The sequence below is a fragment of the Gastrolobium bilobum genome, unplaced genomic scaffold (assembly GCF_033153095.1).
Source record: "Gastrolobium bilobum isolate Gb01-03AN ecotype WA unplaced genomic scaffold, APGP_CSIRO_Gbil_v1 utg6668, whole genome shotgun sequence".
Lineage (NCBI taxonomy): Eukaryota > Viridiplantae > Streptophyta > Magnoliopsida > Fabales > Fabaceae > Gastrolobium > Gastrolobium bilobum.
Window position 1 is genome coordinate 5,199 of NW_026898778.1, and position 70,562 is coordinate 75,760.

The 70,562-nt window shown below is 35.3% G+C and overlaps 4 protein-coding genes across 12 annotated transcripts; 2 read left to right on the plus strand and 2 right to left on the minus strand.

Annotated features, from left to right (window-relative positions):
- The first annotated feature begins 20,170 nt into the window (after positions 1-20,170).
- On the plus strand, positions 20,171-21,547 carry LOC133284086 (uncharacterized). The gene has a single exon (XM_061481064.1). The coding sequence runs from the start codon at positions 20,171-20,173 to the stop codon at positions 21,545-21,547; it is 1,377 nt and encodes a 458-aa protein (XP_061337048.1).
- A 1,789-nt stretch (positions 21,548-23,336) lies between these two features.
- On the minus strand, positions 23,337-26,302 carry LOC133284096 (protein NONRESPONDING TO OXYLIPINS 2, mitochondrial). Its single transcript, XM_061481076.1, has 3 exons — positions 26,102-26,302; positions 25,886-26,004; positions 23,337-23,616 (listed from the first exon to the last, which is right to left on the minus strand). The coding sequence occupies exons 1-3, from the start codon at positions 26,239-26,241 to the stop codon at positions 23,591-23,593; spliced, it is 285 nt and encodes a 94-aa protein (XP_061337060.1). The 5' UTR covers positions 26,242-26,302; the 3' UTR covers positions 23,337-23,590.
- Positions 26,303-33,092: 6,790 nt separating this feature from the next.
- On the plus strand, positions 33,093-40,267 carry LOC133284085 (O-fucosyltransferase 29-like). Its single transcript, XM_061481063.1, has 9 exons — positions 33,093-33,251; positions 33,389-33,479; positions 36,054-36,130; positions 36,482-36,570; positions 36,673-36,862; positions 37,040-37,221; positions 37,599-37,701; positions 37,880-38,208; positions 39,856-40,267. Exons 1-9 carry the CDS (start codon positions 33,102-33,104, stop codon positions 40,175-40,177), a joined length of 1,533 nt encoding a protein of 510 aa, XP_061337047.1. The 5' UTR covers positions 33,093-33,101; the 3' UTR covers positions 40,178-40,267.
- A 494-nt stretch (positions 40,268-40,761) lies between these two features.
- On the minus strand, positions 40,762-59,982 carry LOC133284060 (uncharacterized). Of its 9 annotated transcripts, XM_061481022.1 has the most exons (17): positions 59,863-59,982; positions 59,697-59,764; positions 55,632-57,475; positions 55,021-55,542; positions 52,562-52,965; positions 51,875-52,347; positions 46,370-46,422; positions 46,171-46,278; positions 45,611-46,078; positions 44,289-45,535; positions 43,973-44,081; positions 43,360-43,540; positions 42,549-42,616; positions 42,336-42,451; positions 41,413-42,267; positions 41,136-41,232; positions 40,762-41,062 (listed from the first exon to the last, which is right to left on the minus strand). In XM_061481022.1, exons 3-17 carry the CDS (start codon positions 57,463-57,465, stop codon positions 41,046-41,048), a joined length of 6,552 nt encoding a protein of 2,183 aa, XP_061337006.1. In that variant the 5' UTR covers positions 57,466-57,475; positions 59,697-59,764; positions 59,863-59,982; the 3' UTR covers positions 40,762-41,045. The 9 variants fall into 9 exon arrangements, with proteins under 9 accessions (XP_061337006.1, XP_061337004.1, XP_061337003.1 ...); XM_061481020.1 differs by having other exon boundaries at positions 44,289-46,075; positions 46,222-46,278; XM_061481019.1 differs by having other exon boundaries at positions 44,289-46,090; positions 46,222-46,278.
- Between the last annotated feature and the right edge of the window lie 10,580 nt (positions 59,983-70,562).

Below are 70,562 nucleotides of genomic sequence, written 5' to 3' on the forward strand. Positions count from 1 at the left end.
CTGCTTTGGGGAACAGGATTAAAAAGAATAGAGCTAGAATGTGATTCTAGTCAAGCCATCCAGATGTTAAAGGAGCAGCATGAAGATCCTAGGGACTCTCAAATCACTAGCAGATTGAGATTATGGTTAAAAGCAGATTGGACTATTCATCTTGTTCATACCAAGAGAGAAAACAACAAATGTGCTCATTGGTTAGCTAAAGCTGGGCAGACTAATAATCTCCATTTCAAGATTTTTAAAGATCCTCCTCCTCAGTTGATGGAACTTATAGTTGCTGATGCTAGAAATATGTCTAGCTTGTTAGTTTCTGATTTGTAATTTCTTTCTGTTTCTGGGGCTTAGCCCCTCTTTATTTACAAAAAAAAAAAATATATATATATATTTTTAAAGCAAAAATGGTTATTCTACGTTAGGTATAATGTTGACGGGTATTACAAGTGAAAATAAATTAGGTGAAAGTTTTCTCTAAACATGTTGGGAAAAGTGTGTATAATTTTGAAGGATGTAAAGTTGTGTCATTTTAAGAGAGAGAAAGAGATAGATAAAGGAGGAGAGAGAGTTGACAAAAAAAATAAAGTTGTGGGTCCCACCTCTTTGTGAGAGTGAAAGGATGTAAGTTGTGTAATTTAAATGTATAGACACTTTTCCCAAACATGTTTTTGTAAAACGTGAGCTTTGATTTGACTTATTGTTTATCATAGTTTTTAAAAGCATATTTTGGCCTGTTTTGTAAAATGCATGCTACCACCAAGCATGGTCTTGAATTCAAGTACCTAAATGCAATTGCATTAAAGTTAGATAGGAAGAGCTTTATTACCGGACTAGTCGAATATTCAATGAAGTGATGGATAATATCAAAAAAAGAAAAAGAATACATGTATCGACTGACTTAAAATTTTAACGGAATAAGTAAACATTTTGATTCATTATTGAATTGACGAGTGATATATACTTACCAATTTATTGATTGATGTCACTGAATTAATTTTATCAAATAAGCATTCTGGGCACTAAATATAGCATTAATTTTTTTTCTTAACAAAATTTTTATTTTTTTACATAATTTTTCATGAATGAGATTTTTGTTTTTTTATAAGAAGAGATTATGAATCCCATCTTCATATTTTATGGGTTTCTTGTCGCCTAAAGTTGTTCAATTTGGTTCCAATCTTCATGTTTTAGAAATCGAAAGCAAGAATGATTTGCTTATTCCTTGCTTGAAACTTTTATAAAGCATGATTGGTTTCTACACTTGAATATATACATTATGCAAAAGGTTATTCTATATGTTGAATAATCATGTATTGGTATATTCTATACTTGAAATATTTATAAAGCAAAAAGATTATTCCATTTGGAGTATGGTGTCGATGACATTGAATTCCAATGCAATCCAAAATAAGAATAAAATGATAATTTCTTTTTAAAGAAAGAGCTAACGATGGCTTTTATAATTAATAAATAAAATAAAATATTTATAATCATTTATCTTTTTTCTTTTTTTTTTGGAAAACTATAATCATTTATCTTTATTTATCTCTTATCAGATTTAAACTTTGGGGTTTGATTTTCTCATGTTAGATGAGAATTCAATTCTCATGTTGTAGAGATAAAAAGCATGTGGGACCCATGTGTTAGAAAAAATTATATGTAGGACCCATGTCAGCACGAAAATCGAAGGGTGTGTAGGAAAATTTGAATTCTCATGTTGAATGAGAATTATAAAACCCTTAAACTTTACTTCCACATTATTAAGTAAAGACATAAAATTATATTTTGATAGGAGATAAATAGATGTAAAAGAAACTAAATGCAGATAATGTGGGTTGTTTAAAGAAACAATTTTGTTTCAATGAATTTAAAAAGGAGTTTAAATTGAACGACGAATATAATGAACAATGAATTGAAATGCTTAAAGATGCTACCTACCTCTACGTCTATACCTCGCTCGCGAGAAATTAAAACTTCAATGGAGCGGGAGACAGAAAATGATTATTCAGCGATACGGAAATTGATACAGGCGATAGGTCTGTCAGCTGATACACTTGAAAATGATGCGGGACAAGTTTGTGTAGTTTCGCGGCCTAAGTCTAAGCCCAGTGTACTACAAAAGGTTCCAGCTTATGTGGGAGCAAGGGTAGAGTTAAAAGAATTCTACGTGCCTAAGCTCATTTCATTTGGTCCAATCCATATGCTTAAACCTTACGTCCAGCAAGGACTGCCATACAAGCTCAGATGGACAGCAATGTATCTTAAGGAAACTAATCAAACCTTCGATACTTTGATTCATAGACTTTCTGAAAACCGTCAATATATGGAGATATTTACAGGAGAGTACGGGAATTCCCTTGACAGACACGATCATGATGAATTCCCATTCGAAAAAATGTTGGTAGTGGATGCGTGTTCGGTACTCCTATTGTTGGACAAATCCGTCGGTTCTGAATCTGATCCAGAAGATGAACTCAAAGTTAGCATTGACCAGCTTGTTCGTGTGCATCAGGAAATGCTCCTCATGGAGAACCAAATTCCCTACCAACTGCTCAAGCTGATATGCGGAGACGACGATCAAGAAAGGCTAAAGAGATGCATGAAAAATTTCCTTCAAATTCATCGTATTGTTGAGGCACCAAGCATGATGGACGCAGATAGGGAAGGGTCGCCAGAGCACAGAGTAATAGTTGAAGAAGAAGAAGAGGACCCGATTCATCTTTTAGACTATTTGAGGATGGCACTCTTGCTAAGGGACCGAGATAATATCCCTAAAGAAACCATAATCAAACGGAAGAGATCCCTGCACCTCAGAAAATATAGGATTGGGACCATACGGGAGCTGAAGGCAGCGGGGATTCGAATTCTTAAAAGCAAAGAGACATCTTTCAGTCCCAAGTTCAATAATGGACAGCTAAAACTTCCTAAACTCACAGTGGATGGCTCAACAGCTTTTATTTTCTACAACCTGATTGCATATGAGATGTGTCCTGACTTTGATAACGACTACGAGATCACCTCACATATGGTCTTCCTTAGCTCTCTCATTGACCACCCAGAGGACGTGAAGGAGCTCAGGCATTCTGGCATCCTTCGCAACGACCTCGCTAATGACAAAGAGGTTGCGGATCTCTTTAATCAGATGGACTTTTTATTGGTACCTGAAACCCTCAGATTTGCTCTTATCAGAGACCAGATTGAAGACCATTTTGAGTCCAAACGTGGCAAGATCACAGTCTTGGGCTGGATAGCAGAGGCTTACAATAACTATTTGAGATCACCCTGGACCGTCATTGCCTTGTTGGCTGCCACGCTCGCTCTTGTTCTCACCTTCATCCAGGCTTGGTATTCCATCCACCCTAAAGGAGGTTAACATCACCAATTTATTTATTTACTATTATTCTATATGCTTTATCTGGTGTAAAACATATATGCGTCGATATGTGAGTGCTTATGTGAACTTTAACTTGCATCTGAATAATTTCTGGCTTGAATGTGATTCTCCTTTGTTTTCGCGCGTGAAGTTGAAATTGTTAGCTTTTTTATCTATATATTGAGTTTCTAAATAAATTATCATTCCTGATGTGGGTTTTGTTTCATCGAGCTTTGGAATTGATTGAGGAGATTGTGTGTTCAAGAAAGTGAAGGAAGGAAAGATAAGAGCAAAGAAGAGAAACGAAGATGAATCATTTGCATGTATTTTCAATAATATTGTGTGATACAGAATTGGTGCTTATATACATCACAGAAATGGTGTGACTCAGCACTTGGATGTTAAGACACCTGTAACAGAAATCTAACAAATGCTAACAACTTGACAGCTGTAATACAAAACTGAAAGCTAATTACAATTACAAATTAAGACTTCAAGAGTGTAGAGGCTTCAACAGTGTTAATACACCCTCGCAAACTCAGAGTCTGTGATTGAAGGATGCATAATCCACAACTCTGAGTTTGTCACGAAGAGAAACAAAACGAGGAGCTCCAAGAGGTTTGGTAAGAGTATCTGCAACCTGATCAATAGCTGGAACATGGAGAACATGCAACTCCTTGGCAATTACCTTTTCTCTAACAAAAAAGATGTCAAGTTCCATATGTTTTGTTCGAGCATGTAGTACTGGATTGCGAGATAGGGCCACTGTACTGAGATTATCACAGTAGATAAGAGGGGTGATGAACTTGACGTGCAACTCATTAAGCAAAGATTTCAACCAAAGGATCTCAGCAGTGACAAGAGCAAGACTTCTATATTCAGCCTCAGTACTAGATCGTGCGACAACTGCTTGCCTCTTTGACCACCATGACACAAGATTCGCCCCAAAGAAAACACAAGCACCTGAGGTGGATCTCCTATCATCTGGATCAGTGGCATAGTCGGCATCACAAAACGCAGTGATAGAGAAGTGGCTGCTAGGATGACTCGGTTGCAGCAGTAATCCATGATCAAGTGATCCCTTTAAATATCGAAGAATGCATTTGACAATAGTCCACTGCTCTTCCAGAGGTTGGGACATGAATTGACAAACTTTATTAACTGGATAACTAATTTCCGGTCTTATCAAAGTTGCATACTGTAATGCCCCAACAATGGAGCGAAAGTGGAAAGGATCAGAGTAGTAGTTGGATCCATTCTTGGACAGCTTGCATCCGGATGGCATGGGAGTTGAGATACCTTTGGCTTCTGCCATATGAGCCTTGATCAGTAAGTCTTTAATATACTTAGACTGGGAAAGAACCAAGGCACCAGAATCTGCTCTTTTGACTTCAATCCCCAAGAAGTAGTCGAGTACACCAAGATCTTTGAGCGCAAACTGAGAGTTAAGTTGAGTAATTAGATTTTGGACAAGGAGAGCATGACTTCCTGTGATAATAATATCGTCCACATAGACTAACATGAAAACACAGTGACCAGTGTTGCGATAGATGAACAAAGGAAGGGTCACATTTGCTGCCAAAAAATGCCAGCTGTAACAGTCCATTTTTCAATTTATCAAACCAAGCCCTTGGTGCTTGTTTGAGGCCATACAGAGCTTTCTTTTTCTTTTCTTTTTTGTAAATTACAGAGCTTTCTTTAACCTACAAACAAGAGACTTGTCATTAGATGTGAATCCAGGGGGTGGTTGCATGTAAACCTCCTCTTCAAGGATGCCATTAAGAAAGGCATTATTGACATCAAGTTGTCTTAGAGACCATCCATAGGACACAACAATAGTAAGGATAGTACGAATTGTTATGGTTTTTACTACTGGTGAGAATGTTTCATTGTAGTCAAATCCAACTTGTTGATGGAAACCTTTGGCAACAAGTCTTGCCTTATACTTGTTTATGCTCCCATCTGAATTTTCTTTAACACGAAACACCCACTTGCATCTTATGGCTCTTCTGTTTGATGGAAGAGGAACTAAAGTCCAAGTTCCATTTGCTTGGAGAGCATCATATTCGGTTTGCATTGTTGAACGCCAGGGAGGGGCTGCCAAGGCCTGTTTAATTGAGCTTGGTTCAAGAGATGTAACCAGGGCATGTGGCTTTGAGTTAACAGAGCTAGAAGGCAGCTTACAGTGGTAATCTTGGAGGTGGGTTGGAGGATTTGAGGGTCTTGTGGAGTGCCTTAGAGGAGCAAGTGTGGGCAGAGATTGAGCATCAGATGGGGTTGGAGAGGTAGGTTGATTTATAAGATCAATATGTGGTTCTGTAAGTGAGAGTTGAGGGGATGAGGAACTTGAATCTGAATTGGAAGGGATGACATCAGTTTGTGCTGGACAAGGGTTATGTGTGGCAGGTATGAGATCGATATGAGAATTGTGTATGGCAGACAAGGAGGGCTGTGAAGCAGTGACTAATGGACTGTGAGATACAAGAGGGATGATATTGTTTACAAAGGAACTAGAGACAGTAGAAGAAGATATATCAGACTTAAACCATGACATGTAAGGGAATTTGTGTTCATTGAATAAGACATCCTTAGAGATGAACAACCTTCCATCTGAGTTGAGACACTTGTATCCTTTGTGATTTGGGGAATACCCAAGAAAAACACATTCACTGGATCTGAAATCAATTTTATGTTGGTTATAGGGACGAAGAAAAGGAAAGCAGGCACATCCGAATACCTTAAGGAACTTATAGTCAGGCATGACTTTGAACAGTTTGGTGAATGGTACTTCAAAGTGTAATGATGCAGTAGGGAGACAATTTATAAGATACACAACTGATATGAAAGCATGATCCCAAAATTTTAATGGTAGGGAAGCATGGGCAATAAGAGATAGACCTGTTTCAACTATGTGCCTATGCTTTCGCTCAACTACACCATTTTGGTGATGTGTGTGAGGGCGGGCAATTCTGTGAATGATTCCCAGTTGGTTAAGGAGTTGAGTAAAAGGGCGAAATTCACCCCCCGCCCCCTAATCTATTTGAATGGCTTTAATGGTGGTTTGAAATTGATTGGAAATTAAGGTAGTGAACTGTTTGAAAGTTGGGAGAGCTTCTGATTTTAGTTTTAAAGGATAGATCCATGTGAATCTACTATGGGCATCAACAAAGGACATGTAGTAAGTGTATCCCATGGAGGATTTAATTGGAGCAAGACCCCATAGATCACTATATATGAGATCAAATGGTTTGTTGTACTTTGTTGTAGACAAAGTGGATGGTAACCTGTGAGCTTTTCCCAAGCAACAAGCAGAACAGAGAAATGATTCTTTTTTATTAGGAATGGAAATATTACAAGAGAGGAGGACATTTCTAAGTGCCTCACTATGAGGATGCCCCAGACGACAATGCCACAGATTGTACATGTAGTTTGATTCTACTGGTTGACTACTTACAACTTCAGTGTTGTTGTCACAGTGAGATGGTACAACAGTGGAATTCAAATTGGAAGACAAAGCTGAATTACAAGTAGGATTACAGACAGAAGTAATAGGAGACAACAATGAATTACTATGCTGCCTAGTCTGTCTTGAAGAATGAGTAAGTTGAACATCATTGAATCTATACAATCCATCAGTCCCTAGTGCTCCTTCGAGTAGTATCTCATGAGTGTCCTGTGATTTTACATAGCATGAGAATGGGTGAAACTCGAAATATACATTGTTATCTCTTGCAAATTTGCTAACACTGACTAAATTTTTGGTAATGGAAGGTACAAAAAGCAAATTGTGAAGAAAAAGATTTGTGTGTGGTTTGAAGGGAGATGAGAAATGAGAAGAACCAATAGCTCGAATTTTCAGACCTTGACCATTGCCAATGAAAATCTGATCAGAACCTGACAGTTGAGAGCTCTGAAGTAGATTGTGAGGTTCAGCAGTTACATGATGTGATGCACCTGAGTCTGGATACCAATCCAATGTAGAAGGTTGTGATGGAGTAGGCAAGAGGCCTCGTTGAAGAGCTGCAGTGTGCTGTGAAGAAGGATTCTGTGTTGGAAGTTGATGTGATGTGAGCATAATCTGCGGATGTTGAGGACTGGGAGAAGGTCTCACATATTGAAAGGACCTCTGATAGGAGTTGGTGTTGAAATACTGAGGTGCTTCTGGTGCAGGTTCTGTGGGAGTGAAACTTTCATCAAACCGATGCCAACAGCTTTGAACATTATGCCCAAACTTGTAGTATAGCTGACATTGGAGATTTCTATGACCTCCTCGACCTCTACCATGATAGTTCCTGCCAAGATCCCTTCCTCTACCTCTGCTTGCTGAATTGAAGCCATTGTTGTATTGGTGACCAAGCAAATTTGAGACCAGAGGAGCAATATGTCCTGAACTTTCATTCTGATCAGAGGTTGAACTCTTTTGAGCAAGATTTACTGTCGTAGATTCGGATAATAGAACTTCATTTTGTTTAGCTAACATCATTTCATATGTTATAAGCTCAATTTGCAAGTCATCTAGAGCATAAGTATTTTCTCGTGCACGAACCGAAGTCACGAAAGCATTGAATTCAGGTGGAAGTCCATCCAAGATTACCTCTGTGTGTTCATCTACTGAGACTGGATTCTTTATAGCCTTGAGTTCATCACACAAGGTCTTTACATGTCGAAGATATTCTACAACAGATCTGCTACCTTTCTTGATAGTTCTGATCTTATATTTGAGTTGACGCAGCTTTGAACGCATCATTCCATGGAAAAGCTTATGGATCTGTTCCCAAGCTTCATAAGCATGATGAACTCCTAGAATTTCATTGAGAATTTCTTCAGAGATTGTTGACAGCAACCATGAGAGAAGCATTTGATCTTGTTTTATCCAATCAGTGTAGGCTGGATTCACTATCTCTTGAGTTCGATCAAGATCTGATTCATATTGCATTGGAATCTTAGGATTAACAAGGAAATGATGCAGTTGATGTGACATGATAACTGGTTCCACAATTTGACTCCAAAGAAGAAAGTTCTTCTCTGTTAGTTTAACAGAGATCTGATGATTAAACACTAGTGGAGTCTTATTTTCAGCCATTGAATCTCGAGTTGATGTTGAAGACATGATGTGTGTTTGGATCAGGCCCTCAGAGAGGGCTCTAATACCATCAAGAAAGTGAAGGAAGGAAAGATAAGAGCATAGAAGAGAAACGAAGATGAATCATTTGCATGTATTTTCAATAATATTGTGTGATACAGAATTGGTGCTTATATACAGCACAGAAAGGGTGTGACTCAGCACTTGGGTGTTAAGACACCTGTAACAGAAATCTAACAAATGCTAACAACTTGATTGTTGTAATACAAAACTGAAACCTAATTACAATTACAAATTAAGACTTCAAGAGTGTAGAGGCTTCAACAGTGTTAATATGTGTCTCTTTAATATCTCAAAAGACTCCATGATTTTTTACCTATTCACTACTACCAAGGGGCTTTGGAGAACTAGTTTTGCAGGGAAGGCTGGGCACGTATATAGAATGGTTCACTGGTAGTAACCGATACACTGGTAGTAGCTTCTCCTACGGGGGTAATTTTTGGATTAATGTTTAAATTATCTCCTACACACTAAGGGTGTCAATTTTTTATCCAATACGATAATACGAGACGAAAATTCGTATTTAGGTTGACCCATATTTAAATTTGTGTCCTGTTTGTTAGCAAAATATGACACTCAAAAATTCGTGTAGTGTCATGTGTCAATACGCAAACACGCATTTGACCCATATTTTTTAACTATTTACTGTTTTTGACCAATTCATTTTGTGTAGTGTCGTGTCGTGTCACCTCTTACAAAAAGTGATTCGTATCGGTGTCAAGAACTCATAAATTTCAATTTGCATGTTATTTGTGTCATTTGTTGTCTATCCGTAGAATTTCTCGTGTTCGTATTGAAAGTTTTGACACAAATTAAAATTTCTGTCGTGTTCGTGTTCATGTTCGTGTTGATGTATTTCTGTCGTGTCAAATTCATATCGTGCCAAACTCAAGTGGTGTCAATCCAAATTGACACCCTTATTACACAAAATAAAGCGTAGAGGGCTCATATAAGATCATGTGAAGAGAAGGATATATATATATATATAATGTTTCTACAATGCATGTAGATAAGTTATTTAGATTCTCTCCCAAAACGACGTAGTTTTGGGTTGAAAAATTAAAAATTGTAAATAAAAAGACTATTAAAACCCTGAAATAAATTATAATTACAAAAATACCTTGTTTTCCGCCTCAAAACGACGTAGTTTTGGACTCAATGTAGATAAATTATCTACATTGACCATAAAAAAAGCAAACCCATATATAATTCCTGCACATTTTAACGCATATAGAAGATAAAATTATCTGTTACTTAAGAAATACTAATTTTTGTCAAAGGGTAAGTTCTTGGCTTTAGACTGGGTTATACCTTTAGAACAATTTAACAAAAAAATAAATAGAAATACTAATTTTACTTTTTAATTGGGTTAATTTGACAAGTTTGTAGAAATTAGGAAGATCAGTCTTGGCAGGTAGTTGGGTTACTGATTTTGGTCGGGGAAATGAAGTGTGTTCAATGGAAGTTTAATTTTGGTGGGGCAGCTAAAGGGGATGAGACTCGTACAAATAATTGCGAGAAAAGGCTGTGAATGTAAGCAGGAAAAAAAAACAACAACATCGGAAAAAACGAAAAAGGAGAATGGTAATGAAATAAAGATGTGCTTTGTTTGATTTTTGCGTAAGACGAGTTCCCTTGCAGTGTTTTTAAGATGAGAACGACGGTGCACAGGCCCCTTCAAAAAGTGTTTTTGTGAAGCTTCAGCTTCTGGTATAAGAGAATGGTCTGTCGTCTTGTTTATTCATTTTTTAGTTCAAATTTTGTGCATTTTTTTAAATAAAAACTATTTTAAGTTAAACTTAAAATAATGAAAGAAATCATTTGATGATTATATAAAATGATTTCTTAGAATTTTAAAGATAAAAATGAAAAACTTTTTTATTACAATAAATTGTACAGATAAAAGATAAAATTTATAAATATAATTTTAAAATAAAGATAAAATTGTAAAATAAATATATAAACCCTAATAAACTGGTATACATCTTAATAAAAGTTTCCTCGAAACTGTTAGCCTTTTTTTTTACTCATAATTAAAAAAACCATTTTTTTAATTCTAATGATAAAGTTTGTCAATTTTATCTTTAAAATTCTAAGAAATAATTTTATATAATCATCAATTAATTTTAATTTTTTAAACTCTAATTTAAAATTGTTTTAACTTTAAAAAAATGCACGGAATGTGAACTCTCTTTTTTGTATTAAAGAAATTATAATAATTTTTTTTTATAAAATTATATTTAATTAGATTTCTATTCGTAAGATAAAAATTAAAAATAAAATATGTCAAAGAGTCACTTGGACTCTGTAAAATGAGCTTCGTCTACTTGGTGCCTTGACCCTAGTTTGTATTGGCATGCAGCAAATTTCCAAGTGTTGTGAAAGTGAATGTGGGGAAGAAAAAAGAAAAGAAAAGCTAAGCAAGAAGGGTGCTATCCAGATGTTTCTTTTCCAAGCTGCGAGAGAGTCCTGGAGTTGAGAAATTGAGTGCAGAGAGAGTTGTGCAAAATGTGTCTGTTGCGCACAGTAGGTAAGAGAAGAGACTCAGTGTCCTCTGATTTTTCTTCTAGGGGTGATCTCACATTCTAGAAAGAGAGGAGGACAATTTTTAAACCCATTGTGAAAGAAGCTGAAGCCAGTTATGAACCAGAGACTGTCCTACTTTTCAACTATGGTTAAATTCTTTTTTTTTTCTGAAAATTATAAAGAAGGGTTTATTTTTGAATAAATTTTGTTTCTTTGTGGCTAACACTTGCAATGTTGAACTTTTCTTTGAAATTGGACATCTAGGTCACTATATCTCAATTGTTTGAGGACAACCAACAGTTAAATTTTTGGATATTTGATGGGACAAAAATTCGTTCCCATCTGAGCTCATTTTATTGATAAAAATCCATCTATTCCACTACTTGACAATCATTTTTTTGTTGTAAGAGACGTTCCTAGATCTTGGGAACGCAAATGCCAAAAGGGAACGGATGGAGATGATATCAGCTGATAAAGCAAGGAAAAAGGGGAACAGTTTGACTTATTTGCACACTGTAACAGCCCGTTGTACACCGGTATTGTTAACATTAATTATGATATTAAGCGCAGTTACAATCACAGCAGTTCATTTATAAAAAAGCGAGTAAACTTTTTTCGTTTATTACGCGAGCATTTAAAACAATAAAAAGCGTAATAATTAAAAGTTGTAACTGTAACTGTAAACTCTTTGCTGAATAATTATTTAAACTAATTTTAGCTAAGTGGGTTTATGGGAATCATAACATAATTCACATAAACCCACTTAGCTAAAATTTCACTTTTACGTTTTCTACCTATCCGAACATGATTCGGTCTGTGAATTAGTGCGGACAAACCGCATTCTACAAGTCTCCCATATTTTAGTATGTTATTCTAGACTAATTACCTTTCTAGAAAGCTATCACACGAGTCATAAAGTCCTCAATTGCTCCGGATATCGCCGTTTGAAGTTGGACAAGCAAATCTGCCAGCCAACCCCAAAACAGCACCAAACAGTCTTCACTCAATCAATTATTCTGGAAAATTCACTTACCCAATTGCTCTCAAATTTTTATACAAGAAATTAGACACCACAAGCTTCAATTTGACATATCATACACCTAATTTGACTAAGAAACTAGGCGGGAATAATTTTCCCAAACTCGGTCCAGATCAGCCCCGTGTGCAGGGGCCAACAGGGCAGTCAGTGTTCTCTGCCTCCTACAGGCCTACGCCCAACCCAGAAAAATCCCAAATTTTACCACAAGATAGAGGACATCTTAAGCTTTAAAACTGCATATGGAACGTCCCTAACGAACCTCTGTGGAGGGAGATATGTTCTCTCAAAGTTCGACTAAATTCTGCCAATTTCTCGAAAATTCGCCAGAGTTTCATTTGTTTTTCCAATAAATCCCCAATTTGCAAAAGTGTTCTCACATCCTCAAATTGTACCTAATAATCATTGGGTGGCACACAAGGACCAGCAATGCCTTGGTTCTCTTACAACCCTTCACAGTTTATACCAAATATTCAATTTCCATCACTTTACTTACATTTCCAAACTTATCATATTTCAATCACCATAATCCATAAACAAGCATTGTTTGAACATAAACATAGTCATAATCCTAAAATAGGTCTTTTGCCCTTTCATCATATTACATATTTCAATCTTACACAAGATCCAAATGTAATAATTACAATTCTCCAATTTACGTCATAAGACCATAAAGCCTCCAAATACAACATAAATAAATGGACCTCAAAATGAAACATAATAAATACTCCAAAATAAACATGATAAATCAAGACTAAACTTAGACAAAATACATCATGAACAAAACGATAATCATATCCTAATCATATGCATTGTTCATGACCTAAGTCTAGCCTAGGCCCAATGGCCACCAAAATGCAAAATAAATAATCCTACGTCTCAATCATCCTACGGGCTTCTTGCCCGCCGCTCCAACTCCACTGCTACCTCCTGAAATAAAGTCCCCAAAGCAGGGTGAGATATACGAATATATCTCAGTAACCCAGAGGTTCTGGAGAATACTCCGCCCAATGGCTCACTTCGATGCGTATAAATAACATAACATAACATCTGAAAACGGGATAAAGCAAGGGATTTAGTGAAATAGGGAAGCATAGGGATACAAAAATACGACGAAGCTGGAATGGTCAATGCCAAAACCACGGAACGTCCAGCCTATTGGCTCAGCATATAAGCCTACGGGTTTCAAACCAAGGCGTGTTCCCAGAACATCAAACCAAGGCACCCTCCATCCATATCCACCCGAGACTTCCTAGTGTGCTCCTATCCGGATCATACACCACTACCCAGGTCAACTAGAACTCCCTCACGGAGACCTATCCAGTGGAAGTCCGTAACGCCCGAAGGCAAATAGTCTACTGGCCAGAGACACGGTACATCCTATGTACCAACACACATACAATATGCATGACATTTTATCCTATGTTATTTACATACACTTCCTACCATCACCCTCAACGGGCATGGTGGAACACACAAGGGGATCAAACCCCAGTACCAAGAGGTTACCTGTATAATCCTCTCCCACATCTCCAATGCAGTATATTTCCCGAGCAAGGTACACAACAGAAATGGCTACACAGAGGACATTCCCAATTAATTACCATTCATACAAACACATGCAAGTTATTAACTCTTCAAGCATGGTTTCAACTACTCACCACAATCCCCTTTGGTCCGGGACCAAAGGCAACCCACCGAGCTCACAGTTCAGGGTTCAAATCTGCGTATGGCAACCTACATTGATCATATACAGATCATTAATATACGGTGAATCCACCAAAGTCACAAAATGACAATTTTTCCTCCCCCCACAAGTGAGGTTCGGCCAAAACAGTGTTAAATCACAAAATATTTTTCTTTATTTTCTTTCTATTTTTCTTAGGCACCCCAAGGTCATTTTAGGTGCCAATTTGCATCCTACATCACCACAACCTCATTTTGTCATTAATTTCACTCTAGGTTCAATTTCCAATCCAACACCATCCAATATTTTTCCATTGATTTTCAAAGCTTCCAACCATCACACAACCCTTCTAATTTTTATTAAACAACACAACATATCAATCAAAACATTTCACAACATCAATTTCCCTTTTTCCCCTCTTTGGCCGAAATCATCATATGCCAACACCAATGACCATTCAATTCAATTTAGTAATGCAATGCATCCTATCATCCCATTATTAACTCATATACACATTCAACAATTCAATTACACAATCCTAACAACAATCTCCAACACAAAGTCATGACATTTCATCCAAATTTTTCTAAGTTATGAGCACATTTTCTCAATAATTTTTATTGCATTTATAGCTCCAACACATCATTCTAAGACATATTTATCTAATACACATTTTCTATTTTAGCTCTCTAACAACACCAATCATACAAAATGCACTTAGGGTTCATGAATTACAATCAACAATCAAACCAATGTAAAGTGATAAAACTGACTCAATAGCTTGGCCTAAGACTCCTCCAAGGCATACTAAACCATTAGAGCTTCAAACAACTCCATGAACACCAATCTTACACAAAGGGCCGCGGGTTTGGGGGGTTTTCTCAAAATGTAGTGGGTTTCATGACTCAAGGCTACCACCAATGTGTTTAGGAGGTGATTTCCAACAAATTTCAAGAAAAAAATCACTTGATTTGATGATGTATAGTGTGAGTTAGAGGAGAAAGAAATTTGAAATGAAAATGGGGTTTGAGAGGGGGAGGGTCGCGGGTTTGATGAGTGAGGGAGGATAGAAGGTGATGATGAATAGTGACACGGACATGTGTCTTAAGTGGCATAACTGGGGTGGGTCCCACCGCCACCTCACGCGATTTCAAACTACTTTAAAACTCCTGCTTAATCCGCTAAACGTCCATAAATTCATAACCTATTTAGAAACTCTAATTTTTAACATTAACCATTGTCCTTTAATTACCCTTGATCAGATGAATCCTGAGTTTTCCGGTCGTTCGGAGGAACTGCAGTTTTAAGCTGTTACGCGAGTCGTGGGCACGCTTCTCCAAACTTACTAATTTCCATTAATTTTCATCACAAATCGTATTTCCTAGTCATAGGTACCATTTATAGCTTGTATTCAAAATCTTGAGCTCAAAACTCGATCAGCACGTTTTACGGTGCAACTGTACCGCGATATTTTTACCCAATAAAAACACTATTCATAGAATTTTCTGAAACTTGCCTATCCACTCAATTTTTCGTTCTGAATCCATTACCAGGGTTATTTTTATCATCTGAGACCTCCTACTCAATTTTACCTTCATAGGGTTGTGTGCTTGGCTAATTACCGTTTTACCCTTTCTTTGTATTTTGACCTGATTTTCAGGATTTTCATTAATCCTTCCCTTTAATCCATATTTAATATATTAATACATAATTTCGAAATGCGAGGTGTTATACTCACCTTCTCCACTAACCTCTCTTCTGACTCGTTTGCAAGAAACTCTGAAAAGAAACTTATAAAAGCTAAGAGAGAATACAACAATCAAGCAGGAAGAAACATGTACAGCAGAGAATGAAGAGTGCTCATTTGTTTAGAGAAAAAGAAAGCATGTGGATTTCAAAATAAAAAGGAAAAACTCAACCCTAAGCCATCTAATCAAGCAACATGTTTCACCTGTCAGAGCACCAGTTCACCGCCTTTCCATTCAATTAAGGAACAGCTAAAGAAGAATCACAAGATTGCCATCCACTACATCAGCCTATAAATACGAGAACCCCAAACAAAAAAAGTATCGAATTCTTTGAGGAGAGATCATATAGTTCATAGTTTAAGTTTTTGTTTATAACTTGTATAGTTTTAGCAATAGCTAAGTGACAACAAGTCTTTCTCTATTCTTCATCACCATTTGAAACTCCTCACGAGCAATCTCCATACTTCTCCATTTTATTTTTCAGTGTTGTAAAACTTGTTGTTAGTTAATATACGTCTGTTATTTCTCTTCTCTTCCACTCGTTATCTTCAACCTGAATCTCGGGTCTGTCAGATTTCAGATTAAAATAATTATGTTTGTGTTTTCAGCCATAGGCTAAGTTAGTTTGGAATGGAAAAACTATGAAGTTCTCAAAGAACTACGTTCAAAACTTTTGCACTGAACTTTTTGTATTTCTATGATTCAAGTAATCTTAACTCTTTGAGTATCAATGGAAAATGGACACAAACTGAGAAAAGATCTCCCTTAAGGGAGGGATTTCAGATAGCTTAATCATAGGAGGAAGGTAAGATTGTGGAAACAATCTTACTGGTTTCCTTAAGAATAAGAAACCACCTCGTTCCCTGAAGGTTCTAAAGGAGTGAAAAGGAATATGAAAACTTGTGAGTCATTTAGTCCATGAGCTGAGGAATCAGAGTTGGCAGTGAAAAGACCTGAACAAATTCAAAAGGATTATAAGTCTTGAGTTGAGAGCATAGTTATTTAAGAATAGAACAGTGGATTCGTTCCTCTTGTTAAAAAATTTTGTGTTAATCTTTTCACCTTGTTGTCTCTAAATTATTGTTATCTTTAATTTCTGCATTTAATATCCTTTAACTACAAAACCAAATCTCTCATGATTTTGTCGTTCCTTCTAAAATCAGGAAGGATTTAATATATAACGACGTGAGGAGTTGTTTAGAGCCAATCTGAACTTACTATTTTAAGGGAACGTCCTTAAGATATTAAGAAACGAAAGGCCAAACAGTTCAATAATATTCTTTCATTTATTTCAAATTCTTTGTAGATTAGTTCAAAATACAATTTAGAGTTACTATCCTCGTAAGAACGATAATTTGGACACTAATAATCCCACTTATTACTTGATGCGTGCACTTGCGCGATTCAGTCAATATCTTGAGAACGATTGCGCTTTCTCTTGATAAACTAAGTAAAGAAACATCCTTCAAAGCACCAGCACCCAACATATATTATACCCGTCAATGTAAACAAACCTAAATCTAGCAAGCAAACAAATCAATTTCATACTTTAAACATTTATAAAGCACGATTGGTTTGTTCTTTACTTGAATCATTTATAAAGCAAAAAAGTTATTCTAAGTTCGGTAATCATTTATTCTATACTTGAAACATTTATAAAGTACGATCGGTATGTTCTATAGTTAAGATATTTATAAAGTAATGGAAATGATCCGTTTACAAAAAAATTTGATAAATTTTTACAAATTACACTATCTTCTCCCGGGAGAACATAGTGAAATCTAGCATTCTCCCGGGAGAAGATAGTGTAATTTGTAAACAAAAAAGATTGTAAATATAGCATGCCCCATAAAGTAAAATGGTTATTCTACGTTAGGTATAATGTTGACGGAAATGTGATATTAGAAGTGAAAATAAATTAGGTGAAAGTTTTCTCTAAGCATGATTTTGTAAAACGTGAGCTTTGATTTGACCTATTGTTTATTATAGTTTTTAAAGCAAATTTTGGCCTATTTTGTTAAATGCATACACTACCACCAAGCATTTGTATTAAGAGGTTGTTATAGTTTAACTGGTGGTCTTGAGTTCAAATATTTGAAAGTATAGATGTGTAAAATTTGGTGGAAAAATTTTTAATGCCGGACTAATCGAGTAATCAATGATGAACTGATGGATAATATTAAAAATAAAAATACATGCTTCAATTGACTTAAATTTTTAACTGAATAAGTCAACATTACCAATTTAATGATTGATGTCACTGAATTAATTAATTTTAGCAAATAAGCATTCTCTGTAGGGGTGAAACTGGACCAGGCCGGCCTACAGGGGTCTACGGCTCAACCTACGTCAGACCAAACCTGACCTAGTATATTTCGTAAAATAGGCCGGACTTGGGCCTTGAAAAAGCTTGTTTAATAAATAATCTGTAGGCCCACTTTCACAAGACCTGACCTATAAGTCTACAGGCCTGCTTATATTGTACTATTTATTTTAAATAAAATAGAATACAATAAGTATGCCTTGAAGAAAAATAAAAGATATAAATTTAATCAATTGCAATTATTTTTAACTCAATTATATTCGATTATATTTTAATAGAAATATGACTTTATTTCTTATATAGGAGGAACCAACATCTCAGCATGTTAGATTGTGTATATGAATATATTAAAAGGTTTTTGGGAGATGTTATACATACTACAAGCATCATGATGTGTTTGTTGGATTCATGTAGTTATTTTAATTTACATAGTATGGATTTATTTGTTGGATCTGATGAAATGTATATTATTTAGTTTGAGCCTTTTGCTTTTGAAAGTGACTCAGATGCAGATTGTGATGAGTTTTGTTGTGATTTTTGGTTTAACAACAGAGTTTGAGTATTTTGTGAAGTTGATTCATGGTTCTGCTTGGAAGTTAAAAATTAACAGACTAACGAGATAGATCAGGCCATTTATTTTTTATAAACGGGTCAAACCAGGCTAATAGTTAGGCTCGTATAAGCTAGGGCCAGGCTAAATTGAAATTTTTTGACATAAACTTGGGCTTTTTGGAGTAAAGCTTGGTCCAGTCCAACCCACTTTCACTCCTAATTCTCGATACTAAATATAGCTTTAATTTTTTTTTACCAATATTTATTGTTTTCTTAACACATAATTTTTCATGAATGAGATTTTTGTTTTTCTATAAGAAGAGATTGTGAATCCCAGCTTCATATTTTATGGGTTTCTTATCGCTTAAAGTTCTTCAATTTGGTTCCGATCTTCACATATTAGATCTCGAAAGCAAGAATGATTTGTTTATTCCTTACTTGAAACTTTTATGAAGCATGATTGGTTTCTATTCTTGATATATACATTATGCAAAAGATTATTCTACATGTTGAATAATTGTGTATGATTGGTATATTCTTTACTTGAGATATTTATAAAATAAAAAAGATTATTCCATTTGGAGTATGGTGTCGATGACATTGAATTCCAATGCAATCCAAAATAAGAATAAAATGATAAATAAAAAATAACTAAAGAGCTAACGATGGCTTTTATAATTAATAAATAAACTAAAATATTTATAATTATTACTCTTTATTTATTTATTATTATATTTAAATTTTACTCTCGCATTATTAAATAAAGACATAAAATTATATTTTGATTGGAGATAAATAGATGTAAAAGAAACTAAATGCAGATAATGTGAGGATACAACTTAAAAATTGTTTAAAGAAACAATTTTGTTTCAATGAATTTAAAAAGGAGTTTAACTTAAACGACGAATATAATGAACAATAATTAAATGCTTAAAGATGCATGACAAGTAAAATTTGTAAAAGAATGGACTCACAACATCTCTTTTTTTCTTATTTCATTTTCCTATTTTTGCCTTTCTGATTTTTTTATGTGCAATATTTGAAGAAATACTTGCAAACGGATTAAATATATATTCACATAATTTTAAAAAACGAATTAGATCTTTTGAAAAGAACACGAATTGCAAACTAATTGGATATCTCAAATAAGACTCAAAACCTAAAAATTAAAATGCAAGGAGTCAAATTATTAAAAAATAAATGACAACAAATTTTGAATGATAAAGCCTTCTTCTGAGGCTCAAAATCAAAAGTGGCAATCGAGCTTTGATATAAAAAATAATAAGTGGCAAGAAATTCAAATGATAAGTTCTTCCAAATCTGAAAATTAAAAGTTCAATAAGCTTTTAATTCTGTAAATAAAAAACAAAAACAAAAAAAGTTAAATAAGAAACCCTTCTAAGACTGAAAATTAAAAGTGGAATAGACAAATTTAGATAAAAAGACATCTTGAGTTATTTACCAAAAAAAAAAAAAAAAGACATCTTGAGTTTGAAAATTAAAAGAGTAATGAATATTTGATTCCAATGATAAATGACAAATAGAAGTTTAATTGAATAAATGAAACAAATGTTGTACAAAAAGTGAAGTGAAATAATAACTCTGTGCCGACAGCTGGATATTGTGTGTTTCACGTACGCCATCACAATGTAAACGACATACCATGAGACCGAATATATTTTGGTCCATCACAATTTGTAAATTCTAATCTTGAAAAGCAAAGGAAGTCTCCGTTAGAAAGGCTAAACTACCAAACCTCAGTCTCTATACCTCGCTCGCGCATCCAAAAAAATGGAGGAAGAAATTCTTCGTGAGGCACCGAAATGGATAAGGGAGATAGACAGTAGACTTGGAAATGATCCGGAACCTGTAGTTGATGAAGTTTCGAAGCCCAGATTACAAAGGGTTCCAGCTTATGTGGGAGCAAGGGTAGAGTTAAAAGAATTCTACGTGCCTAAGCTCATTTCATTTGGTCCAATCCATATGCTTAAACCTTACGTCCAGCAAGGACGGCTATACAAGCTTAGATGGACAGAAATGTATCTTCAGCAAACTAATCAAACCTTCGATAATTTGATTCATAGACTTTCTGAAAACTACCAAGACATCAAGAAATTTACAGGAGAGCACTGGAATTCCCTTTACAGAAACGCTTGGGGTCGAGAATTCGCTTTCGAAAAAGCCTTGGTAGTGGATGGGTGTTCGGTACTCCAATTGTTGGACAAATCCGCCGGTTCTCGTCATCCAGAAGAACAACTCATGCTTAACAGTAACCAGCTTGTGCGTGTGCATCAGGATATGCTGCTCTTGGAGAACCAAATTCCCTACGCAGTGCTCAAGCTGATATGCGGAGACGATCAAGACAGGCTAAAAAGATGCATGCGCAATTTCCTTCTAATTCATGGTATTAATGTTGACGTAATCAGAAGGAATACTACAAGCATGGACGTAGTTGGGGGAAAGTCGCGAGAGCACAGTACTGTAATAGTTGAAGAAGAAGAAGAAGAGGACCCGATTCATCTTTTAGACTATTTGCGGAGGGCCCTCTTGGCGAGGGACCGACATCATATCCCTACAAAAACCATACTCATACGGCGGAGACCCCTGCACCTCAGAAAATATAGGATTGGAACCATAAGGGAGCTCAAAGCAGCGGGGATTCGAATTCGGAAAAGGAAAGATACCTCTTTCTATCCCATCTTCATGAATGGACGGTTAGAACTTCCTGAATTCACAGTGGATGGCTCAACAGCTCTCATTTTCTACAACCTCATTGCCTACGAGATGTGTCCTGACTTTCGCAACAACTACGAGATCAGCTCACACTTAGTTTTCCTTGGCTCTCTCGTTGACCACCCAGAGGACGTGAAGGAGCTCCGGCATGCTGGCATCCTTCGCAACGACCTCGCCAGTGACAAAGAGGTTGCGGATCTCTTTAATCAGATGGACTTTTTATTGGTACCCGGAACGCCCAAATTTGCTCATATAAGAGACCAGATTGAAGCCCATTTTGAGTCCAGGCGTGGCAGGATCAGAGTCTTGCGCTGGATAGAAGAGGCTTACAAAAACTATTTGAGATCACCCTGGACCGTTATTGCCTTGTTGGCTGCCACGCTCGCTCTTGTTCTCACCTTCATCCAGACTTGGTATACCATGCATCCACCCTAAAGGAGCTTAACATCACCTATTTATTTATTTACTATTATTATATGTATATGCATGCTTTATCTGGTGTAATTGTGTAAAACAATATATGCATCGATATGTGAGTGCTTCTGTGAACTTTAAGTTGCATCTGAATAATTTCTGGCTTGAATGTGATTCTCCTGTGTTTTCGCGCGTGAAATTGAAATTGTTAGCTTTTTTACGTATGTCTCTTTTTTTTTTTTTTTTTGGTAGATTACGTTTGTCTCTTTAATTATTCAAAAGACTCCATTCCTTTTTACCTATTCATTACTACCAAGGGGTTTTGGAGAACTAGTTTTGCGGGGAAGGCTGGGCACGTATGTAGAGTGGTTCACTGGTGGTAACTGATACACTGCTAGTAGCTTCTTCTCTTAAGGGGGTTATTTTTGGATTAATGTTTAAATTGTATGGTGTCAGTGTTGGCAAAATATGACACGTAAAATTTTTTATTGTGTTGAATGTCAACGGGCAAACATACATTTGACCTGTACTTTTTTAATTATTTACTGTTTTAATCAATTTGTGTTGTGTTGTGTCGTATCATCCCATACAAAAAATGGTTCATGTCAGTGTCAAAAACTCATACTTTTACCATCACTTGACTTGTAATTAGGGGAAATTTTTAAGGTACCAGAGTGGTACCATTTACTCAATAGGAAAGACCAATCACAAAAAGAGAGAAGATGAAAGTGGAATAAAAAAATAAAAATAAAAAAATAAATACAAGTGACATTTTGAAAGAAAATGATACGTGAAACGGTGGCACCAAAAGTTTGCTCGTAATCAGGGTTGGTGTGCGTCAGGTTGAGTTTAAGTAAATCACCCGCAACAAAAACAATTTAACCGTATCGACTTTAGATTGGTTCCCGTCGGGCTGGTTATATATATATATCAATATCTTTTATAATAAAACTAAAAAGTTAGAAGGAAAAAAAATTGAAAAGAAAAGGCCATTCGCATCAGTCAATCTGACATGATGTAGATGACAAAATAATTCTGACAGTGTACAACATAAGTCAAGATTTCGCCACGGAGGGAGCAATTTTATTTTATTGCTATGGTCACTCCCGTAATCCATGGATCTGATCTATTGTGGATGGAGATGAGTTCACTGCATTAGCTGTTGTGATAAAGGTTATATTTATAAAAAAATTTACAAACTCAATCATTACTCTGGGAGTAAACTCGATTAGAAATATACTTTCAAAAATACAATTTATAAATAAAAAATTTATAAATATAACCTACTGTAACCTTATTATTATCAAGCCTTATTAGTTATATTTTATATTCTACATAATCAATAGAATCCTAATTTTAGTGTTGCAATGCCACACTTTACACTTTTACCCCCCTTGTCCGACCTTATTTTTAGTGTTGAAAAGAATTAAAAAAAAAAAAAATCTATTTATATCCCAGAATGAGTAGAAGCTAAAAAAAATCATTTCGATTTTTTCCACCAATTTCTGGTTCTTGTACTGCAGGTGCATTGTGTAGAACAGAAAATTATATCAATCTTATAAAACACAATTTCTAACCACTTTTGTTCTCCAGATTAAAAATGGCGAAGAAAAATCATTTTTGGAAATATTATCTAGCACAAAAAAAAAATTGAAGATGTTACTAGCACAACAGAATTGCCTTTCTTACCCGTTTTACTCCCTTTGCCTAACCCACATTCTCACGATCCCACCTCAGCAGCCCTCCATCTTCCCTCGATTATAGTTGACCATGATTTATTGATGACTTCTTATAATATGAGAGCTGAAGGAATCAGTTTAACAGGCACTCAACATAATTGGAGGGAAGCAAGTACAATGGAGGTAGGGCAGACAGTCAGTAGGTTACAATTATCCATATGAATGAATATAAAAATCAGAGCGAGTAACTTTTATTCAGCAAAAAAACATTTTCTCAGCCTGAAAGAATTAGTGACTATAGCCGCTTTGAGGGTATTGATATAACAGAACCATAAATCCAACCTTACAAACGTAAAAGACTTTCTTCAATCTCTCTTCTGGCAGGTCACCTTGGAACTGATTGGCCAAGCTCTAAAACAAATAAAACAAAGGCTCAATTAGTAACATGCTTGAGCAGAAAATCCTAAACAAAGCAGACAGCCAAAGACCGTTGAACGAAAACTTTAATCAAGATAAATTCATACATAAGTGCAGTTGCAGTGATGTCATGGTACAAGGAAGAACCGCAATGGTTAATGTGTAATCTGAAAATTATAAGCTCCGTTCATATGCCATTCGTACAATTTGCTTCAGAATTAGCATATATTTAACTAAACACGTGTTTAAGTACAAAGTATGAGACGGTTATTAGCTATGGTTCTCCAAGCTGCTCAGAAAGCAAAGACAAAAGATCCCACCTTAAGAACAGCATGCATGTCTCACGTCCCATCAATTCCATCTGGTGAAAGTAGCAGTTATGTTATCATATTATACTTATTTACTATAAAAGTATCATTCAATATATTATAAATTTTAAGGCAAATATTTGCATATAAGAATCTGGTTGGGTGTCATAAGGTTCCTTAATTATCTATTCAACTATCAACACCCAGTGCCCTCCTAATTTCAATGTCCTACGTGCCACTGCAAGGCTCTTCCTTTGTATTTCCTAATATATGAAAATTTATACCAACAGATCACTGTTAGCACAGAAAGACGTGTTTAACTAGTACACTCACTCTGATCATCTTGTTGCACGCTTATTTTGTAAATTTGAAGTCTGTTAGGGAAATACTATTGTCAGCTCGAGCGAATACATGCTGGAGTCCTGACTGATGGTGATTTTCCTTTCCTTTCTAAATTTAACAACAAGGTTCATGTATCTCAAGTAACAAAATATTCATCTACAAAAAATACACCTGAGTGTTTATAAGCTCGATTGTTTCACATCATCACCCTATTTGTTAAGGGTAGATAGAATATAGTACATAAAGTGAGATTTCGAATTGAACTAGCTAGCAAAAGCTTTATATATGATGGCTATCTTAAGAGAGCTTACTGGACTCCAAGCTCACCCACCATGCCAGAATAATTATGCAGAACAAATAAATGTAAGAAATATACTGATTAATGCAAAGAGACATCAAACTGAAATAGACTGCTTTGAAAATGCTCATCCAATGTTTCAATAATACACCTCGATTGCTGCTTGTATAGAAGAAGAAAAAAGAAAAAAACAAGATTTGGGATTTTCTAAAAGAAATCACCAGACCACTAACAATGAACAATTAATTACAGTAACAAGTAGAATACTACTTAATCCCTAGGCATTATACATAGATTAAATCCACCAATTTCAATCTTCCGACTTTTTTTCCGCTCCTCTTTTCATTTCCCAAACAAAAGAAAAGAGAAGCAATTATTCCACAGGAAATCCAGACAGACTTCCAAAGAACCGCAGAAGCTGCCAACAAAACAAAGCTCTATTCTAATATTGCTGAAGAGATTATTAAATGTTGAAAGAACGATTATTTTTTCATACTTGATAATGAGGCAGTAGGCCATAATTGGCTGGTCCCGCAAATTCCCAATTAACTATGTGCCTGCAGGAACCAAATTTTACAGTTAGTTGGCATCAAAACTCCCTGTTAAAGCACTTTCACATTGTACTCACGGCCTCCAAATTTGTTTCATCCTCAAAACCTGCCTACCCAAACCGCAATGCCCCATTATATAAACTAAAGGATACTAGACAACGTGAGGCAGTCTGAAACACTCATGACTGCTTGAAATTTTCTCGGGTAGACATGACATGTCGAGATTATGCTATAGACCAATAAGAATATCCATCGGTTTGACAAAGTCTATATAGTGAGAACCAAATTTGATAATGCCAAAACAACGTAGCATTATATTGTCTAAGTGAAAAAAGTATCCAACTAAGAAATTTCCTAAATGCTATCTACACCCACTTTTTTATTTTTCCTTTTTGGTTAAATTCTCTATTCCTTGTTTTAGTGAATTCCCTATACTGCTTTTAAGTAACTACTGTTAACATTTCACACACCAATATCATTAAGCAGCCTAATGTTACACAAGTTTAACAAGAAGCAACAAATCAAGTAAGCAAAACACCAATGCATCGGCCCCTTAAAGTAACAAACAAATCAGTTAAAGCTTTTACTATTATCATTATTATTATTATTGCATTTTCATTTGAAAAACTTATTCAAATGTGGCAAAAGAAAGAAATCCATAGAAAAAACTCAATCCAAGAAGCAAGGAAGCTGCTACTCACACTTTTGTGAATAATTTTGAAAAAGAAAGTATTAGAGGCCGGGAGAGGTGCAGCAGAGAGTACCCTGAGAAAGCGCTCGGCAGCTCCTCGAAGTTATGCTGAGGCATGACGTCATTCTAGCCACCGCCACCGCACTGTGCAGCGGCAACATCGACTGCACGCCTCCCAGTTCCGCCGCAATCCTGCAACAAACAAACGAAACGACAACAACGTAATAATTAATTCTAGGGTTTACTGATGTCTAGGAACAGAAACGAACATCACAGGATAAAGGTAAACCTGGTTAAGAAGGACCGGCGGAGAGGAGAAGAGGAGGTGGCTGCTTTGGAGGAAGAAGAAACGCGAATGTTGGATTTGATAGCCGATTTAATGGACGAAATCGCTGTTCTTTGCGCGATTCTGCTGCACGCTGAAGCCATTGACGATGAGATTAGATCGGAGGAACAACAGTCAACAACAGCGCAAGCAAGGGTTTAGGGTTTTGCGACGTTGATTTGATTTTGTTTCTGTTTCAAAACGAAAAAGAGTCGGGTCTGGTAAAGTGGGTTATTGGGCCTGGCCCGTTTTCGCTTGATCTTACACTGGCTCTTTCCCTTTTTTTAGGATATTTTTAACTCTGATCCATGCGTGAATTTGGGGAAAAAAAATAGTCCCCTTCAGCTGATATTTTTCTAAAGAGAAAAAAAAAATAGTACTTTACGCTCTCCAAAATACATAATATAAAATCTTTCGTTATACCCAAATGATCAGTACCTCTGTCATGCTGAAAGTGCTCTCTGAATTTGATCTCATAATTTGAGAAATTCGAATGTAACCATTATATTGACAATTCAAACTTCATTAGAAAAAAAGCATCATGTAATGGAAATTTTTGAGCTCCATGGAGAATGTTATATAAAACACGATAAGCTTGATAGTAATCCTTGGAAACCCAAACTATAAGAATGTTAGTTCAAGAAAATCCCAATTCATAAGGTCATAAATTTTCTCCTAAGTCAAATTTTAACAAGTCACCATACCTTTATTTCATTTTACTCTTACGCATGAAATGGAGAACTTCCTCGCTACTATTGCGTCAATAGAAATACTTTATATGGGGATGGTCATGACAATAAGATAAGGGAGTGCTTTTTTAAGAAAAAAAGCATTTTAGGTGTAGATATTATATTACTTACTTATTGACAAGATTTTCATTGAATGTGCGTATAAAATATGAAAAAACAATTTTAATTTTGGTGATGTAACGAGTCACCTAAAACCTCAATATACTTGTCCGTAATTGATTAGTTTGAATTCGTAAAATTTTTTTTTTTTTTTGGTAGATGAATTCGTAAAATTTTGTTAAGAAAGGTTTCGTACTCAATAGCAATATTGCAAGTAAACGAATAGAACTATGACAGCCGCTGAGTATATTCAAGTGCAATTGCATTAATTGACAATATCCTCTCTCTTTTCTATATAGTGAGAAATTGACCACCTATTATATAATTACTCGCACTCTTATTATTATTAGATTAATTTTAGTGGATTAATTGACAATATCCTCTTATCTAGTGTATGAAAGCAAGAGCTGTCTTAATTTTTGTTTACAAACTCTTACAAATTATATTATATCTGACCGGTCATACTTCAATCAAAAGTGTATGACTGATCAGACTTAATGTAATTAGTAAAAAAAATTTATAAACGGATCAATCTACTTTTTTATAATATCACAACTTGCGACTAAGTGATTATTAGAAAAATAAAACTGCATATTATCACGCTTCAAGATCAATTGTCAATATTATTTGTCACTCCAACGTATCACCCCAACCCTGGAATCACAAAAAAAATTAAGGGGTAAATTATAATAATTTTTTTAAAAAAAATTACAATTATTTATGTGATAAAAAATAAAAATAATACTTATAATTAAGAATTTATATAAGTTTTAATGTGGGCCGAATTCTAAAGATATAATAAAAAAACCATAAATAATACTTAATTATAAAGGTGTGTATCTGTTAGCCCCTTCCCTCCACCATTGCACCCCCAACCCCTTTGTTCATGGCTTCAGAAATTCTTTCTGTAAATTTAGTTTATTAAATTCATATAGATTAAACCAATAAATAAATTAATATTAGTTATTAAATAAATATAAAGCGTTTCACATACTAAATATATACATCTCAAAAATAAACAATAATATACCTTTTTTTTGTTTTAGTTTGCATAAGTTGTGTAAGCAAGTTTATAGAAGAATATTTTCTATCACTCTCAATGATGATAAACTCATTCCAATCTCTCGTAGTATAAGGTAGAGATTAACCTTGGATATAGAAATCTAGCTATTGCAACTGATGAACCCAGTGTTATGATTGTGATGCTATACCCTGTGATGCACGGACACTGACACGGAACACAGAAAACGACACGATACGCCGACACGTTAATTCTAAAAAATGATATATTGCAACACGTTTTGATATTAAATAATATTTTTAATATATATAATATAATTTATATTTAATAGATATAACAGTCCATAATAAGTCATATAACCAATCAAATATTCAAATTTCATAACATAAATATAAACAAAAAAATTTTCGTGCCTTGTTAATTTTTCATATCAAATTTCATAACAGAAAAAATTGATTTATAAATATTTTTTTTATTTTTAGTTAATAAAATAAAATTAAGACAAAAAAAAAAAAAACGTATCCAAACGTTGATCACGTGTCCGAAAAAGTTGACTGCGTGTCGAAAAAATATGTCAGAACATGACGAAGAATTGACTACGGTTCGAATGCCTGTCCGTATCCGACACCCACAATTCTCAGCAAATGGCGAGTCCGTGTTTCAGTGGCTATACCCATAAATCTTAGAAGAGGTTTGTCTTTTGTATTAGACATGGTAGTTTGGATAAGAAAGAAAGATCGTCTGAGCATTGATAATAGATAAAAAGACCGTAACACCAATCCACAAGCCAAAACTACTGAAATGAAATGACTATAAAGATCTCTGTGAATCCTATAAATGGTAAAATTGGTTGCACCGATCAGCATGAATTTATGGGTTTCCATCATAAAAAGCACATCAAGATTGGGACTACCTGAACGCTCGAATAAATGATTTTCATTGAGGTTGGTCGAAAAACAACCAAATTACATTGGAAAATGAAAAACAAACCCAAACGAAAGGGACCTGACAAGCAGAAGAAATATATCGGTTCTACACTTCTACTTAATTTTTTTATTTTCTTGTTTATTTAAACCAGGGTAGGATTAATTTCAGCTACAAATATTTGATGGGTCCACTTTATTGGATTATTTAAGCTTACGTGAACATTTGCATATTTGTTAAAACTTGAATTGATACTCTCTAACATATTTTGCTTAAATCTTTGATATTGAGCTTTTATAAACAGCTTTTGTTATTGAGCATTTGTGTTGAGCATGTGTTGGCCTTGTTTATGGTTATTTCATAATGGATAAGTTAACCCAACGTTATAGACATAAGGAAATGTCCTTATTTTCATATTTGGTTGTTACCTCGATAACACAATTAAAAAAATGTAAAGAATTATAATAATTTATTTTTTGCCCAACAATATGATTAATGAAGATGCCTTAATTTATGGTAAGATTTACAAAAATCACTTTCTTTTTCTTTCTTTTAACTAGCACTTTAATTCAAAAAAAAAAATTAAAAAAATTAAATAATGCCTATCTCAAAAATATATGAATCGCCTTTTCATTATAATTTTAGATTTTTAATATTCTTTTGTACTTATTGCCGTTTTAAATCAATTTCAATTTTAAAAATGTTAATAACACATTCTTTGACTTTTTATTTTTAATATACTATATATTATTAGGTGAAACCCTATAATGATTTCAATAATAAATACATTGTTAAAAAGAAAATGTCAAAGTATATGTTATTAATATTCTTCTTTATTTTAATTGATTTTTAAACTATAAACATACCATTCATTTTGTACGCCGTCTTACAATAGCAGACTTCAATTTTTGCTTTGTAAATTTTTTATATCACTTTAAAATGTATAAGGCGTATAATATTATTTATAATCATCTCATATAAGTTGTAGAAAGCTATTATATTACTATATAATAAATTGAAATTAAAGTATATCTTTGGACATATATTATAAAAGTCTATTTTTTTATAAAAATTAGATCCCTAAACTCAGTACTCGTATTTTTTATTTTATTTTTTGATTAAAAACTTAGTACTCATGAATTTATCATGCCTTTTTGGTTATCCTCGTTAATAGTTATGATTATTATTTTTTTGGGGTACGTAGTTATGAAATTTTTCATTATTATTCAAGTATGTTATTTGAAATATATTCCTGGAGACTTTTTTTTGGTAATCTTATTCCTGGAGACTTTTTCATATAATTCAAATGACATACTTTTTTGATTACTCAATTTTTTAATTCACTTATTGATTCAATTAAATAATATGTCAGAAATGATATATAATACATATGACGTGAAATTTGTTTTATTATATAATTTATTCAAGTGTAATCCGGTAATTTCCGTTACTAACAAATGCCAGTACCAGCAGTAAAACTAAACATGGAACTCTTTAATTAAAAAAAAATATGTTGACATTTATTTAATGAAGAGAAGGGATCTATTAATCTCATATTGCATGAGATAATTATCTCATGCAACAAAGACAAGATTGTAGGGTTCATTACTTTTTTAAAAAGAAAAAAAATAGTGGATCCCACTATTTTATTTCAGTTGCATGAGATAATTATCTCATGTAATATAAGATAATTATTTTCCTAAAAAGAATAATGGATGTAACCAGAAAAAGAAAAAAAAAATGGAGACATTTTCAATGCACCAATCGAGGCATGCTAGATTTCATCAAATTCATCTGAACGTCAAAACCAATGTATCATTGCTAATGTTATTTGATCGTAATTAATTTTAAAAAATATATTTTTTTTTTCTTTTTTATCTTATTATCAATGAGTAATTATTATAAAATAATATAATCACATGACCACTTTTTGACATGATAGGATTCAAATCTGCATTATATAAATAATTCTAAATAAAATAATTTATAAAAAATTAATTACAAAATATTTTAAAAATTGTTTTAATTGATATAAAATTATTTTATCTGAAATGAAAATAAATTAAAATATAGAAAATATACACGTTTGAAATTTTCAGTTTTGAAAAAAAATCGTAAAATTTGGTTTATTTGGTCGAAGATTGTTTTGTGTTAACTTTTTTAGTAGATTGTTTTATGTCGATTTACAAATATTTCATTATGAAAAATCTTGATAGAAGAAGAAATTTGAACATTAATTAAAAAATCTAAGAAAGAATTGTTTCATTTGAAATAAAAATTCAGAAGATATGTATTACAAAATGAGATAATTATGTGACAATGTGAGAACGATAGTAGATATAAATGTTATCTTACTCTAGAAAATAAGGGTTCAAATTTTTTATATGGAAATTAACTTTAAGTTTCGAACATATTTTTTTCCCTTTAAATTTTGGTTTTGATTTTTATATATTCATCAAATAAATATAACATAAACTAAGTATAAATTCCCATAAATACAAATTGTTGGTATGGATTCAAATTTTGGGGAGGACATTTGCAGTTAAAATTGAATAATTATTATGTCGCTTAATTCTGGATTAATTCTATAACTATATAGATTCCTATCTCCACCTGGGTCATTGAAAATATCGGAAACCTAATTCGTCTCAAATGAATAATTAGAAATATGAAATAAAAAAAATTATATAGCAAAAAAATAATATAACACAAACTAGGCATTATTTAGAAATTATTTAGTTGCAATATTTGAGGAATTTTATTGCATTGGTTGCATTGCATCTTATCAGTCCTTTCATAACGTTCCACCAGTTCGTACCCGTACCCATTACTCCAATTAAATACAGACAACCGATGATGATAAAGTAAGAGGATCAACTCACTCGATGCGAGAATCATATGATAGATGAACAGATATGATATAAAGATTAAAAATAATAATAATTCTTTTAAAGTAATTTTGTTCACATTATTATATAATTTTGTTTACTGATTTTTTTAAAACAATCACTCTGACAATTATCTTTTTTAATAATATTGATATACAATCTCAAATCTTAACATAAATTTTTGCTGAGGTTAATAGTTATATTAAATTTGAAATGAAATAGTAGAACTTGTAAGAGAATGTTATACTTACAATCATTTTATCTTATTATTTGTTTAATTATTGTTGAATTAATTTAAAATTAATGACAGTTATTTTTTATTTATTTTTTTAACCATTGATTTCAAATTGATCTAATGATAATTAAACAGATACTAAAAGTAATAAGTCTATAAGTAAAACCGCTCCTTATGTTTTATAGGATTAATGTTTATTTTTTAGAAGACATGTAATTTTATTATTCTAATCAAAACTACAATATTTTTTTGGTAAAAAAGAGAGTTACACAATAAATTAATAAAAACTATGATGGAAAAAAATGAGAGATTTTTTTAATTTAAATTAAATAAAAAATAATTATTTTAATTTAAGTAAATAGTCATTTTAACTAGAATGACACAAGGATAAACAATTTTTTCATATTTTATATGATAAATACACTGTGAGTGAATTATTCCGTGCTCGTTTTAAGATATTGCATTCCCTTTTCCGTCGTGATTCACGTGATCTCATTTTCTGTCATTTTGTTTTCTCTCCGTCATTAACAGGAAATTAACGAATAAAACCATATTATGGTATTATTTCCTCCCCCACTCACCACTCATCTCCGCAACCATCTACTGCAATCTAATTCTAAAGTGAATTAGAATAAATAATAACAAAAATAATAAAAAAAAAAATTGCCATTTGGGGAAAGCAACGAAATTTGAAAGCTGTGTGTTGCAAAGCGAGTCTCCTTCACCACCCACTATACTCAATTCACATTCAAGAGTGGTTATCTCTCTCGTTCATAATAGTAAAATTCTGATTCTCAAAAAACCCTAAATTAAGGTTCCTCTTCCGCCACATCCACATTGCTTCCATTCATCTGAAACTGCACCTTAACTGAACTAACTACACTGCCTCAGTCCAGTTTTAGAATTTGATTAATTGATGAGGAATTTGGGTTGGTTTTTTTTGTGACCCGAGTATGAAGTGGTTGTGGGCAAGGCGTGGTGGTTATCGACCAACCTGGCTCTGTTACAATACTCTCACCGTAATGGCAAGCATGTATGTTGGAGATCCATGACAATGGCCAAGTCCATTTCGTGGTCGATGGTTTGCGGGTTGATGCTATTCGGGTTGGGTCTAATTTCACTCTTAACGGGTCACGTGGCTTCTCATCTTGAATGGTACTCCCAGCGATTCGTTCACCGCACTTTCTACTCAACGCTGGTTCGTAATCGTTTTATGCATTACTTTGCTGTGTTTTCCATGTTGCTAGTGTGGTCTCATTTATAAATATCATTGCCCTTTTTATTTTTTTGGGTTTGCTACTGAACGTATAGAATAATTGATGTGAGTCTTTGTAGGATGGAAATGATCGTGCGCAAATTGATATTTGGAAATCACAATATTCTAAATACTACTATGGATGCAAAGAAAGGGGACGTCATTTTGCTCGTAAGTTAATTCCCCAACTCCTTGTTTTACTTGTTTGCTATACGACAATAATTCAGAGTGCATATCTTTTTGTGTGTCCTAATTGCTAAAATATGAAGATGTATTATCTAATGGTAATTTTAGAAAATTTTAATTCAAGTGCGTTGTAATTCTCCATGTTGCTATGTGCTGTTATTATTACTTCTTGTCTATTATCAAATTTCTTTGCTGCTTCAGGCTCAATAACATTAGTAGGTTAATTAAAGATCATTGCAATTTTGCCTTGAGGTTTGTATCCTTCTGTTGAGATATATAAAATCATTAATGTGTCATCACCCAATAGCTTAAGCTTTTGGGTTGAATTGGTTCTTTATATGGTATCAGAGCCTCGCCGTCCCCTACTTTCTCTCGTGGAATTTCTTAGCACAGGTAGGCTGGGCCTGTTGCATTGTCCACGCTTCAAGCCCAAAGGGCTCTCGTGTGAGGGGGCGTGTTGAGATATAGAGTCCCACATTGGTTGTATGTGCAACTAATGTGGAGTTTATAAGGCAAAAGAACCTTGGGATACACCACCCCAAAAGCTAGCTCAAAGGGTGGGAGTGCCCAAGGCCTTATAAACTCCACATTAGTTGCACATACAACCAATGTGGGACTCTATATCTCAACACGTCCCCTCACACGAGAGCCCTTTGGGCTTGAAGAGTGGACAATGCAACAGGTCCATCCTACCTGTGCTAAGAAACGCCACAAGAGAAAGTGGGGGGCGACGAGGCTCTGATACCATGTAAATAACCTTGGGATACACCACCCCAAAAGCTAGCTCAAAGGGTGGGAGTGCCCAAGGCCTTATAAACTCCACATTAGTTGCACATACAACCAATGTGGGACTATATATCTCAATACCTTCAGATACCTCTTTTTAGCTCATCCCCTTGTCAGGAGTGTGATGAGAGAAACAGCTATAATAACTGAAGAGGAGAAGCTTTAACTGAATGGGAAGGAGGGTTGTGGGGTATAAATAGGAACAGAGATTGGCACTATAGCTAATGATACTGATCTATGTTCCTGTAAGAATAGGCTGCAAAGGTTTTAGACTAGTTGATGAATTAGGGAAGCAAAATGATGGGGCAATTAATACAGCTGCGTCAACAATGGAAAAGACGAGTACTGCTTCCTGTATTCTTACCATTGCCAACTTGCTGCACGGGGAATGTTGACGGTTTCTATTGGAGCCTTAGAAGATGCTATGATTATAGTTGTTTCGGGTGACTCTACTAAGGTTACAGACTTACAGTTACTGTTGAAGTTGTGAGTTTGATGCTATGGTTCTCGTAAATGACCAGGATTTTGCCTAGTTGATATGCTTCTTCAGGGCCTGTGGGAGAGGAGAAGGGTGATTTTCAAGCCACTGCTGAAATTATTGATCTAGCTACTATTTGTAAGGGCCACATGACTCTCTGGTTGTCCTACTTGTTGTTCCTTGTTGTGGGCATTGAAGAAGGTCAATGGGACCCTGGTGGACATTCTTGTAGTCATTTAGTTGTAATATGACACCTGGATTGTTGGTTACTTAGGAGAAGCTTTAACTGAATGTGAAGGAAGAGAAGGGGGGATGTGGGGTACAGCTAGGAATAGAGGGAAGATTGAAATTAGTTTTTGGTTGTTGAGAGAATTTGGGAGGGAGAGAACCAGGTCTTTGAATACCTGAATAGATAGAGATCTCTTTCTGTATCTCATTGATACTAATCAGAAAGTTTTTCTGTAATAAAGATGCCTTGTTCTGCCTATTTCTGATCCAGTTCTATTACACCTCTCCTTAACCCTCTCTTAGACCTAGAACCATTACAATCAACACCTAAGACCAAAAAGGCTGAAGATACCATTTACTGGGTTCTGTGATCTTTCTACCGATTTCCATTATGTATATGATTTAGCTAATGTTTGCTATACTTTTGGTGTTATATGGTATTGAAACTTGCCTTGTCGTGGGGTAGTATTCAAGTATTGTCTACTTCATTTTCTCTGCAAAATCCTGTGGTGCTGTACTAGAGTTCAGCAGTTCTCTTCTATTCCCATAAAGAAATAGGTTTTTGGCCAACAGTAGAATTTATTCTACTTGACAGTTATAGAAAAGTATATTTTAGGCTTGGTGTTTTTCTGCTTTTGTGTATGGTATAGTTTTATGGGAATTAAATTCTTCCTGATTATTTGTGGCAAAGCTGTATGATTAACAAAATTTTGACAATTTGCCCTCTTCTTTTAGCTCAGTATGCTAAATCATCTTCTTCCCGCTCTTTTGAACACGTATGTATTAAGTGCAAGTGAAAGTAGTATTTTCGTTATTCCTTAAACATATTTAATTTGTCGAGAACACTCATTTCTCTTGAAGCTATATATATGCTCAAAAACTAGACTGGTGCAATCCAGGTTGTACGAGGTCTTCTATATGGTGCCTTATGTGACTTGTGAACAAATTTAAGAGTTCTTTCTTATATGTTGTTTTATCTAGACAAATGCATTCCTTAAGATTGGGCTGGTATATAAAAACTTTTCTTCATGTTACTTTCTATCTTATTTTCGTAACCGATAATATAGCTGCTGTACCTGAGAGCATGTCCAACGGCTACTTGCTTATTGCAACAAGTGGAGGACTGAACCAACAAAGAACTGGGGTAAGTAGGAAATAAGTTTTAGTATATGCTATATTGCCATTGTTACATTGTAAGAATCTTCTATAAGATATGCTGGTCACTTGGTTTGATGGTCAATTACACCTTTATGCTTGGAAGAGCTTAGTGCGTCTGGTAGTCCTAGTTGCTCTTCTACCAGTTAAAATCATGAAAAAAATAAATAAAGGAACAATTTTCTCTTACGTTATTGGTTGATTTGGTTCTGTTTCAGATGTCTTCAAAGAATGAGGCTTGGTTAGGTTCTCTTTGCATTCATGATGATAATTTTTCTTCTTTTTGTACTAAGTTAATAATTTCTTTCTGCGGAAATGACAATCATGTTCTTGCCTCCAGATAACAGATGCTGTTGTTGTTGCACGAATTCTTAACGCTACGCTAGTTGTACCTGAGTTGGATCATCATTCTTTTTGGAAGGACAACAGGTAGTCTGCAGATCCTATCATACATTCATTACTCAAATTAGAGTTGATGAGAATCAAGTCAAAAAATGTTCGTCTAATAAAAATACTTTTGTTTGAATACAGTGACTTCGTCAATATTTTTGATGTTAATTGGTTCATTACTTATCTAGCAAAAGATATTACTATTGTTAAAAGAGTTCCTGTTAAAGTCATGCGGTCAATGGAGAAACCCCCATATACAATGCGTGTCCCAAGGAAATCAGACCCTGAATATTATCTTGATCAAGTTTTGCCAATACTCTTGAGGCGACGGGTAAGGCCACTTATTATGATTTATAAATGTTTGAAATATATTAATTATTTTAGTGAAAGATATTTTGATTCTGTAAATGATTGCCATGATTAATATTTAGTAGTTGGTCAATGTCAATTTGGAAATTCCCAAGTGAATTTGGCTGTGGTGGTAACTAAGTTTTGGGAGCTTTTGCAGGTTTTGCAATTGACAAAGTTTGACTATAGACTTGCAAATAACCTTGATGACGAGCTACAAAAATTACGATGCCGCGTTAATTATCATGCTCTGAGATTTACAAAACCTATACGAGAACTTGGTCAAAGACTTGTAATGAGAATGCGAAAGATGGCAAACCGTTTTATAGCAGTCCACTTGAGGTTTGTTCCATGGACCTGAAGTATAAATTTCAAATTCAACTTCTATCTAAAGCAAAGTGGTGTGGGTTGTCCATGCAATCACTTAAATTTCATAGATCTTAGGACTGGTTTATGCTTGTTTCCTCTCTCTCACTCTTATTCTCTTCTAGTCACATATGTGCTGTCCATATATTATCTTATCCTTTCTAATCATTTGACTTGTCCCAATCTAGTTTATTTACCTCTCCCTTTTTCACAACAGCTTTGTGTTTATTTAAAAAAATTGAAAATATCAAATTTCTGACAAAACTTAATAATAGCAATATGGCAGGTTTGAATCATGCCCGTTGGCTCTATACATTGTTTGGGTTCTCATAATTCATAATGATTTATGACAGGTTTGAGCCAGATATGCTGGCATTTTCAGGTTGTTATTTTGGTGGAGGTGAAAAGGAAAGACGTGAGCTTGGTGAAATCAGGAAAAGGTGGACAACCTTGCCTGTAAGACTGCAATCTCTGACTTTATTGACAAAATATTTTCATTTCAACTGGCAAGATAATGAGTTGATCACATTTTGTCCTTTTTTCACCCATGTGCTGAAGTCCCCAAAGGAGTTAAAACTAGTTATTTCTTTGCTAATATCAAATGAATGAGCCATTACCTCATGTGATAATACAGGATTTGAGCCCTGATGGAGAGCGAAAGCGTGGGAAATGTCCTCTTACTCCTCATGAAGTGGGTTTGATGCTGCGAGCACTTGGTTTTACAAATGACACATACCTCTATGTTGCATCAGGAGAGATATATGGTGGGAATGAGACCATGCAGCCTCTCAAAGATCTTTTCCCCAACTTCTATACAAAAGAGATGCTTGCTGAGGAAGAGTTGAAATCTTTTCTTCCATTCTCTTCGCGCCTTGCTGCTATTGACTATATTGTTTGTGATGAAAGTAATGTATTTGTCACTAACAACAATGGTAACATGGCCAAGATACTTGCTGGTCGAAGGTATGAATAATATTTAAATTTACTCTGGTGCCATCCTTTTACTCTTTCTTGTTTCAAAAAATAAAGGTCTAAACATATCTCGGAATGGAATTGCTAGTCATTACTATGACTATTCTGATATACAATGCGGGTATTATGTTGCAATATTTACTCTTAAATTATATTGTTAGAACCTGAAGTAAGAGAAATCAAAGTGGAAACGGAAACTATGGAAATTTGTATTAAGCTTACTGATATCAAGTCGAAATCGGAAGCATGCATTGAAAATTACAGAGAAATGCAGAAAAAAAACTGATAGCTAGCTTTTGAGAGGCTGGTCTCTCCTTGCAACTTCCTATCCAACTCCTTACTTACCCTTCTCTCCTCCTTCCCTTTCTGTTTTATCCCTTATCTCTCTCCAAACAGTCATAACCGCCTTTCCCTCCAAAGGTGGAGTCACACTCCCCTTGCCACTAATTGGCATTGCTCCCCTATGCCCCTTTCTAGAGTATACTCTAGTGACCAAGGATTTCGGGTTTCTATCAGTATGCAAAATAGATGGAAGAGCTGTGTGATTTTGCTTGGATTTAAGAAAGCTTGGTGTAATTACTCAGTCCTTATTCACTTGCAGTCTTGTAAGAAAATAGAGGATAAGTTATATTGTATGCGTCCTCTTGAGCCATGAAAAAAAACTGTGGAAAGATAGTGAATAAGAAGAAAGAGTTGGGATATATTTTGGTTTAAAATGGTGGAGACTTGTATTAGTCTTCACTCTTAATGAGTCAGTAAGATCTATCTTTCTTCTTTCATACCTTTTTCTTCTGTTGATTATTCTACTAGCCTTATAAGATTTAAGCTGTCATGGCTCATACAATGTTGGAAAACAGTTGATTTTGTAGTAGGCACAATAATTGCATTTTTGTCGTCATTAGGAGTTGGTGCATGGATAGAGCATTTATCATAGAGTTCCAAGGAAATTTGAGGTTGTATAATATGGAGTTCTTAGACCATGATTTTTGCTAGATTAATTTGTATGCTTTAGCTCAGCCAACAATGCTGATTTCAATAATCATTCTGAGTCTGATGTAGGCCTAGACACCTATTGGCAAAAGATGTTGAAATGCCAAATCTTAGGCGGGGTAACATTTTGGTGAATGCCCTGTGTGATTTAAACTACAGCACTAATATTCTAGCATTGAAGCTATATTTAATATTTTAGTACTAATCTTCAATCAAATTTGTTTTTCCATCGAGTTATTAATCCAGGAGATTTCAGTATTTCCCTTTAGGCCTTTACTATTATATACGAGGGTCCTAATCTTGTGACTTTTTTGTGTTTTTAATGAAAAATCATTTGAGTTGATTACAGGTTTCTTTTGCTAAAGCAAGCATTTTCCTGTCAGAAGTCTTACATTTTTCAGGAATTTTTCTATTAAACCTGTGTTTGCATTGGTCCCTCATTTATTAACAGAAAATTTAAGACGATATAATAGTTAATACTTTGCATTGGGGTCTGTTAAGTTGTTGTCCACATGTTCTTTTGTGGTTAGAATTGCTTCTACTCACTGCTACCTCTCTTTTTTCCCCAAACTCTTATTTGTTTGGTTAATGGGGAGGATGGTAAGAGTTTAATGAGTATATTTGCTGAATTCTTTTTGTACGCAACAGGAGGTATATGGGTCACAAAAGAACCATTAGACCAAATGCAAAGAAACTTAGCGCGCTGTTCATGGCAAGGCATCAGATGGAGTGGGACACCTTTGCCAGAAAGGTTAAGGCATGTCAAAGAGGATTCATGGGAGAGCCAGATGAGATGAGACCTGGACGAGGAGAGTTTCATGAATTCCCCAGCAATTGCGTGTGTGAGAAACCATTTATGGATGAACTCACAGCCAAAAACCTAACAATGAAAACAGACTTGGCAATGAATGGCGGAAATGAAGCAACTGTTCTACTACCAAAGCCAAGTGGGAGAAGGGCCAGCTTGTGATAAATGAGTAAGTTGGTGCTAATTTAAGTTGTCACGGGCATGATGGAGATCAGGCTAATTCACATTGTGGATGGCTCAATCTAGATCCATGTATAGGGTAAAAGACATCAATGCATTGCAAATGTTAATAATAGATATGCTTGGTTTAGTTTCGGTCGAGAGCTTTTTTTATAGTTTTTGCGCTAAATTTGAGTTTTCTCTAAAAAAAAAAAAAAAAAAAAAAAAAAAAAAAAATCTTAATCATTTTACTCCTTTTTTTTTTTGAATACATAATCATTTTACTCCTTCAATTAATAGATTGCCTGGTGACCTCATTCCTAGTGATGGCCTGGAAATGAACGGTCTTGAAAATTTTCTTAAAAAACGAAACTAATAATAATTGATAAATGAAATTCACATATATGATACACGATTCATCAATCATATATAAACTCTTTGTCATTGTCCAATTATTCCAAATTCTATTATTATTATTATTATTTTTTTTTTTTTTTCCCAAATTCGTCACAACCTTAGCTTATCGCAGAGATTCGCGACAAAGGAGAAGATGGGAGGAGAACGGAAATCGATACCTAAAGAAGAGGAGCACGATGTTACCATTTTATCATATCAGCAAACCTCTACAAACCAGTCCACATGGATAAATTCCATATACAGCCTACAGTGCCATGAGACCTAGGGAGATCAAATCATATTGTAAACAAGATTAAATTAATATGAACATCTACTGGCCTAGTCTCTGCCTAAACTCAAGGAAACAAGAATTTCCATTCCTTTGTTCCCTATTATAAAATATGCACATTTATACTGAGTATGGGGGTGATCCAATAACGGTTGGTCTTTCAACTGAACGGCATCACTACTCCATTTAACCCTGGTTATTACCTGTTACAGTCAATAAGTTGAAATGTAAATATAGACTCACTCGAAGTAGAATTATAGATATACAGATTCTCACCCCTAGAAGCATTACGATTCTGGTTTTTGTGACCCTTTTCATGTGAACCAGAAGGAACCTTTGAGACAATTAAAGAGCTCTGCAATCCTTCTAATAACTGCCAACCCAGAGTCAACCACGTCAAGCCTCAAAACAGAAGTCAACAGTATATAAAATACAGTATTTGTTACGGATCAGTCAGACAGTAAAATGGCTCATTTTTATACTTTAAAAAGAGAGAAAAGACCAAAATAAAATAAAAGGAATTCATTAGATGCAGCCCAGAATAATCACTTACTCTTGATGTTGGTTGGATCCTGCGATTGGATCTACGAGGCTCAATGACTTCAGAGGTTGATTTCACCGGATTTCTATTCAAACCCTTTTCCACCTCAACATTACCCAACTTCCTACCAGCAGGCGCAAGTTTTCCCTTGCTTGCCCGTGTTGTGGATGTCTTTTTATTGGGATAAGAATCAGTTGAAGTTGCAAGTGACGAATATAAGATTGGTCCTGCTCCAGCTCCAGTGGTTCCAGAAGAGGATGCTCTTTCCACCTGATTTTCACTCTTAGATGCATTCTTGAAATGACTTGAAGAATCCTTGATCCTTGTACGACTAGTCGGGTCATTGGTATTAGAGTTTGATAAAGGGTTTACCTTTGGTGGGATCACTCTACCCAAAACACTCTGTGGCTTTCCAGACTTAATGGTGGCCTTGGACTCAGCCCCAAGTTTCTCCTTGGTATCATTTTTGGAACTATTTTTCCACCCACGTGATCCTGAAGGTATCAAGAAATTTGCAAGCTTAACTGAATCATTTCCATCATTAATCTTACGTGTCCCATCTGTAACATAATGCTTGCTTACTTCCATAAATTTCCTTTTCTTCCCAGGTTTAGGAACGCCAAAAATCACTCCTGATCCTACTTTTTGAAGACCAGTCCTCGCCATTCTGTGTGCATCAGGTTTATTTTCATTCTTGCTGTTCTTACCAATATTAAACACTTTATCATTTTCAGTTAAATTAAGTAACCTCAACTCGCCGGGATTAGCTGCCTCCACAGCATCAACATCTTTTGAAACCTTGTCTTTCCCTTTTACCTCTACTGTAGGACTACCTAATTTAGGTCGTTTTTCATGTGGTGTATCACCCTACATCAAAATGCACAACTCAGCACGGACAGGCATTAAGTTAAAATCAGAAGTTGCAAAAGAAGTACCTCATGGGTAGAACTGTCATTTGCTCCCCCCTTGGGAGAGACAATCCATTTCCCATCCTTCCAAATAAGGGAGGGACGGAGATGCCAAGCTCTGACAGTTGATGTTTCTCCACTAGCTGTAGAAAACCAATTAGATTGTGTATTTCCTTGAAGTAGGTTTTAGACGTTGGTAAGCACAATATAAATTGATGTTTGATCAAATAACATGCATACCAGGAAAGTGAACGGTTAATGTTGTTTTATCTTTCTTGTTCTTATCTGTAATAACTCCTTCCTGCCAGCTGATCACAAAAACTACCAAACATGAGATAACTGCCACAGTAAAATAAAGACGCAATGTATGGTACACAAAACTATATAATAAAAGGAAATACACATTAAAAGTGCCGCAGCATAATGAAATTGCAATAAGAAAAACAACGATGCTGCAAAACCAAACAGCAAGACATCACTAACTGGCCAAGCTTTGCAGCTTTATGGTTTTTGCAAGACAAAAGCTAATATAAGGATGAATTGAATCTGTAAGATCTTTTTGTGTGTACTTTTTTCCGGAAGGAACTGAATGTGTAATTAAAGATGCTAATTATTGATGTTATCTAAAAAACACTCCTCGGAATGATGGGTAGTGTGTATCAAACGTTATAATCAAGAACAATTATTTTCGTGCTTTGAGCATACAGAATCCTATCAGCGCAATAAAATTCATTCCCTTTTGCGAATTTCTTGATATCAACTATAAATAATGAACCCATAAAAATATTGCTCATATCAACAATCAAAACACTCTATACAATTAATATACATGTGTGTGTGTGTGTGTATGTATATATATAGTTACTGCATTTATGTGGATCACTTCGCCTGTATCTGTTGGATTAGTGTCAAACAAATAAAACCTTAAAAGAACACATTAGAAAGTGTCACAGGCAAATATCCCATAAGACATACGGCAATAATATATAACTACATATAAACATCAAATTCTATCTCATAATCATCCTTTGAAAACTGTAGATAACTATACCTTTCTTTTATCCATGCATCGACTCTATCCCCAACAGACCAAGTATAATCTACCATAGTTGCTCTTCGCCTCTTCCTCGTTCCTTCATTATGCAAACCAGTAAGAGGACGAGCGGTCCGTATTCTGGGCGGTTTGTCTCCTTCTCCTTCAAGTGAAACCCATTCCTTTAAAGGCCCTGCATCTAGAAAACAATGATTCTTTTCTTATTCACAATGACAAAATACACTGTTGTAATACAAATTGTATTACCAGTGACTCATTCACATCCAAGATGATAGGAGACAATATTAACATCATATAAACACAAATTTGAAAATTTTCTTATCCAAAATGCTTGATTTACTTTCAAAGCCTTAATTAAGAATTTATGCACTAAACCTATGACAAACACCTTCAGAAAAACATCAGAATTAGAGTTATATGATCTGATCCAATAGCTTTTACATTCCAATGTCATATTCTAGAGACTGTACACACAGTGAGCCCAGGTTCACTGGGCCTTGCCAATGGAAAAAAAATGGAAAACAAAGTCATGTAGTTTTTCTCACTGGTCAATTAGTTAATAAGGTATTTTATTCTCATCAAACAACAAGTATGCATAATCTTAACCAACCTTCATCATTTACAAGCACACTGTAGCATACATAAGCTTTACCATCCTTCAAACTTAATAAGTTAGCTGTGAACCATGCTGCTTTAAATCCTTCGCCATCTTTGAAAACCTGATACATATGATTGCTTCAGTTAGCCAGGAAAAATATAATTTAAAAGCAACAACCTTTCCAAATTGGAAAGAATGAATTCAATTTTAATAAAATTAGGATCTAATCATCACCAAAGTAGTAATGATAACAATAAAAGCCCATGGTCATTAATCTAACTACTTTAACTAAATCAACTAAAAAATGTAAAGAATTTATGAAAACAACCTCGACAAGTGTTCCCTCCTTGATGTTATTTTCCTCCAGATTTTCAGATCCATTACCAACAGCAAAAGAAGCCTGTATTTCAGTCTCAGATTCAGGAAGCATATCAACAGGATTGACTAAATCAGAAACCTTACGGCCCTTTGTTCCTTTTGAACTCTTTTCATTGATGTTACTAATAGAGGAAATGCCATCAATGGACCTCGTATGGTCCTGTGATATCTCATTATGCACCTTCTGAAAAGGCGATTTCTCACTTCCAGCAATCTGCTTCCCCATTTCATCAGATGAAATACCTCTGTTACATATATGAGAAGTTTCCGGTCTGTCTCCAACATTATCAATGTTTACCAAACCTCTGGCCATGTCTTTCAATAGTCCGATTTGCTGAGAAGACTCTTGGGCTGCTTTCCAACAACCCTCTGGACCAGCTTCTACTAAGTCACTTAATGGGGGAGGATCACCCATAGTTACAATCTTTCCAGCCTGTGACACAGCTTCTGCCGCCAGCTCAGCAGCCTTCACAATAGCATCCATATTTTCAGCTCGTTTTCCGGCAGCTGAAGCAGCTTCCACTCTTCTTCTTGCAGCCTCCTTTGCAGCGACAAGAATAGAACTAGAGCCGTTGGTTAAATTAGCACCCTTCAAGATGGAAGCAGGGTTTGCTTTTCCCAAGTCACTCATACCCTCAGAAAGAGAAATTTGGTAAGAACTCTCATAACCAGATAAGACCAATGCTTCATCAGCCATCATTTTTGCTTGTAACGCAGCATTTGATGCAACATTGGCAGCTGCAGCTGCTGCCTTAGCAACAGCGGCAGCAGCTGCAACCGCAACTGCTGCAGAAGCTAATTTGGCCTCAATATCTGACACCAATCCAGAATTTTTTTGCTTATCCAACTGTTTCCATATCTCCAGGCTATGATTGACAGCAGCAGCAGAAAGAGCAGAAGCTTCCTCTGCATTTACCCTCGCCTCCTTAATTTTCGTAAGAGACTCATCTGACAGAATCCTCTTCTCTACATTCCAGTCACTTTTGAGGTGATCAGCAAGAGATAGAGGAGAGATAGACACAACTGATTTTTCAACAGTAGTTATGGGCACATTCCCAACAGGGGCTGCAGTGGCAACAGCAGCAGATATATGGCTGCTGACAACATTAGTCGGTACTACTTGAGATTGGAAATGCATAGCCTTCTGGCCAAGATCCTCAGACACCATAACTTTTTTTCTTTTTCTGGGCTTTGGATCTGAAGAATGCTGAGCATGTGAGACATTGTTTGTATCAAGCAGAGGGGCAGTTGCTACAAATACATTTTGTGTACCTGCACTTGAAGCTGGCAGACAAGTTGGAACATTCTTTATGCTAGAGGAAGGAGGTACAGAAGATCCTTTGACTGAACTGTACTTAATTGTATCTGTAACAGGTGATGCAGAAATATGGGAACTGTTATCAGCTGCAGGAGTGAGAGAAGCAATCCATGGTCCACGAAGGGGGGTTTGAGATGTCCAAGACGTGTTATGTCCAAGAAAGCTTCTACCAGGTGGGGTTTGATAAGGATGCAAAGAAGTAAGTGCATGTGGATAATCCATAACGGAACCCTTTGCAAGGGAACTAGAATGCAGGGAATCACAAGAGGGAGTTGGTAGGCTCCAAAGGGGAGATGAAAGGGATATTAAAGGGTTTACAATTGTTGGAGTAGCCTTGCAGTTGGCTAGGCCAAGAGGTGAAGAGACACCTTTTCCTTGATGTGCACTTTGCTTAACTGCCAAATCAGTGGTTCTAGGACCTGCTGATATCAATTCTTAAGAGTTACACAATCAAATCAAAGAAAAAACCAAACAAGTTAATATAAAAATGTATATAATATACAACAAAAGATACCAGATCGTGATTGCAAAGATGTTTCTGGGTTAATGGGATGAGATTTTTTACCGCGCTGTCTTTCCATGCAGGAACGCCAAGCATTCTCCCAAAGGCTCCTTCCACCATCTAACAACAATTCATGGGAACTCAATACTTTGTTACAAACAAATAAGAGAAAAGAGAAGGAAAAGGGATCATGATTTGAAAGAAAAAAAACCTGGGCCCCCAAAAGCAGATATCATATGTGCCTCATCAGGTACTGTGCCTTGACTGCAGCAACATCAATAAGAGAAATAATTGGCACAGTTGATTATCATACCAGAGAGTGTAGAAAATCAGAATTCAAACATGTTTCCGTTTTTATTTCCTATTAATTAGGATTGATTATGATTGATTAGGATTGATTGTGATTGATTAGAATTGATTGTGATTAGGATTGATTAGTCATCGCTTAGTCATTCTTAGCGATTCTTTCTTGTATAAATACTCACTCATGTAAATTATTCAAGATCAATATACAAAAACTTCTTTTCAATATGGTATCAAGAGCGGGTTCGTTCCTACCCTAATTCAAATCTGAAATAACCATCCAAACACTTCCATCACCGTCAAACACCTCCTAAACACCTCCTTGAATCTGTCCAACACAGAAACCTAGTCTACTGACCTCCGATCAAGAAAGTGAGGTGACCATTCGACTCAGAAGGATCCAACGAGTCGACCGCCGCTGGACCCATCGCCGTCAACCGCCGCACGCGCCGTCACACGCGCGGCCAGTCTCCGGCGCGTGAGCTCCACGCGCTGCCTTCCCAACGTCTTTTTCCGCCGCGACTTGCACAGACCTTCTCGCCGGCTTCTCCCCTTCCTGTTCCAGTGGTCAGATCAAAAATTTACAAAACTTGATTTTTCATCAACGGTCAACCCTCTTCTTTCTATTCATGGCTTCCTCAAAACACTCTTCTGCCTCCTCATCTGCCCCAAATTCTCAGTCCTCTGGAGACAACTTAGGTTTCCAGATCACCAATCACCGGTTGAACGGTAGGAATTTTCTGCAATGGTTTCAATCAGTTAAGTTGGTCATCCGGGCAAAGGGTAAGATGGGCTATCTTGAGGGAAGAATTAAGAAACCTACTGAGAATTCTCCTGATTATGACGATTGGGAGATTAATAATTCCTTGGTCATGGCTTGGCTGACTAATTCCATGGAACCACAGATTGGCCAAACCTATTTGTTCTTTGATACTGCCAAGGAAATTTGGGATGCTGTTCAACAGAATTACTCCGATCTGGAGAATACCTCTCAAGTTTTTGAACTGAGAAATAAGTTGAGAGACTTTCGTCAAAGGGGTATGACTGTTACTGAATATTTTACTGCACTAACGAATTTATGGCAGGAATTGGATCTTTATTATGCATCTGATCTTAAGGGATTGGAAGCTAATACCCAATTTAAAAAACACTTGGAGAAGGAAAGACTGTATGATTTCCTTGCCGGACTCAACCGAGATCTTGATGAGGTTCGTGGTCAAATATTGGGGCAGCGACCGTTACCTTCACTTGCTGACGCCTTTGCTGAAGTTCGTCGAGAAGCCAGTAGACGGAGAGTTATGCTGGGAGAAAAGGAGTCGCTTGATAAGTCTGATGATATGTCTGCATTAGCTGCCAACCGTACCATTGACCGTTCCTCCGGAGAATCAAAACGGGATGGTCGTCCATGGTGCACCCACTGCAATAAAATTGGTCATACCCGTGAGAAATGTTGGGAAATCCACGGGAAACCTGCAAATTGGAAGCCCAAAGGACAAAATAAAGGTCGTGCATATCAGGTCTCTACTGATGACAAGGTTGATGAGCCCCATGCATCCTCTGACTCTGATGGTGTCTTTCTTAGCAAGACTCAGTTTGAACAACTTCAGAGACTTTTGACTCAACCTCCTAAGGCCACTAGTCATGTGGTCCAGCAAGGTACAACTTTCCATGTTGATAGTCAAAATCATTGGATCCTTGATTCTGGAGCCTCTGATCATATGACAGGTAATCTTGGCTTGTTTTGTTCATACACTCCATATTTTGAACCTTCTCGGGTCAAGATCGCCGATGGCAGTTTTTCCCAGATTGCGGGACACGGAACCATTAAACTTTCTAAGCTGATTACTTTGACATCAGTTCTTTATGTTCCTTCTCTGACTTGTAATCTTATTTCCATTAGCAAGCTCACCTCTGAGTTGCATTGCTTTGCTAAATTCTTTCCACATGGTTGTGTTTTTCAGGAACAGGACTCGGAGATGATGATTGGCAGTGCTAGAGAGGATGGTGGACTTTACTACTTTGAGGAGGATGTGACTCATGAAGCTGTTTTCGTAGAAAAAAACTCTATGTTTCCTTTTGATTCATGTAATGATGTTATGCTGTGGCATCGTAGGCTAGGCCATCCAAATTTTATTTATCTTCAGAAGTTGTTGCCAAACTTATTTATTAATAAAAGTCCAAGTTTGTTTTCTTGTGATATTTGTCAACTTGCCAAGCATACTCGTGCTCATTATCCTTCTAAAGTTCACCATGACTCTTCCCCATTTTCCTTAATTCATAGTGACATATGGGGTCCAGCCCGTGTTAAAAATATTTCAGGTACTCGATGGTTCATTACCTTCATTGATGACCATTCTCGAGTCTGTTGGGTGTATCTTCTAAAGGATAAGTCCGATGCTGCATCCGTGTTTAAAAATTTTCATGCCATGGTTCAAACCCAATTCCAAGTTGCCATACAAATTCTTCGTACAGATAATGGCAAAGAGTATTTTAACTCTATTCTTGGAGAATATCTTTCCCAACATGGCATCCTTCACCAAAGCTCGTGTCCTGACACACCCCAACAAAACGGAGTTGCGGAAAGAAAAAACCGACATCTCCTTGAAGTTGCTCGGGCTCTTATGTTTACCACGAGTGTTCCTAAATATCTTTGGGGAGAGGCAGTTCTCACTGCCTCGTATCTGATAAATCGAATGCCATCTCGCATCCTGAAATTTCAGTCTCCTCTTTCTAGTCTTGTTCGTATCTTCCCTTCCTTCCGAGGTGTCTCCTCCTTACCTCTCAAGTTATTTGGTTGCGTTGTATTTGTCCATATTCCCTCCCATCAACGGTCTAAGCTTGATCCTAGTCTCTTCAGTGTGTCTTTATTGGTTATTCTCCTACTCAACGTGGCTATAAATGTTATTCACCCTCTCTTCGTAAGGTCTTTGTCTCTATGGATGTCACTTTTTCTGAGAATGACCCTTTCTTCCCCTCGACTTCTCTTCAGGGGGAGTCTATAGGAGTAGATGAAGATCAGTCATGGGAACCTACTGATGCCACGGTATTACCTCTACTTTTGGAAACAGGGGGAGCTACAGAATCCTCACCATCAAGAGCCTCCTCAAAATGGGGACAAGTTTATAGCAGGCGAAAGCCTCCTCAAAGTGTGAATAACCCAGAGCCTCTACACTGCCAGGATTCTGAACCATGTTCTAGTTCCAGCACCCCAATACTTGAGTGTCATGGTGAAAATGATCTACACTTGCCCATTGCTCTCAGAAAAGGTACTCGATCTTGTACTACTCATCCTATTTCTAATCATATTTCATATGGAAAGTTGTCCCCAGGGTTTCGTGCTTTCAATACTATGTTGGATAGTACAAAGATACCGAGAAATATACATGAGGCTCTCAATGATCAAAAATGGAGGGATGCTGTCTTTGAAGAAATGAATGCTTTAGAAAGAAATGGAACTTGGGAGATAGTGACCCTACCCAAAGGAAAACAGGCAGTAGGATGCAAATGGGTGTTTACAATAAAATTCAATGCAGATAATAGCATCAACAGATACAAGGCAAGATTGGTTGCAAAGGGTTTCACTCAGACTCATGGGATAGATTATCATGAGACTTTTGCTCCGGTTGCTAAAGTCAATACCATCCGAGTTCTCTTATCTCTTGCTGCCAATCTAGATTGGCCTCTGCAACAGTTAGATGTGAAGAATGCATTCCTAAATGGTGACTTACATGAAGAAGTCTATATGGATCCTCCACCTGGTTTTGAAAAGGGAAATGGATCAGTGTGTAAACCAAAAAAGTCTCTATATGGATTGAAACAATCTCCCAGAGAATGGTTCGACAAATTCACACAAGCAGTCAAAAGAAGAGGCTTCATTCAAGCACAGACTGATCATACTCTCTTCCACAAACACTCTAAGGATGGTAAAATTGCTATTCTTATTGTATATGTAGATGATATAATTCTTACAGATGATGATATTGAGGAATTGAACAACTTGGAGAAATTTCTAGCAGCTCAATTTGAACTCAAAGACCTTGGCACTCTCAAATATTTCCTTGGTATGGAAGTTGCTAGGAGCAAAACAGGCATCACTCTAACACAAAAGAAATATGTTCTAGATCTTTTGTTGGAAACAGGAATGTTAGGGTGTAAACCTGCTGAGACACCTGTGGAACCTAATACCAAGTTAGGTATTGAAGATGGGAATGAGGTGGATAAAGAACAATATCAGCGATTGGTTGGTAAACTAATCTACTTATCTCATACGCGTCCTGACATTGCCTTTGCGGTGAGTATGATTAGTCAATTCATGCACTCACCCAAGGAGAAGCATCTTAGTGCAGTCTATAGGGTGCTTAGATACCTCAAGAATACTCCAGGAAGAGGATTATTCTTTAAAAAGGGGTATAAAAGGACAATTGAAATCTACACTGATGCAGATTGGGCAGGCTCATCAGTAGACAGGAGATCCACCTCAGGCTATTGCACCTATGTGTGGGGAAATCTTGTTACTTGGAGAAGCAAAAAGCAAACAGTGGTTGCAAGAAGTAGTGCTGAAGCAGAATTTCGAGCTTTAGCTCATGGAGTTTGTGAAGGAATCTGGTTGAGAAGACTTCTTCAAGAGTTGAAGATTTCATATTCCCTACCAATAAAACTATATTGCGACAACAAGGCAGCTGTTAGCATTGCTCAAAATCTTGTGCATCATGATCGAACAAAGCACGTGGAAGTTGATCGTCACTTCATCAAAGAAAAATTAGATGATGGAAGTGTGCGTTTGATATATGTTCCAACCAAAGAGCAAACGGCAGATATCCTTACCAAGGGCCTACACCGTCCAGCATTCGAAGACTTGATTGGCAAGTTGGGAATGATCAATATTTACCTCCCAACTTGAGGGGGAGTGTAGAAAATCAGAATTCAAACATGTTTCCGTTTTTATTTCCTATTAATTAGGATTGATTATGATTGATTAGGATTGATTGTGATTAGGATTGATTAGTCATCGCTTAGTCATTCTCAGCGATTCTTTCTTGTATAAATACTCACTCATGTAAATTATTCAAGATCAATATACAAAAACTTCTTTTCAATAGAGAGTATAGAACATCTCAAGCTGCTTAAAAAAATTACTATCTCATGAAGGTACACTCGTATCTCAGCTTCAGATAGTATAGTGATTGAATGAGCACAAAATAGGTTTAAGGTTCAACAAACCGATTAAAACTGAAAGCCGTAAAATAAAACTGACCAAGGATTTCCCATTTTTGAATAAACCATGGGGGAGCGGGAACAAGGTAAGGTAGAATGGATAAAAAAACACATGATTCATAAGCAAACATGCACAATGTATCTATGTAGCATCCATAACAATTAAACAAAATACAATATATCCAACATTTGAACTCACATCAAAGCTCCATAGACAAAGATCTGCGCACGCAATTGTACTTGCTGAATATCCATGAAAGGCTGTTGAAATAGAACAGATGGAGAACCAGAAGTGTTCAAATCTGGAAGACTAGATGTTGAAGCATTTAAAAGAGCAAATGGCTTTGTGCTGATGGAATCAATGTGCCCATAATGCTGCATCTCGTTCGATTGCATAAGCTGGAAACCAGGTGACGGGCTCAGAGACACACTAGTTGATCTATCTGCTCTTTCTGACTGTCTTGCCACAGTTTTTCCTTTACTTCCTTTTTTAGAAGATTCCTTTCCAGCTATCTTATTAGATGCTCGCCGAGTTTTGCGCTCAGGTGTAACTTTAGAAATACTACGTGCTAAAACACCATCGGATATTAGTGGACTCCCATGGGAGACATTTCCTGCTGCTTTGCTCTTGGGAGTACCTAGCCCAGAAGCCAATGGAAATTCCTCCACAACCTTCAATAATAAGGAAGGAGGAGAAAAAAAGAATAAAATAAGTCTATTAGATCACTTCATAATGAAAATACATAACATATCTTAACAATGAATCTTTCAAGAAGCCCCCATGAATGTCAGGGGGAAACTAAATCAGGAAATATAAGCAGTACAGAGAATAACATTCAGATAACAGAGCCTTTAGACTTGTATTATGAACAGCAACAAGAATTACCGTTGATGCTTTGTTGGCTGGAGTAACAGGAACTGTTTGGCTCTTGCCAACATTTGTTCCTCTCGTGGTTAAATCTAAAATGTCTTTCTTGGACAAATTTACCGCTGGATTTACCTCCGGAATTAAGCTTCTCTCATTTTTAGACGCATCATTCCCCTTGGGATCATGATCAGTAGACATGTTTTTTTCATCCTTATTTATGAACTCAGAAGCTGGAGGATTCAGATCAGCAGAAGTCTTAACCTGATTCCCATCCTTTTCATTTTCAGGATGGATTCCAAATGTAATAGAGGGACCACAAGTACTAATGGAAGGATTGGCAGGACAGCCTCCGGTCTCATGCAACTTGATGTGTGAATCAGGTGAAGAAGATATGAAACCTTTGTTTGCAGATATAATGTCACCTACAAAAGTAATATTCCAATATTATGAAATATTTGAATGAATGTTAAGAGCATGAGACGTTACAATTATAAACAACTCAGCACTAGTTCACACAAATTATATTCAACCATTCTACCACAATAACATGGGGTGATTATAAAACAGGACAGGACAAATTGGTACAAATTACAAAACATTTTCCATGGTTACACCCAGAAGTTCACTACTACCTTTGCTCTGAAAGGACACAGCCAGAAGAAACAAGAATAAACAGGGCAGATCGAATGTAAACTCAAAATGTAGACAAGCAACCAGGAAGAAGACGCCACAATCATATGCTTAAAGCAGAGACCATTAGTACAGGTAGTATGCTTATGACAACTAGAAAGAAAAAAATAGAGATAGGGTGGGGAACAGAGAATACTGCCATCCTCATAATGGTCAGGATGCGAAGACCAACACAATAATACTCATGGGACTTGTGAGTCTTTGTGTTTTTGTTTGATCCATGCAGTTGACCCCAACCAGTGGGAAAAGGTTTCTGCTACTGTTGTTGTAACTAGCGCATGTCAGAAGAGTCATCTCTTACATTCATCCCTCTTTTCCCTTCTCATTCTTTATGAGTGGGGGTTTGCTCCTGATTTGGAAGGATGTGTTGAGAGGGCCTTCTTTTCAAGAACCCTTGTTTCTTATATGCAATGGGATTCTAAGTTCGTGGTTAAGGGGAGAATGGGGGTTGGGGAGGATGCCTTATCCCCCCTCCTTCCAATCTATGCACTTCTCTCTTTTCTTGATGAATTCTTTTATTTAAGAAGGAATAGCATCATGATACGAACATTTCATAATATGCATCATGCATCAACTTAGGTTTGCAAAAAATTATTGAAACTTCTATAGTAAGAGAATTATCAGAAAAATTAAATAGCACTTTTGATTGCCCATATAATCAATCTTGTGTTCGTTGCCCCTGGATCATATATTTCACTTTGCATATTCTAGATTGTATTAGGTTTAGAATTTGTACTTGTATTTCTCCTTTCGATCCCCACCCCAAAAAAAAAAAAAAAGAAGAAGAAGCTGACGTAGTTGATTATATATAATACGGGTAGAACCACTTTGGCGTCTTTCATACTTTTTTCTACTATTAGGAAAGAGAACAGAAGGAGGAGGAGGAGATAGCACAGAAAGGTAGTTTTCCATTTTTACTTTTATCCAAAACAGTCATGAAGCTCAATTAAAAGCTTTTTCAATAAACTAATAAAAGTTATAGGGTTGCAAAAGCATGTTACAATAATATATATAAATACTTTTAAAAAATTAAACTCTATTTACTCTTTTTTCCCCTGATTTAACTCCACTTTTCCTCGGGTCCACCATTTTCTTCTTAACTACAGAAACATGTGTGACTTTCAGGTTTCTTATGGGGGAAAAAGCTGACAAGTTCTACAAGACAGAGTTGAATATAAGAGCATTGATCAAACGAGAAATTCAATACACAATGAAGCCAAAATAATGGTCTACTGCCAATTATCATCCTATATATATTAAGTAGGCTTCCCTTAGTCCAGACATATCTGAATGGTACAATAAGAATCTTCCAAAGACACATGCCGATTAGTTATCTTACTTTAGAATAAGTTTGACATCTGAGAAACCACGAGGTCACTGTTTGATAAAAGTATAGTCAAGCAAACAAACATGACTAATTTCAACAAGAGAACACCATATGATATTTTTCATTTTGTTAAAACCTGAGTAAGAGAACCCAAAATCAGAAAAGGAACAAACACGGGAATATTTCTTACTATGTGCAACAGTAAGACAAGATGCTGTTAACATTAAATTTCATGAATGAATACATAACAACAATGCGTTCCTAAAAAATGCATAACGTAATCAACAGACAGTCATTTACAAAATCATTTAATTAGAGGAAAGTAGGGCAATTTGCATAGTTGGTGCCACCAGTTACACGATAATTTTTCCCATGTTCCAGAACTAACACAAACCCCATACCACAAACTACAGAATTTGAAAGGAATCACAAAAATGGACAATACTAGATTAAAGATTACCTGATATTTTTGAGGATGACTTGTCATGATTCTTTTGTATTGTCTCCTCATCATCCTTAATAACAGAAAGCCCAACTTCATCACCCTGTTTCTCTCTTGATTCACATAGAACTGGACCCACACCAACCTCATTTGTGCATTCCTGATCAACCTTATCACTTAGTGTTTCTAGAGGTTCACTGATCTTTTCATTAGGAGTAGTTCCAAGATTCTGCAGACAACTGCTTACTGTCTCACATAAAATCTGACTAGAAGTGTCAGAAAATTTATGTTTTTCAGTTCTAGTAACATGACAAGGAGCAAATTCCTGTTCAGAAGACCCAACAGAAAGAGATATGCCTGTTTCCTCAGCTATTTTGGCTTCAGAGTCCTCTGTTTTATCAACAGAGGCAGACCCAACAAGTATCACCCTTTGAATTTCATGATGATCTGTAACTTCATGTGTGGACACAATTCTGCTAGGAGGTTGAACATCTATCTCACAGGATGTCGAACTAATATTTTCAGATATAAATTGTGAAGCTGAAAAACAACATGAAAAGAAGCCTTGGATTAATCCCTATGGTAAGTTAAATCCTATATTAATATTTTCAAAAGTAATTATAACAAACCTGATTTATTGACAGCCATGACATCAACTGATACTGTCGAACTTGTCAACTTAGTTTCCATGCTACCTGCACCAAGAGATGATGAACCAACTTCCCTATCAACAAGACGGGATTGGTCAACATCACAATACATTAGGCTAGAATCAAAAGGGACCTTTTCACTCTCTCGGTCAATGACAGAAACATCTTGACAAAATTCTTCATGATCATCCATCTTGTCAGATTCCTTGTTTTCACATACTTCAGTTGCCTCACCCAAAATGTCAGATTTGGTAGACACCACCGCATCGAAACTGGAAAAACCTCCCGTTCTGCTACCATTATTTCCTTCACTAACAGTAGAAGTGTTATTGTCCACCACAGCAAACATAGATGCCTCTGACTGACTTAATAAAACATCTGCATCCATCTGGTTACCAGTGTTCAATAACTCCTTTTCCTCAGAAACACTGCTCTTGGCAGATGTCTTCTCAACGGTTCCCACATTCTGCTGAAAATTTGGACAAGTCCCACAATCAGAATTACTGACCTCAACTACATGCCCCTCAGAACTAGAATCATCTTTAATTGAAACCCTTGGTGAGTCACATGTATTTAGTGCGGACTGATCATCTGTACCTGCATCTTTAATCAAGACCACATCTTCATTTGCATTGCCCTGAGACAAATCTCTGAAACATGTATTGTCACTGCATCTTTCTTCTTTCTGCAAGTCAGAAATACCATCAGGTACCATGCTTAAGGAGTCTTCTAAACTACTTACCCCAGTCTCAAGGCCATTAACTACAGTCCCACTTGCCAAAGTTTCTTCCACGGGGATTGAACAAAGAGGTTTATCAGAATGATGCACTTCATCTGCAACTGCATTTACATCCACAGTTTGAGTGTCAACATCACAATCTTTGTTTATTACAGAAGATTCCAAATCTTGCTTATTAGTTTGTATTTGTAAAGAACTTTGCTTCTCATCACCCATACTAGCTACTTGATTTTGCACATTTTGAATGTTTAAGACATCACATGTAAAAGAGATATTTTGTGTAGAAGCAGCAGTAATACTAGTCTTCACCCTAGAAGCAGATGAGTCATCTTGACTTTTTTCGTCAAGAGAACCATCAGCGCCACTCTCAACTCTTCCTTGATTTGTGTCGTTACTTTTGCCATCAGTAAAGAGAATCCCCCTAGGCACAGGCAAGTCAATATTTCTGTGCATATCATGTGGTTGCAGATTACTTGAACTTCCATCAATGGATAATGCACCTTCCTGACCTAGGGAAACTCCAGCCAGAGACTGTTCCATTTCTACATCCTCCTTTGATCCAGACAAGTTTTCATGAATATCTCCAGGTGGCTGTAACTCTGTAGCATTATCATTACACTCATTTTTATCATCAGGTTTTGGATTGGGCTCCATTTGCTTAGCTAAGCATGCCAGTTCATCGCAAGCATCAGATTCCTGTATAACAGTTTCTCTAGGGATAAATTCCTCCTGTCCAACAGATTTTAATAGCATTTCAACAGATTCTGAGGAAGTGGCCTCAGACCAAACATTATTATGTCTTGATATAGAGCAAGATTCAGCTGCAGTTGAACTAAACTCTATGCCACTACTCACCCGGGAGTATGCATCAATCCAGTGGTTATCTTCGTTACTCTCAATGCCAAGGAAAACTTCAGTTTCAACTAAACTATCAAATCTTAAATGCCCTTGAAGGCTTTCATCGAAATCAAACTTAGGAAGAGCAAATGGCCTTAATGCTGAAGGAAATTTGTTGCTCCCTTCACCAGCTAAATGGGGATTCTGGCTTTGAAAATCATTGTCATCATAATCCATGGGTGTATCCCTAAAACAAATAAGCATGTTAGAATAAGATAAACAGCCAGAAAAGTGTCCTTAAACTTGATAAAATATATTCATAAATAGATAGACACACACGCATGCAGACAAAAACACAAGCAAACAGAGGTACACACTTCAAATAAGATTACCACATAAATATACACATCCTTCATCCATGCATCAGAATAACACAGACATAGAAATTCAAATTAAAAAGTTCTTGAGTAACGAACAGCCCAGAGTAGTTTGTGGCAGAAGACGTGGTGGGGCAGCCAACCCCAAAAATAATAGTGGGAAATAGCACATTGTGGAGCGGCCGGGACACAAAGGATAGCAGCTACAATCAAAATACTTCAAAAATGGGTGAACACACAAAATTAATATTCCTGATAATTTTAAAGTTTTGTACCATAAAAAAGCTAACAATTAATATGCAAGGGAAAGACTGCATAGAGAGATTTTCTCACCTCTACCCTTTCAAGTCAGGGTTTCATGGGGAGATGTTTTTGTTAAACAAAATTTCAATACTCAAAACCTAAAGTACTAATAACAAGTCTTAAAAGCATAACCAGATAAGTAAATAAAAACAAAGATTGTTACTACTAAAAAGAATAGTGAAGTCAATTACAAAACAGGGCAGCTGTCAATTATTAGAGCAACAGGACAGTGATCTCCTTTCATTTCTTGAAAAAAAAAATATTAAATAAAAAAACTTTAAATTTGGTTTCAAGAAATGATGTTGGGAATGAACTACACAAAACAAAACAGAGAAAGAAGGCTTATTCAAGAAGCTGCCATTAAAACAGAACTGAACAGCCACAGCGGCACATGGAATAAATCCTAGTGTTGGGGCTTCGATTCCGGCCAGATGCACTTTGGGTCCTCCAATCTATATGTAGAGGCTAAATAGACGTTTGCCTGACCAGATCTAAACTGAAAACCCTAATAGAAACTGCTTTGGCTGCCACCCATATATGCGAAGGGAAGAAATTGTGGTGCACTGCCTACACCGTTATGCTAAAATCCTCTACTTCAAGCATCAGGGAGCTGGGAAACTCGCCCCACTCCAGCGTGATAGCAGTCACTCCAGCTGGCTATTGACTAATTTAATACAACGACCCCACATGAAGCAGGGTAACATACAACCTCAATTTACCGAAAGCAGAAAACAACTTAATCATTTAATCATTTGGTGATTACATAATTTGAAATATCAAGTCGATTCAAGAATTACCTAAAATAGTTCAATTAAAAAAAAAAAACAAAAGTCATATTCATACAAAAAATAACTTTGGTGCCCCTATGGTAATATATTATATATCTATTAATCTATCTAACTTAGAATTGATTTGCCTACAAAGGAACCAGTTTTATTTTGGCAGGGGGAGAGAGAGAGAGAGAGCAGTGGCGAACAGCTCAGAGCCTTGGGTTTATAGACTGTCTAGCAATTTGGGAATGTTGTTTTGAAAAGTATAATCCGGCAGAAAAGGTGCAAATGAAAAATACAGCTAATTGAATGCGTCCAAGTGGTCTCAATTTTGTAAACTACAAAGATGGGTTAACACAACCATCATGCAGTAAGAAAGCTTCTTCTGCATAGTGCCATATCAGCACTCAGGTTGTGACCCTTCGCAGCTTCTTTTCACCAACCTATTCTATTAAAAAAAAGCACTGCTATATTCATGTTTTTACACGAAATCACTCCCAAATGGCTTGTATAACTAAATTTCCCTTATTCAGTGACTAATAGCATTACTCTTATTTATAAAAAAAAAATGACATATTTAAATTTGGATACCGGATGTCCACTTCGCCAGCAGCATAATCAGTTATGCACAGCGGTATTCCTGAGTGAGACATCCTTAAAAACCTTCCAAAACAATGTACACGTAGAAATTAACCATCTCCTTAAATTAAAAGCAGTCACAGAACAATTCTTCTCAGCACCAATTAACCAGACCGGGCAACTAGAAAGAAAGCAAAAAAATTCAAAATATAAAAACTTACCATTTCCAAGCAACCTAAACCAACAAAATTAAGAAATCTCCAAACAAAGTCAAAGTTATGTTTTTTGGAATGGAAAAAAAAAAAAAAACAAAGAACCTTACCATTACAAAGTAAACCAATCCTAATTCCTAACAAAATGAAAAAACAACGAGAACCCTACATCTCAAAAAAAAGTTGGTCATGAACAGTACCATAAGAAGTAAGTCTAAAGACGCTACCTCCCTCCATTCGGCGAGGAAATCCAGCCCCTTTGATCTCACCTATTCCCAAATCGTACAATCATCTACTGCATCAACCGAAATGATTCATTGTGAGTGTAACCTTAACCAAGTAAATAAATTAATAAAACAAAGTATAAGAACACCAACAAGGTCGATGAAAAACCTGTGAGATCAGAGACTCACCGGCGATCTCGAGTTCCGGCAGATCGAATTAGGGTTCCGGCGACGAAAATGATATATAGGCAGACAGATAGTGTTGTGTTAGAAGAGTGGAAACGACACCGAGACGCAAAGAGTGTGTGATACTTTCACGTTGCATTTTTTATTTTATTTTATTTTATTTTATTTTTTAATTCTTACATGGCTGAGGAAAAAGCATTCGGATTTTTATTTTATTTTATTTATTGTACTTTGGTCTTTTCCAACGCAGAAAACAGGTGTCGGAACTGGAAAGGCGGGTTTTTTCGTAAATAGATGAGAATCCACATCCCACAAAATTTTGATATAAATTTTTTTTTTTTTTTTGGTAAATAGATATAAATTTTACTATATAATAATTTTTCAATTTTTAATGTGATTAATTCAATTATAATTATGCTATTTTTATTTAGAACAGGAGAACCCCCGTGCAAAATTCGGATACGAATTAATAAATATATAATTGATTTAGTTATCAAAATAATTTATTTTTTATTTTATAAAATAAACATATTAATTGTTATTAATAATGATAATAATAATAGAGATAAAATATTATTACTACCAAAGTCATAGCGACATTAATAATAACACTAACTGATAATAATAATATCCTATCTCGTAATAATAATTTTTCAACTCTCAAAAAGCAGTTGTATAAAAATCGACATGCTCACCGGTTGGTTACTGATTAATTAAATACTTAATTTCAATAAAATAGACAAGATTACTTAGATGTGAGAGATCAAACGAGATTAGAGAGATAGTTCTTTTAATAAAATATTCTTTTAATAAAAAAATGGAGAGATATTGTAATTCAAATTAATAATAGCGAGTGAGATCTAAATTTTTAATAGTGATGCAATACATTAAATGAAATTTAGTCAGAATATTGAAAAAAAATGATAGATTTAAGAGACACACTATGCTTAAAAATTCTCAAACAATAAAAGTTTAGGGCTCGTTTGGTGGATAGGATATGATAAGAGTAGGATATGATATGAGACTGATAAGGATAAGATATGATATGTGGCTGATAAGCCTATATCATGTCATGTGAGCACCTGATTAACAATCTGATAAGATTATATAGAAGGAGAAAGGAAAAAGAAAAAACAAAATATAATGCAATAAATACAATATTGGATAGCGTGGGAATATATTAGGTATTCAATATTGATATCCTATCATATTGAATCATAACTCAACTCTCCCGTAGAATCAGAAATCATGTATTGGATAGGATAAAATGAGACAATCGAATAAGCTAATCATATTCTTTTGATCAACCAAACAAGAAATAAAAATAGAATATGATAAGTTATCCTATCTTATCTTTTTTATCATGTGTTTCAAATAGACCTTAAACTAATATTTTAAATGGACACCGGGCTAGTGCAATAAGTGGGTGGTATCGAATATGGCCACAAAAAGTTATGCCTGATATCAACATGCCTTTCAAGAATAACCTATGCCTCTGCATTTTCTTCTTGATTTGGTTAAAAAATAGTTGTCTTAATAAAATTAAAACTCAATAAATTTTAATGTGTTTTCTTAGTATTACAATCAGCTGGAGATATAAGGAAAATGGTCTAGGTCGCTATGAGTTTTGTTGGGAATGCCAGGATGAAGTCAAATTTATTTTATTTCTTTGTAAATCATATTTTTAAACTTTAAACAATAAAACAAAAATTGATCTGTTATATTTTGAGTGAGTGTTTAGCGTCAGAGCAATTGACTCCGTCACCACTCACCATACAACTTCCCTCGTAATGGTTGTACGAAATTATGAAAATTCTCTGGCTACCCTTCGTTTTATAAAAATAACAGTATTTTTAGTAATTGGTTATTAATATTTGATTATATGTTTTATATAAATAAAATATAAATATAAAAGCAACTTAGTATATTTATATATTGAGTAAGTTAAATACATAACCAAATATAAATTATTAATTATTAAAAACTGCACGTACCATCACAAAAAAATAAGGGCATTAAAATAATCTTCTCAAATTATTAATAATGATTGATTATTAATAAAAATAAGAAAATTCCTTAACGGAAAAGTCTTAATATGCATGTGAGATTCACAAGTGTTGTATTGAAGATGTTGATATAAAATTATTAATATCATCATCACTTACCATGCTTTGAACCTAGAGGGGAAAAAAAGGAGGTCATTTGCGGTGGACCGGGCCTTGGTGTGCCTTAATCAAAAAAGAAAGAAAAAAGGAGTGAGAGGTAATTTAAAAAGAAGATAGGGATATAAATGTAAAAAAAAAAAATTCTTTATTTGAAAAGGAGCATCCAAAAAAATGTACACCGGGATCATAATAAAAAATCCGAAAAAAATATATTGCATAAGAAATTATGTTAAAATATATAATAAAATTATTCATGTGTCGCGTGGCTTAAACTTTTGAAATTTTTTGACATCTGACATTATGTGAGTGGACTTGTGCAAAAGGATTTTTATCATAAATTTATAAGATGGTTCTAAATAGTGAATATCCTTGTTCGAGGTGAAAACTGATGTCTAGTGTATGAGCTAGTAATTATATCCACTGAGCAAGCAAAAAAAGATAATTGGCAATAATGAGTTCAATACTTTTAGCCACAATCCAATGAGTATGCTAATAAAGGGTGTGTGTGTGTGTGATATATAGGAATGGTGAGAGCTTTAAGGGTAGAATAAGTTGTGAAATGTTGTGTGTATGAAGCATCCTCCCCACGGGAATTGTTCATGTATTTATACTTCCCTGGAGAGCAATTATCGTAATAATCATGACCTTAGAGCAATTTTCCCATATGATGATCGTGTGTCGAAGAATATGGGGAGGATCGTGAGTGTATACCCACTATAACACCTCGTATTTCGGAAACATATTATTATACATAGAAATGTGGTTTAAAGGGTAGGATTAGTGAAAATCCTGAAATTATAGTCAAATTGCATAAGAAGGGTAAAATGATAATTTACCAAACACGTAACCTTAGGAAATGAAATTTGAGTAGGAGGTCTCAAATGAGAAAAATAACACTGACAATGGATTCAGAACGAAAAATTGAGTGGATAGGCAAGTTTCTGCAAATTTGATGAATAATGATTTTACCGGTATAAAAGTACTGTGATATAATTGTACCGATAAGCGCAAAAATATGATTAGTATTTATAGGAAGTAAAAATACGACGTGAACGAGAAAAATACGTAGGTTATGAATTTGTAGATTAAATTGAGTGATTTAAGAAAGTTAAGATACGTGTGGGATCCACTTAAGTGACTTAAGTGGGTAAAGAGACTTGAAATCAGATTTTCTCACATTTTCTCTCTCCTCTCTTTCTTCTTACCGTGGAGCTCCCCACCATGGTTAAGGGCAAGAAAGCTTCTCAAATTAAAACTTTAAGTTAGAGCCATTTTTAGGAGAAACTTCCAACTACAAAGTTGTTTTCCTTGAGTTTGTGAGTGACTTTCATGTAGAGAGCATCTTGTGGGGATCATTGTGTGGGGAGAAATTCTCCAAAATCAGCCACAAAATTTGTGGATTTTTGGGAGATTTTGGTGCTTTTTTGTGTTGATTGGTTGGTTGTAGATAATCCCCTTGGATCCTAGGAAACTATTGGTGGTAAGTTTTCACACTCTCTTTGAGTTTTCAATGAGATCATAAAATAGATGAGGGTTTTGATTATGTGTTGATGAGTTGTGGTAGTTAGGGGCTTTTAATGATATTGCTCATTTGGAATTAAATGCTTAGAATGATAAATGATGATGATTGATGCAATAAAAATTATGGTGGTTTGTAAATTTGTAACTTAGGTAAATTTATGATGGAATTGTCTTGAAAATCATAAATGTGATGGTTGAGAATTAATGGTTGGTTGTTGAGATATTAATGAGGATCATTAAGGTTGGTAGAATCATATGAAAATAGTTGGAAATCTCCGTAGATGATTGGGGAGGAACCCATCTACCTATAGGATGAAATGAGAAAAAATGATGTGAAAAATGTGGTGTAATCAATGGGTGATGCCTTGGTGCATAAATGGTGAAATAGTTGAAATAAATGAAAGATAGCCTTTAGGCCTAAGTGGTTATGTTGGTTATTATTATTGTGAAGTTGATTGATTGTACGCAAGTGTTGATGATCATGATTATTTGATCAATATAGGCTACCTCGCACGAACTCAGTAGAGGTGGATTAAGCTTGGAGCTTACGTATGAGAGCATTGCTTTCGGAGTTAAGGTAAACTCTTGGTACTGGAGTTTATCTCCTTGTGTTTTCCGCCACACCTAATGAAAGGTAGTGGTTGGATTGTGTGCTCTATGACATTGTGTGAAATTGTATGTTCATGCATTATTGCCATGATTGTGTGACATGCTTGGAGCATATTGTGTGACATATCTGTAATCTCTTGTCAGTAGATGTGTGTGGTTTGGACTTTCGCTGGAGATATCCCTTTGGGGGATTCCGATCAGGTTTTGCCGTGAGACTGTCTCTAGGAGCGGTACCAGGATGATCCAAATGTGGGACTTTCGCTGGATAGGTCTCATGAGGAGTTCCAGTTGGGTTTTGCCATGGGGTCGTCTCATCCATGGGAGAGGCACCAAGAAGCTTTCCGAGAGTTATATGATGGGGTCCTTGAACGGAATCCTTATATGGATGTTCTTGGATGTGAGCCCAGTGTTGTGTGATATTTCTGTGTTATGCATTTTATATGATGATCATTATATGCACATTGAGTGAGCCATGGGGTGGAGTGATCCTGTACCCTTGGTTTACCGAGATATATTTGTATATCTCATCTTGCGTTTGGAGACATCATTTTAGGTTATAGTGAGCATAGAGGATCTTTGGGCAAGATGCCTGCTTAGTGGAGGAGTTGATCAGGGGGTACATATGGAGAGCATAGCATTTTGGAGGATTACATTTGATGCACATAGCATAGTGTTTAGCATTTTGGATTTAGGTTATGAACATATTACATGTTGATATTGCCATGCTTTTAGGTGTTCATAATTATATTCTAAGACTTTTGTAATTGATGTACATTCTATGCCTTAGCTTATATTAGTATTTTATGAGCATGAGACTTGTTCATGGCCACATATTGTGTTTTGAGGCATTTGGAGACTTAGTGTTGTAAATAAGCCATATGATGTTTAAATGGCCAAGGAAATGATGAATATTGTAATTAATGCACTGCTTAATGATTATGCATGATAGAAGGGCCTATAGCCTACATTAGTAATGGTACTAGTTGTGTAATTAGTATTAAAGTGTTAGGAGTGGAGTACTTGTGTTATTTTCAAGAGAAAAAACTGTCATCAGTAATTTTTACAGTAGGGTAATCGATTACCTTCAGTGTGGTAATCGATTACCTGAAAAAGGGGACGCAGAATTGAGCCACTGTGATCAAAGTAATCGATTACTTTTGTATAGGTAATCGATTACCTAGTTCACTAATCGATTACCTATGGCAAGGTAATCGATTACCCAAAAACAGGTATGACTTCTACAATAACCTTTGGTAATCGATTACCTCAAGAATGGTAATCGATTACCACTGTTTAAATTTCAAAAATGAGTGATTTTATAACCTTTAGTTAATGGTATTGCTAGGAAGGGTTATAATAAATAAGTTTTATGCTTCCGCGAGATTTGCATTTATAATTACGGTGTTGTTTAAATTGATTACGAAAATGTTGAATAATGAACAATAAGGATTTAGTAAAAGAAAAAGTTTACCCGTAATTAAATTAACTCAATTACTGTGATTGTAACTGCGTTTAATACCATATGCAATGATAACATTACCGGTACGTAACAGGCTGTTACACCCACGACCCTGACTGATGGGTTTAAGCCCTAGCCGGAGAAGTCTTCCCTAGGTGGGGAGCTTATCTTGGGTCTGAACTCAATAACGGGATTCAGGATCATACCTCAGAATACTTCACAAACAAACTCATTTAAGAATTTGTCTATTTGAGTTAAACACTCATGATTATTATAGGCATTTAAAAGAACTTCATTAGTCATTTATAACATTTTTATCTATTATAGGTCACATGGTGTGCTCATTTTTGGAACAAATGTAACACAGAGCATGAAATACTATAGCTAGGTATGAATGTGAAGAATCAAAAGTACTATTAGAATACTATGGTAATAATTTACGATGATATTCTAGGCTCTTTGACCTATTAGGTAGAGCTGTCAAAACGGGTCAGCCCGGCCCATTTAGCCCTAGCCCAAGTGGGTTAGGGCCAAAAAGTCCACAGGGCCAAAAAGCCCACAATGATATAGATCCACACGGGCCAAAGCCCTATGGGTTAGGGCCAACCCGCGGGCCTTCTAAATTTTATATGTACTTTTTACACTACTAAAAAAGATCATATTTTTTACACAAAAACTACGTTGCAAACGACAAAAAATTTTGTCAAAAAAATATTTTTTCGTTGGAATACTTTTCATTGAAAGGTGACAGAATTTTCATCCGATGAAATTTTTTACACAAATAAATTTTTTGTTAAAATTTTCGACCGAATTTAGTTTCCGTCAAAAGTTTTGACGACAATGATTTTTAAATAATATCAATAAAAAAAAATTCCACCAAAAGTTTTGACTGAAAAAAGAATTCCGTCAAAAATTTTGACGAAATATTTTCGTCCAAAATTTTCGATGAAAATGTGTCCCAATGAAAATTTCGACGGAAATATTATTTTCAAAAATTTTGAGGGAAATGTTTTTGTGAAACTTTTGACGAAATTTAGATTCCGTAAAGAATTTTGACGAAATATTTTTTTCGTCGAAATATTTTTCGTCAAATTTTTTTACAGAAATAATTTCCGTCGATTTTGACTTGAAAATTTTGATAGAAATTTTTTTTATCAAAAAATTTGTCGAAAATATTTTCTGTCAAAAATTTTCGAGGAAAATGTGTTTTGTAGAAAATTTCAACAGAATTTTTTTTCGTCAAAAAGTATGACGCAAATATTTTCCGTCAAATTTAGATTCTGTAAAGAATTTTGACGAATTTTTTTCGTTAAATTTTTTATAGAAATATTTTTCGTCAGAACTTTGTACAAAAAAATTTCAATGCAAATGTGTTTCGTTAAAAATTTAAACGAAAATATTTTTCGTCGAAAATTTTGACAAATATGTTTTTTTGTCAAATATTTTGACGAAATTTAGATTTCGTAAAGTTTTTTGACAAATTTTTTTTTCTGTCAACAATTTTCACAAAAATATTTTTCGTCACAAATTTTTACGGAAATATTTTTTGTCGAAAATTTTCACTGGAAATGTGTTTCGTTTAAAATTTTGATGGAAATGTTTTCCGTAAAAAAAATTTGGCGAAAATGTTTTTCGGCAAAAATTTTTACAGAATTGTTTTCTATCGAAAATTTTCAACAGAAATATTTTTCCTTGAAAAATTTGATGAAAATATTTCTGTTAAAAGTTTCTACGGAATTTAAATTCTATCAAGAATTTTGACTGAATTTTTTTTCAAAAAAATTTATGTCAGTGATTTTGGCCAAATCTTGTTTCGTCTCTATTATTGACGTAATATGATTTTTGTCAAAATTTTTGTCACTATTTTCGACGAAATATTTTTCACCGATAAATTCTGTCAGTATTTGACACTTTTCTAATAATGTCACATTTAAAAATGATTCATATTTATGTAATTTTTACATTTTAATGTTAAGGATAAATATGTCACATTTAAAAATAAATCATATTTATGTAAATTGGGTTGAATATTGTAGCCCACGGGCCAGCCCCAACCTAACTCTATAATAAGAGGGCTTTAAGAGAATGGGGTTAAAACTTAAAATGGCCCCATTACAAAGAGGGCTAAAATTTTATAGGGCTTATCATTGGGCTACATGGGCTGGCCCTAGGGCTTGAGCCCTTACCATTAGGGTTCTTTACATTTTAATTTTCTAATATGGTATTTCATTCCTGGTATTTATTAATAGGGTTTTTTAGTTTCGCGAACACCCCATGTGGCACTGAGTGTCGCGACCCCCCTTGGGGCACTCATATAGTTTGAATTTGTAATAAGTACCACACACACACACACATATATATTAACTAGCTTCATTGATTTCCAAATCAATTTTGTTGAGATTTTATTAATTGATGTCTGTTAGAGTTGCAGAAGGACCTGTGCGAGACAATAATTAAATTCAAAATTTATTTTTGTGAAAAAAAGAACGAAGAAAAAGTAAGAGAAAAAATGGAGAACCCTATCAGTAGGGAAAGAAGGAACAGAACAAGGATAGTCGATAATATATTGACCATGCTTGATGCCTCTTAAGCCTCAAAATTTGTTTTGTGAAGAAAAAAAAAACGAAGAAAAAATGGAAGTAAAAATAGAGAATCCTAATAGTAGGGAAAGAAGAAATAGAGCAGGGATAAACGATAACATGCTTGACGTATCTGAAGCCAAGGATTCCTAATCAATTTATCATCTTAATCAATTAATTAAAATGTCAACAAAACTGATTTGAAAATCTAGGAAGCTAATTATATATATATATATATATATATATATATATATATATATATATATATGCTTATCATTTCTCAAACTGCTTGAGATAATTTTATCTCTGGCTACTTAATCATAATCGTACAAAGATGGATCAATGGTGATAAAGGAAGAGAGAAAAAAAGTAAATCATAACCATTCAAAGGTAAATCAATTAACATAAGAAAATAAATAAACAAAATGAAATAGTTTTGGGGTGGCAGGAGATAAACTTATCTCAAGTTGCTGGAGAAATATTTTTCTCTATGTATATATATACACACACACACACACACATATTTTTGTCATTGTGATATTATTGTTACGAATTTGACCTATATTTGTAACAGATTAAATATGTCAAATGAGGTGTCATTGCGTAGACCTTGAAAAGTTATGTGTAATAAAAAATATCTGATTTGGATATCCGAGTCAAAAGTTATAGCTTTATGAAGTTTTACGATAATTTGACTATTTACGAGTAACGAGATTGTGCAACTTGGCATAATCGTGTGAGTGTCCCAAGAGGGGTCACAACACTCACCTTAAAAAAAAAAGTTTTGTGAGTGCTCCGGGGGGGAGGGGTCGCGACACTCAGTGTTGCTGAAACCCTCTACAGCACTAAATAACCCATATTGATAAATATCGATAATCAAATACTAAATAGGAAAATTAAAGGAGTAAAAAACTCCACTTTGGTCAAAGAATACGTCATTAGAAAAACAATAACTAAAATGACATTAATGATTCTCATACTTGTCAATAGCGGTGAGTAGCACTGCTACAGTAGCAGGTAGCGGTGGCCGGCCGCCACAACCTGCGACGCTGGCTGGTAGCGGAGGTGGCGACGTAGCGTAGCAGCATTCACAGCCAGAGAAGACGACGCTACAGGGACGTTATGGGAAAAGATGACCTTTTTTTTAATTTGCTGCTCCTTCAAAATGACATCGCTTTCCCTTTGAAATGGAGGTATTTTTGTCAAGACAAAAATTTATTATTAAGGTCACAAATAAGAGACCATTTTCCACCACATAACACGCGCGAAAAGGAGAAAAAAAACGTGGCACCAAAGGAGAAAGAAGGGGTTGCAGAGAACGACATAGAGACATAGACAACTTCGAAGGTGTTTTTTTTTTCCGTTCCTTCCTTCTTCCACTCTTCTCTGGCGAGAGAGCTTCTATTTTCCGGTAAGTTCTCAACATTTCGAGGCTTCTTTGTTCCTTCCTCCTTCCTCCTTCCACTCTTCACTCATTCTTTTATCTTCACTACCCATTCTTCTTCTTTGATGGAGGCTTCTTCTTTCTTTCTTTTCTTTTTTCTTTTTTACTTATTTTAGTGCCACTTCTGGCTCTATTTATTTTACTTATTTTTTTCGGGTAGGCTACGATGCAGTTTTTTTTAATATACGATGCAGATTTTTTATTTCTGTGTATATAAATACTTATATTTTTATGTTTTAATAAATAAATAAATAAATACTCAACCAGAACACTATGTATAAAAAGGAAAAAGATTTTTTGTGTGTGTATAAATACTCATATTTATTTTTTCTGTGTATTTAATATGTGTATAAATACTTATATTTATATGTTTGAATATATGTTTATTTCTGTGTATAAATATTCATATTTATTTTTGTGTATAAACATGAGCCTTGATAAATAAGATTTTTTTTGTTTGAACCTTAATTGTTTCAGTAATTTAGTTACTCCATGGCTAGTGCACCTTCTGTTGATGCATCACCTTCGGTTCCACAACAGAACACTGCATCTTGTGGTTTGTTTAAACCCACTGGAGATAACATTGATATTGCATGGCAATGGAATAGCTTGAAGGACCCCAATAATAGGAGATTCGTAACTTCTGATTATTGCTTGACAACTACAAAGAGAGGAATAACTAGAGCCAAAAGACATCAGATTGGTTTGAGAGGAGATGTTCAGGCGTGTAGAAAAATTCCAGCTAATGTTAAAAAATACTGAAGGATGCATATATGGAGAAACAAGCTGAAAAAGATGCTAATATGGTTGATCTTGATGTCAATCAAGATGATGATGTAGAAGAGCTGGTTGAAATTCATAATATCAAAACTGGAAAAAGAGTTGAAAGTGATGTCTCTACCACTG

Coding starts and splice junctions, on each gene's coding strand:
- LOC133284086 (XM_061481064.1), top strand. CDS start 20,171: ATGGAGGAAGAAATTCTTCGTGAGGCACCGAAATGGATAAGGGAGATA.
- LOC133284096 (XM_061481076.1), bottom strand. CDS start 26,241: ATGGCTTCAGCGTGCAGCAGAATCGCGCAAAGAACAGCGATTTCGTCC. Junction 26,005..26,101: donor CGCCGGTCCTTCTTAACCAG/GTTTACCTTTAT, acceptor TGTTTGTTGCAG/GATTGCGGCGGAACTGGGAG. Junction 23,617..25,885: donor CTGCCGAGCGCTTTCTCAGG/GTACTCTCTGCT, acceptor TATTTGTTTTAG/AGCTTGGCCAATCAGTTCCA.
- LOC133284085 (XM_061481063.1), top strand. CDS start 33,102: ATGACAATGGCCAAGTCCATTTCGTGGTCGATGGTTTGCGGGTTGATG. Junction 37,702..37,879: donor AAAGGTGGACAACCTTGCCT/GTAAGACTGCAA, acceptor GTGATAATACAG/GATTTGAGCCCTGATGGAGA. Junction 38,209..39,855: donor AAGATACTTGCTGGTCGAAG/GTATGAATAATA, acceptor TGTACGCAACAG/GAGGTATATGGGTCACAAAA.
- LOC133284060 (XM_061481013.1), bottom strand. CDS start 57,465: ATGGATTATGATGACAATGATTTTCAAAGCCAGAATCCCCATTTAGCT. Junction 42,617..43,359: donor GATGCATGGATAAAAGAAAG/GTATAGTTATCT, acceptor TTTTGTGATCAG/CTGGCAGGAAGGAGTTATTA. Junction 41,233..41,412: donor GGATCCAACCAACATCAAGA/GTAAGTGATTAT, acceptor CTGGGTTGGCAG/TTATTAGAAGGATTGCAGAG.